The sequence below is a fragment of a genome, unplaced genomic scaffold, assembly GCF_019419815.1.
Source record: "Pyrus x bretschneideri cultivar Hongxiangsu unplaced genomic scaffold, Pyrus_bretschneideri_v1 Contig67, whole genome shotgun sequence".
Taxonomy (NCBI): Eukaryota; Viridiplantae; Streptophyta; class Magnoliopsida; order Rosales; family Rosaceae; genus Pyrus; species Pyrus x bretschneideri.
This window is the reverse complement of record NW_025999806.1, coordinates 1,704,690-1,776,778: the sequence shown is the minus strand read 5'-3', so window position 1 is coordinate 1,776,778 and position 72,089 is coordinate 1,704,690. Positions and strand designations below refer to the sequence as shown.

General features: G+C 39.1%; 1 pseudogene; it reads right to left on the bottom strand.

Moving 5' to 3' along the window:
- Positions 1–26,009: 26,009 nt before the first annotated feature.
- On the bottom strand, positions 26,010–63,765 carry LOC103932371 (annotated as a pseudogene).
- Positions 63,766–72,089: the final 8,324 nt, after the last annotated feature.

The window sequence follows — 72,089 nt, the reverse complement described above, 5'->3', positions numbered from 1 at the left end:
GGTTGTCGGGGAATTGATTTATCCTCTCGTACTAGAAAGTTTACCTAGATGGGTGTCGAGAAATTAGTTTACCCTCTCGCACTGGAGAGGGATCAATCCGGAATACTGCTTTATTATCAGGGAAGGATAACTTTCATTATGACTACACATTGCTTTTAAGCCGAATGCATGCTACGAAATGCAGTGATACAGAAACTCTTTTTATGGTTCTAATCCATGCGCATAGTCACACTCATGAGAGTCTCTTTTCTTGTAAATGAGTGTCGAGTAAATTGGTTTACCATCTTACACTAGAGAGTTTACCCAGATGAGTGTCAGGGAATTAGTTTACCTTCTCGCACTAGAGAGCTTACCTAGATGGGTGTCAGGGGAGTGGTTTACCCTTTCACACTGAAGAGCAATTAAGTTACCATCTCGCACTAAAGAGCATGGAAGTCATTGGTGTGAGCATAACCAAGGAAAGCTAAATTGCTGGACAATTGAAATAATCCTCAGCCTGTAAGGTCTTGCTCGGCGATCTGCTTAAAACTTCGAACTACTTATGGAACCCACATAAGGGTGTAAGTGGGAAGTGCAATGAGCTACTCCCAAATCTTTTCTAAGTATTATGTCATCCTTAGATGTTTAATCGTGTGCTCTTCTGAGGCTTGGTTGGGAGCTGTGGAGCAAAAATCAACCTAACAGGGAGCATAGGTCAAGATCGACACGACTGAGAGCCATGATGATAAATAAAGAGCAGCTTAGAGCTGCGGAGTAGGTTTCGGCATGGTTAAGAATAGTGGTACAAGATAGGCGTTGTTTAAGCCGCAGAGCAGATAGGTGCAACTGTGAGTGTGAAGCTAGGGTTGGCTTAGGCCAGGTTATGTGTAGCAAGATGAATTGGACCACTAGATTAGTGATGCTTGGATACTGGCGATGTGCTGCTCCAGTATTTAATTGTCTGAGGTGTTGAGAATAAGATTTGCCTTCGGTTCTTAGTGGTTGGGCTGATGTATCATTTTGGTACCCGTCTGCCCCTGACATGTATTTAGGCTAAGTTGTTGCGTTTATTAGAACAAAATTAATCTTTGCATTTTCTAATGTATGTGAAGTGGTTCTGTTTGCTTGATATTGTCAATGAAAGGCAAACTGCTCATAGAGGCTATGTCTTTTTTGAATCCTACGTTAGTGGTCTTGATAAACTAAAATTTGCATAATCGCTTAGTGAGAAACCTCTATATGTTTTCTTGAATTTTCCTCTGCTAGGGTAGCAGAACTTCCGATTTCCCCAGTCGTGACCTGTTGGTCTAGGCTGCTTTTCTCTACGCTCGACTCGTCTATGCCATAGTTGCGATGCATGTGGTATGTTCCTTGTAGGCGAGTGGGTTACTCGCATGTTGCAAGTTGAACTTGAGCCATATTAAGTGATTACTTCTCTCTGTTCACTGTGCTGCATTTTTTGATGTGAGGTGGAGGATTTTCCTTGCGGGCCTAGTCACGAATGAACACTTCGCCTGGAAGGTTGTCCATGTTGATTAATGTATGTTCATCTTTCGGCCTAACCAGGAGTGCAAGCTCCTCCGCACCCTAAGACGAGAGTATACACTTTCCTGAGCACCCAGAAGAGAGTGTACACTACCAGAACGCTCAGTTCGTGGTTGGTCGAGAAGCTGCTTGTCGGGACGCTGCTAGAGAGGGTTGTCGTATGCCCTTGTCCTGCTTTAGAACACTTTGTCTGGGCATGCTGCATCTCAATAACTGGAAAACCTGATTCACTAAGGTTGTCTGTTGTGCCAATGTGCTTGTTAACTCTATGACTTGTCGAGACAAGTGTTGTTCGCCATTTGGGGTAGAAGAGCTTAGACGGTATGTATTTCCTTAAGTGAAGGAAGTATAATGGACTCCCGGTGTGAGATTTGAGCTGGAATATGTCAAATATGTAAAAAATCAGGGTGAAGATATCCCCTGTTCAATCGTCGATCCAGAAATTTGAAGCTGGGGTAGTTGAAATATCTTGGACCAGTTTGGGTTACTAGGTGGGCCGTGAAAGCAAGTTGGACTGCAGATACGTATCGAGTCTTCGGAACGAATGGCGTGGGCATGATGTGCTCTGGCCTGGTTGACCTTGGGTTGAGGGTGCATTGGCCTTATGCTGGGCTCTCGCTAAGTCGCGGCTCCAACTGCTTTTCACACGACTCAAGCTAGACTGGAGCTGAACGATACTTCTGTGTAGCGCAGGCTTGGGTTTGACGTTGTTTTGTGGTGTGGGAGGGTGGTCTGATGGTTTTGTTGCGATTGAGCTGTCCTACTCCCTACTACTATTGTGGTTGTTGTGGTTGCCATACATGTGGTGCTTCATGGTGGCAAAGTTGCTTCACTTGCCATCGCATTGAGCCGTATGTATCATTGTGATGAGGATACATAGCGACCTTCATCATTTAATCTGGATTGTCGGACGTAAGAAGTTCTGTTCATCATGGTTTTTAAATTTCCTGCCATTGTATTTTTCCCTTACAGACCTTTTAGAATTAGAATAGTATTCGAATAAGAACGTACAAAAAATTTACGAATGAATGAGAAATGACAAACTTTGAATACAAGAGTCTTCTTCAAACGTGTGAATCAAGCTCTAAATGAAAGCACCAATTTATGGATGCAAATTTCCACCATCTCTTGCCTTGACGAAAATGCACCTGCAAAATAATAACATCTTCGATTAAGGCCAAAAGCCTCAAATGGGGGAGGGAAGGTTTTGGCTGAAGAATCTTTGATGTCAAAGTTAGTATTTTGAAAAGAATGTATTTAGGAGTTTATGGGTAGCAAATAGCTTCACATTTTAATGGGATAAGAGGGGTATTTATAGGAGAGTGGCCAACCCTTAGGGTGAGGAGTGGCCGACAATATTTGGTGATAACGGGTGAATAATTGCAAGATATAATGTGAAATAATATCTTGCAATTAACATGACAATTATTCCTAATTTAAATAGGAAGTTTTGGGAGTTACCTTTTGGATAAAATCAATACGGGATTGATGAGGAGTAATGAAAGGAATATGAAATAAATTCCATATTGATCATCTTTGATTTTTCCTTGATTGAGCCGTTATTGTCCATTACATGCGCATGGAATTCTGGTGTGCCTCGAGGGTAATCTCGTTTTTTTTACCTAAAAGTCCACGTGTTGCCTCCATGATTTTTTGGATTATTTTTGGCTCCACAATGACCGCATGTGGCGATTCTTCAATTGCCACAAGCAAAATCCTTACAGCATCCGTTCATTCAAGATCAAGTCATCGCGACCTTTAGATTAACAATCCTACGCACACACCTTACATTTCAAAGATCGAATAAGAAGATTCAAGTTGTAAAGAGATTATACCCCTGCATTTACATTAATACAAGTATTATTTTATACACGTGTTTTTTGTTATTTTCTACAAAATTTTTGTGTTTACAAATTTGGCACGCCTGGTGGAACCATCTCTGCCTCTTATCTCTTTCTCCTTCAAGAAATCCAAACACACTTCGATGTCAATGGCATCAAAGAAGGGACAAGATATTCTCGTGACCAAGGGAAATAATGTTAGCACTTCTACTGGAAGCAGAGAATCCGTTGGGGTCACAACTCAGATTAAGGCAAAGACGACATCCACTCTTCAACATGCCGCTTTTTAAATTTAGTGATGTTGACGAATCAAGGTTTATATGCATTAAAGGGTTAATAGGAATGCTCATTTTCACCGGCTTCAGATGCAGACTCAAGCACAGGGTTGTACCACACATCGTTAACCAGCAACCATCGCTGGGACATTTCTTCGTCATGTTGTGACTCATTTCTAATCTAAACGATGTCTTCAAAGAAGACTCAAGTTCCACCCATGCACAAAGACAAGAACATGACTTTTTTCACCACGAGGTGTGACTTGGTTGGCATCATCTCGCAAGGCAAGATGAATGGAACCCGACACAAAATTTTGATGGTGTTTTCACCAAAGTCACATGAAGGTCATCATGAGAATCAACTAGCCCTCAACTTCATCACTTAAAACGAGTTAAAGGCTAGTGTTGCCCTGACGCATCTGTCTATGTCACATGAAGTTCTTCAAAAGTACAAGTCGATCATCTCCACTACTTCACAAGGGAAAATAAGCTCGTTTCTCAAAGCAATGAATGATGCTCGCAAAAATTGAAGAATTCAGCTGAGCGGTCACCATTGCATATCTCTAACGTTGGTTTAAAAGAACGCCCATGTCTACGTTCTATGCAGATGATGATGGTGGGAGTTGCTTCCATTGATGAACAACTAGCTCAAATGGCTCAAGCAGTCGAGATGCTAACAAAGACCATTGAGAGAAAAACATATTTCACACTCAGATGCTTAAGCCTTCAAACATTCTCCAACACCTAGAAGAATCAGAAAGTTCTTTGCGCTCTTCACTACACTTGTGAAGAACTGTCAAGCATGCTTATTCTTCTGGTGCCACAAGCCAAATCCTTGTAGCGTTCATCAGTTCGAGATCAAGTCTCTATGACCTTCAAATCACTCACTCTACATCTACACTTTGCAATTTCGGAGATCGCATTAGAGGATTCAAACCTTGTAACAGAGTTTGTAACCTTAGTTTTTCATTAATAAAATATCATTTTGTACACGTGTTTTTCTACTGTTCGTTTAAAAAATTTTCGTGTTTACAAATTTGGCAAGGCACGTTGAGGCTATGTATTTCACCTGCACTACCCCATTTTAGGGGGGTTTCTCAGTCGAATTCAAATTATGTTTCAGACACCATGCCTCACTTAACCAAGGCTTCATCACTTATTAATCGCTTTAATGCTCTGCTTAGTTACAAGTCTACGCTACTAAAACACCTATACAAAATAATATTTGTATTAATTAAATGCAGGGTTACAATCTCTTTACAACTTGAATCCTCTGACTTGATCTCCAAAATGTAAGGTGTGTGCATATGATTGTTGATCCAAGGGTCGCGATCACTTGATCTTGGATGAACGGATGCCGCAAGGATTTGGCTTATGTAAATTGAAGAATCGGCACGTGTGGTGGTTCTTGATGATTCTTCACAGGTTTGACGAAGAACAAGAAGAGTTTTCCAAGTCTTCTTAAGTGTTTTAGTGTTTGGGGGTTTTAGAGTTCAAAGTTTCAGAGCCAACGCCTAGCTGTGAATGATTTTCTGGACTATTTTCTTTGTCTTGGAGCCTCTTATTTATAGACTTTTCAAGCCTTGCCTATGAATGGATTTGACCTTGATTGTGGACTTGATTAATTGACGAAAGAACCAAAACTCGATTTGTGGGCTGATTCGTGACTTGACTCCATCAATTAATATTTGATTTAATTAAATTAAAATCAAATATTTCCTTTCCGCCAAATGTTGATATGTGTCCTTCTTGATGACTTGTCTGATTTTGATGAGTCACATACATCTATGTGATTTGTGAGACACATGGTGCATGCCACGTATGCCCTGCCATGCCGAAACTTTTATGTGTTGGTGAACATCTATTTCACCGAAATTTTGAGGTCTACAAAGGATCATTCATTTGTTGGCAGATATCGTTGGAGGAGACTTCGCTATTGGGAAATAATATTTTAATTTTCTAGGAATAATAATGGGTGACAAAATAACATATTAGAGGTTATTTTAGGAATTATAGTGGGTGGGAAAATAACATTTCACATTTTTAACTTTTTATGACGTGTGAAATTATAACGTGAGTGAAAGATAAGACATTGGGATGGGTATAACAGTTCTGGAACTAGATATGACTTTGAAATGTCATTTTTTTTCCCTTTTTTTTTTTTGTTTTTTGTTCTTACGGAATTTTATTTCTAACTGCATGTAGTACAGAGACGCGCAAACCAGCAACAACCCAAGATCTGACTTCTGCATTGTCTGCTCTGGAAAAGATGACTGGATGAATAAGAAATGTTGGAACCTCACTCAAGCTATTAATAAGCTCTGGGTGGGTATAGTACACAGAGAAATTCAAATGGAAAGAAAATTAACAAATAGATACGATCAATTAAACTGCAATCTTCCTCCCTGATTATTTGCCAAAAAAAAAGAGAAAAAACATAAACTTACCTGCCCACTTGATGTGGTAGAAGATAATGTACAAATTAAACCCTCTTTTTGACAGTTGTACTATGTGTAAGTAGGGATCGTTCTAGGCCGGGGATTAGAAGGGACACTAATCTACACAATTTAAACTCTAAAACACTAAACTAGACTCAAAAACAAAAAACTAGACGCTAATAACTCAAGATAAGCTAAACTGACTCAAAACACACAAACTAAGTTAAATTGACCCAAAACAGGTACTTGATGTGAGAATTATACGCACACAAATTAAACCCTCTTTTTGTCAAATTGTAGTATAGAATGTAAGTAGGGATCGTTCTAGACCGGGGATTAGGAGGGCTTGCTAAAACCTCTAAATTGACTCAAAAACATAAAAACAAAGTTAAAAACGTTCACAAAGACTCAAAGGACTCAAAACTGCCTAAAAACACTAACTAGGCAGTTTCTGACCTTAAACACAAATTTGGACGAATTTAAGATTATAGGTTGATTCAAGACACTTTAAAACACAAATTAAGACACTTTAACACTAAACTAGACTCAAAGAATGCAAAACTAAACACTTAAAACACTAAAACAAACCAAAAGACTCAAACAGCACCAAAACACTCAAAACTGCCTTAAAAACACTTTCTGGGCAGTTTTGAGCACTTTGAGTACTTTGGACGAATTTGGGTAATAACTTGAATCAAAACACTTAGAAACACAAACTAAGACACTTTCTAACTATATTGGACACTAAAGTAAAGGGGGATTGAATTTTTGACGAAATTAACTAAAATGCACAGATTGTAATTAAAAACAGATTGTAAAGATGAATGTGATGGAATTGAATGGATGGGATGGCTAGCTAAGGGGTTCATCTCCACACATGTTACACTTGCATAATAAAACGATTTCCAATTGCTTTTCAATAAACCATGATGCTCAACACCCCGGGTTAATTAGGTCCGCTTAAATTAACCTTCAAATCTTCCTAACGTTGTTGAATTGGATGATTGCATACGACAACCCAAAACATTCCCCACAAGTCCCCTACATGATTGCATAATAGAGATACAAGCAAGAATCATTACGCTCTATGAAGATTATAAGTGTTGACGAGGCATTCGTTACTATGATTGCATGAAACTTATGCCAAGAATTCGTTTAACGCGATTGTTTATAAGCAACCTCCACTACTTGTGAATATAAGTTCGTAACTATTAGGTGAAACTCACTTATATTCTAGCGTCATATTCATGCATGAAAATTAAGTGTGCACTCTCAATAAACATACATAAATAAGTTATCAATCAAATAGTTAAACAAATTGAATCCACAACTTATGAAACGCAATTAGAAGTAATCAAATCAAAATGCAAGCACAAACATATATTTCGAATCCCCCCCTAGCTAAGGGGGGGTTTAGTTCCTCATGATACAAAACAAAGAGAATCAAAGAAACACCTAAACATTCCAACAACTCAAACTTGAATTGTATGAACGTTTAGGTCCTCTTCTCTTCCATTCCTCATTCGTACAAAACAAAGATTATTGAAATTAAACATTGAAATCAAAGAAACACCTAAACATTCCAACAACTCAAACTTGAATTGTATGAACGTTTAGGTCCTCTTATCTTCCTCTTCGTTGTAGCACAAGGTCTAAGGATAGGTTTGGAGGGATGGGGAGTTATGGATGGTGTAGAATGATGTGTTTAGGATAGGGATGGATGTAGGGGACCTCAAGGCTTCTTTTTGGGCAGAAAATATGAAGAATGGTGAAGTATGGATCTGTTATAGAGAGGGGATGAATTTCTGGCGTGAATGGTGGTGAATGAATTGTGTATGAATGGGAATGAATTGAATGAATGCAATGCATGGTTTTATAGGGAGAGAAGGGATGGGAGAACATGTGAATGGCAGCTAGGAATGATTAAAGAAGGGAATGCATGTGTAATGACAACTAGATTGGTTGGTGGAAATCTGAAATGGATGGGAGAGGGAACATGACAGCTAGGTAAAGTGAATGTGGCTGCATGTTTGAATGATTAAATGATGCATGTGGGTTGGAAATGCATGTGCAATGATTCTTTGGTGCTGAAAATGCATGTGTAAGCATGTGTTGGCTGAATTAAAGAATGTGAGGGAATGATGAAAGGGGAAACATGACAGCTAGGTTGAATTATGAAAAGTGAATGCATGTGGCTGATTTATGTGAATGATTATGGGTGATTATGATAAGTGATAAGTGGTGATGATAAGTGTATGATATGTGATTATGATAAGTGATAAGTGGTGATGATAAGTAATGATTTATGATAAGTGATAAGTGGTGATGATAAGTAATGATATGTGATTATGATAAGTGATAAGTTGGTGATGATAAGTAATGATATGTGGGAGTGTGGCTGAAATGAAGGAGTGGAATGTTGCAATGTTATGCACGGCTAAGGATATAGGAAAGGTTTAAATGTCCTAAAACTAAAGGGAACAAGGTTCCAACACTTTGGTCTTCAATTAGGTCTTCAATTTCGTCCAACACTTTGGCTCCAAGCATAGGCTATCCATCCTTAGCCCAAAAGTGCTCCAAAAGTCTCCAAAATGCATCTTTTTGCTCCTTTAGCCCTTTGGACCTACAAACACACGAAAATAGCTTAAAGTACTAAAATAACTAAAGAAACATAACGTAAATGCACGAGAACAAGCCATTTAAGTCGCATGAATATGCTCCTATCAAATACCCCCACACTTAGCTTTTGCTAGTCCTCGAGCAAAACAAAACAAAAGAAACCAAAAACAAAACGACACTGAACAAGAAAAACACAACCTAAACCTTCCAACAATCGTCTCAGGGATTTCCAATGTACATGACAAGTTAAAAATCATTATTCCCACAGATTTTAGCCATCTTTACACTTAAGTACATTTTTAATCATAGTCACCACATACTAGTTCACAATTAAGCATTTAAAACCATGATTTGAATGTAGTAACATGCCTTAGAGAATTTCCTCAATTCCTTACTAGAATGCACTCTATTTTCACACAGATTTTCTGACTACACACCCTACACTAGTTATATGTGAGAGATTGATGTAAACATGAAAGACTAGTACCTCACATATGTTATAACAAAGAAAGCATTTTCTGGATTTACGATAATGACATGAATATGATCTCATGAATGGAATGCTACTACTTAGAATGAGAACCAGTGATTCCATAAGCTCATATCAATTCCAAACTCCACATTTTGAAACACATAACACTCAAGATAGAAGTCAAAGGGTTGTAACGGGGCTAGGGTATTGGCTAACAATGAAAGGTGAAGGATAAACAAACATTCTTAAAGCAATAGTGAGCAAAGTATTGAATTAGGCACTTAGAATTCCCTTAAGAACGCAGAAGTCAACTTTGAACACCCAAGGGAAAGTCACACAAAACTTAGGGCCATATTCAACTTTTTGGACCCTTTCTTCAACCATCAACGCTCGTGAGTTCATTCTTACTTATTTTCACTCTTTTTTTTTTTTTTTTTTTTTTTTTTTTCTTTTCTTCTTCTTTTCTTTTTTGAATCTCAAAACATACATATAAACGTAAGAACAAACTTTTACTCCCCCACACTCATTTTCTTGCATAATGTAACTCAAAAGGAATTCATTTAAGTCATGCTCACTATACTTTAAGAACAAGGGTATAGGAAAGTCCTACTCTAGGCTAGGTGAGGAAAATGTGGGTAAACAAAGAATAAAGGCTCAACGGGGTTAAAACTTACAACATATACGAAATATGGGAAGTAAGGCTATTTGGCTATGGTGGTGGTTACACAACTTCATCTTGATATATGTTATGCAATTCAATGTCATGCTTTGAATGAAACGGATATAAGTTCTAGCATTTAGTTCTATCATGATATAATTGCATTCTAAGTAGCAACCAAGCAAGGAATAATGAGATCATGCAACAACTTTAGAAAACAAAGAATCACAGATTATAACTCTCCAAAGAAGGTAATGGCTCGAGTCTCACAGGGTTGTAGCATTTGTTTGAGTTCCTTCCTTCAAGCATGTTACAAAAACGAATTTTTCTTTTATGATTGCATGTGAAGTCATACATTATAACCATAACCAAGCATATACCAAGAGTAAATCAAACTTTTCTCTATGTTTATAACTCTTTTTTAACAGTCATGCAATTACAAACCAAATCCTTATCATTGTGTTGGAAGGTATCCTAAGACACAAACACACAAAAACGACTCAAAACACTCTTTTTAGGCTTTTCAAAACATGTTTTTCAAATTTTTATGTGATTTTCGGAGTTATAAAACAAAACATACTAAAACACTCTAAAACATCTTAAAAACACCTTAAAACAGCAAGGAACAACATTTGAAGTTATGGGTGATAAAATCCCACGAATTTGCATCAAATATACTTAGTTACCCCCCCACACTTAAATCAAACATTGTCCTCAATGTTTTAAGCATAGATTCACACAAAACATAAGTAAACACACAAAAAGCAACTAAACATACTAAACATGGCAGAATGTAGTTAACAAAGAGAAGAGTTTAGAGATGCAAATCTGGTTATAGAGTGTAAATTCCATCTTCTCCTTGGTAATTGCATTGAGGCTTGGATCTTTGTGATTCCACAGGCTTACTCTTGAACTGCGCTGCTCCCATCGTTGATTTTCCTTTGTGCTACTCTTGAACTGGGCAGCAGGCTTCCTTTGGTCTCCCCCGAAGGTCTGAGCTTCCTCCCTTTTTTCTGTTTCTTTGTTCAATCTCTCCAATTCGTATTGAAGAGGGTTAGAGGATAGCTCAGCATACGCAGTTGTAGCTTGTCTCCACATGCTTCAATGTATCATTTTCACTTGCCTTACTTGCTCCCCTTTGCAGAAGTGGTCCCTTCTCTACTCGAGAGCAACGCTAGGTAAGCAATCAGGGAAGGGATTCCAGGCAGTTGGTTCCAGATCGGAAGACTGACTCCAAGTGCCGGCTGATTGCTTCTTTCACTTTGCCATGCGAGTAAGAACAAGGACAAAGAAAAGGACAGGGAAAGAGCATGATATGAGATACTTTTGCTTTTGACCTTGATGATATGAGATACCTTTGCTTTTGAAGAAGCGATGAATGAATCAGCACATGCTTCCATCTACCGTTTCCTCCTGGGTCATCTGTACTCCAGGCATCTGGTATCATCTTTGGGGAAGAAGAAAAAATTGAGTATTTCGAAAGGCTTTGCTGGGAGTGCACCCTCAAAAGTGAGGAAGAGTTGGGCATTTTCTTCGGGTTTGCCTTGCCATAAAAGATGAAGGTCGACATATATAGGGATTTCCCAATAGTAAGTGGTGGTATTGTTCTTTTACCCTTGTCGACAAACGTTTTGATCCCGCAAATCCGGCTTTTTGAAATAGTGACGCCTCTTCGATTTCTGAACGACGCCTCTTCGATTTCTGAGCAGGCGCCCCTTCGATTTCTGAGCGACGCCCCTTCGCTTTCTGAACGACACGTAGTAGTGCGGATGCGGCTCTTTTGACAAAGCTGCATGCGTTTTCTGAAAAGTAGAGAAAGCGTCGTCGAACTTTGCGTTTGTCGGCTAAAGATGTGTAGTTGCGATGATGGCCTCCACGTGTTTTCACTTTGTCAGAGATCTTTTGACAAAGTGAACGCGTTTTCTGAAAAGCCGAGAGATTGTCGCCGAACTTTGCGCAGGAAATTCCGGCTTTTTGAATTGGTGGACGCGTCGCCTTGGCTTTTTATAGAGCTACTGATCACCTCAAACATACACACTCTGAAGACTGCCCATTTTTGAAAATTGTCTCCGGCCCTTTGAAATTTAACTCCATCCACCCCTTCTCTTGAACACCTTTGAAAAATGGCAAACCCATCGAACCTTAGCTTGGAATTGAGTCTCAGCAGTGATACGGGCGCGCCGCGTCAAGGTAACGTATGGCGCCCTTCTTTCTTATCTTCTAACGGTCCTCTTACAGGTGAAGACTCCGTGATGCAGGATGCCACAACAGCTACAATAGTAGCTAGGAACCTCCTCACTCCCAAAGATAGTCAGCTGCTTTCAGGACGGTCCGATGAGTTGGCCGTTCAAGAATCCCTTGCACTTAGTGTTCAGTGTGCGAGCTCTGTGTCCAACATGGGCCAACGCCTGCTTGCTCGGTCCCGTCAAGTGGAATCATTAATGGCAGAGGTGGAAAATCTTAAGCAGGAGATCAAACAGCTTAAGTACGAGAATAGAAGTTTGCATGTGCTTGCAAATAACTATTCGTCGGGCATGAAGAGGAAGCTTGATGAGCTGCAAGAATCTCAAGGTCGCGTTCAAAGTGACCGTCAAAGGCTTGCGTCTTTCTTCCAGAGGCACCTCTTTCCTGGGTCATCCAGCGTTCCACCAAGGTTTGGGGCCTTGAATGATCTATCTTCGGTGCCTCCTGCTCCTATGCCTCCTGCTCCGATGCCTCCTGCTCCGATGCCTTCCGCTCCGAGAGTTTCGCCACGTAGTGGGTCTTCACGTAAACTACCTTTGTGAAGGCTACATTCTTTTATTTTTCTTTCTTTTTTTTTTTTTTTTTTTTTTTTTTTTTTTTTTTTCTATTTGAATCAAATGGCATGGAATTGATCTTTGAATGGAAGGTGATACTTGAAATGATCCGGTAATGGTTTAAATTCAAGATTGGATGCCTGAATCATTAACAACATGTCAGTATAAAAGAAAATTGAAATTGGAGGAGGTGGCTTACTTATGTGATCCAATAAGAACTCAAGAATAAACACCCCTTCTTTGAACGTTTCAGGGACTTTGCACTTGGTTAGATTTGATGTGAGGATTGGTCCTTGTCTTGTGTCATAAAATTCAACTTCTTTGGGGTTGTTTATCTCAAGAACGTCCTCTTTGATGAATTCATGATATTCCCTACTTTTCACCTTTGGAAGGGCTTCCAAGGTGTCTTTTTCACTTTCTTCTTCCTTGGAATTCATGAACCTGCAAGGAATAGGGATATTAGGTGGAATGGGGTTAGAAGTAATTAAATTTGGAACAACCTTACTTGAATTAGATGGCGTAGGAGCAATAGGTGCCTCCGGAAAAGGTGTTTCCACTCTTGCCGTGGGTTGGGTGTATTCCTCTTCCTTGTGATTTGATTTTGATGGTTGAGGGTCCGTTCCAACCTCCTTGCTACTTCTCAAGGCAGTTTCAAATCCTTCCTTCGGATTTGCAATGGTTGAAATAGGGAGTTTGCCTTGGTCTTGAAATTGTCCTACGAACTCCGCGATCTGCCCAATTTGCTTTTCCAAGTAGTCCAACCTTATGTCTTGATTTTGCCTTGCTTTGTTTAGATCTTCTTGCCCCTGAGACAAATTGGTGAGTAACTTACTAATCGTATCATTATACAAAGACTCACTTGAATTTGTTTGGGCAGGTTGTGGTGGCTGTATAGGTGTTGTGTAGAACTCCTCATATGGTTGCCAATATCCTTCTTGTTGAATATGTTGAGGTTCCCACCACATAGAGTTTGAATGATCACTCCAATCCGAATTGTAAGTATTGGAAAACACGTCGTTCCTTGATTGATTATGATCAAATGTACCAACTCTTTGCGTTTGGTACTCTTCCATAAGCTGTGACAAAAGAGAAGCACTATCAAGTGCCATGTCTTGCTTCTAAAATCAACAAAATAAAACTAAAAATATATACACACAAACGAAAATAAAACAATCCAAGAGATTAGCAAAGTTGCTAATCCCCGGCAACGGCGCCAAAATTTGATGCGAGAATTATACGCACACAAATTAAACCCTCTTTTTGTCAAATTGTAGTATAGAATGTAAGTAGGGATCGTTCTAGACCGGGGATTAGGAGGGCTTGCTAAAACCTCTAAATTGACTCAAAAACATAAAAACAAAGTTAAAAACGTTCACAAAGACTCAAAGGACTCAAAACTGCCTAAAAACACTAACTAGGCAGTTTCTGACCTTAAACACAAATTTGGACGAATTTAAGATTATAGGTTGATTCAAGACACTTTAAAACACAAATTAAGACACTTTAACACTAAACTAGACTCAAAGAATGCAAAACTAAACACTTAAAACACTAAAACAAACCAAAAGACTCAAACAGCACCAAAACACTCAAAACTGCCTTAAAAACACTTTCTGGGCAGTTTTGAGCACTTTGAGTACTTTGGACGAATTTGGGTAATAACTTGAATCAAAACACTTAGAAACACAAACTAAGACACTTTCTAACTATATTGGACACTAAAGTAAAGGGGGATTGAATTTTTGACGAAATTAACTAAAATGCACAGATTGTAATTAAAAACAGATTGTAAAGATGAATGTGATGGAATTGAATGGATGGGATGGCTAGCTAAGGGGTTCATCTCCACACATGTTACACTTGCATAATAAAACGATTTCCAATTGCTTTTCAATAAACCATGATGCTCAACACCCCGGGTTAATTAGGTCCGCTTAAATTAACCTTCAAATCTTCCTAACGTTGTTGAATTGGATGATTGCATACGACAACCCAAAACATTCCCCACAAGTCCCCTACATGATTGCATAATAGAGATACAAGCAAGAATCATTACGCTCTATGAAGATTATAAGTGTTGACGAGGCATTCGTTACTATGATTGCATGAAACTTATGCCAAGAATTCGTTTAACGCGATTGTTTATAAGCAACCTCCACTACTTGTGAATATAAGTTCGTAACTATTAGGTGAAACTCACTTATATTCTAGCGTCATATTCATGCATGAAAATTAAGTGTGCACTCTCAATAAACATACATAAATAAGTTATCAATCAAATAGTTAAACAAATTGAATCCACAACTTATGAAACGCAATTAGAAGTAATCAAATCAAAATGCAAGCACAAACATATATTTCGAATCCCCCCCTAGCTAAGGGGGGGTTTAGTTCCTCATGATACAAAACAAAGAGAATCAAAGAAACACCTAAACATTCCAACAACTCAAACTTGAATTGTATGAACGTTTAGGTCCTCTTCTCTTCCATTCCTCATTCGTACAAAACAAAGATTATTGAAATTAAACATTGAAATCAAAGAAACACCTAAACATTCCAACAACTCAAACTTGAATTGTATGAACGTTTAGGTCCTCTTATCTTCCTCTTCGTTGTAGCACAAGGTCTAAGGATAGGTTTGGAGGGATGGGGAGTTATGGATGGTGTAGAATGATGTGTTTAGGATAGGGATGGATGTAGGGGACCTCAAGGCTTCTTTTTGGGCAGAAAATATGAAGAATGGTGAAGTATGGATCTGTTATAGAGAGGGGATGAATTTCTGGCGTGAATGGTGGTGAATGAATTGTGTATGAATGGGAATGAATTGAATGAATGCAATGCATGGTTTTATAGGGAGAGAAGGGATGGGAGAACATGTGAATGGCAGCTAGGAATGATTAAAGAAGGGAATGCATGTGTAATGACAACTAGATTGGTTGGTGGAAATCTGAAATGGATGGGAGAGGGAACATGACAGCTAGGTAAAGTGAATGTGGCTGCATGTTTGAATGATTAAATGATGCATGTGGGTTGGAAATGCATGTGCAATGATTCTTTGGTGCTGAAAATGCATGTGTAAGCATGTGTTGGCTGAATTAAAGAATGTGAGGGAATGATGAAAGGGGAAACATGACAGCTAGGTTGAATTATGAAAAGTGAATGCATGTGGCTGATTTATGTGAATGATTATGGGTGATTATGATAAGTGATAAGTGGTGATGATAAGTGTATGATATGTGATTATGATAAGTGATAAGTGGTGATGATAAGTAATGATTTATGATAAGTGATAAGTGGTGATGATAAGTAATGATATGTGATTATGATAAGTGATAAGTTGGTGATGATAAGTAATGATATGTGGGAGTGTGGCTGAAATGAAGGAGTGGAATGTTGCAATGTTATGCACGGCTAAGGATATAGGAAAGGTTTAAATGTCCTAAAACTAAAGGGAACAAGGTTCCAACACTTTGGTCTTCAATTAGGTCTTCAATTTCGTCCAACACTTTGGCTCCAAGCATAGGCTATCCATCCTTAGCCCAAAAGTGCTCCAAAAGTCTCCAAAATGCATCTTTTTGCTCCTTTAGCCCTTTGGACCTACAAACACACGAAAATAGCTTAAAGTACTAAAATAACTAAAGAAACATAACGTAAATGCACGAGAACAAGCCATTTAAGTCGCATGAATATGCTCCTATCAGTACTAGAAAGTGATTTAGATGAAAATTAAACTAAAAAGACTCAAAATACTAAAGGGGGATAGATTCTGACAAATTTGACACAACAAAGTAAAGGGGATTGGGTTTTTGTTGAATTTAAAGTAAAGACAAGTGGATTAAAGACTTAAACAAGTTTGGACGAATTTGGGTGAAATATGGGTGAATGGCTAGCGAGAAGGTTCATCTCCACACATGACACATATGCATATAAATCAATTTCCAGTTATTATTCCTATAAACCATGAATGACAATGCCCCAAATTAATCGTGAACTGCACAAATTAACTCTCGGATTTTCCTAATCTCATTGAATTGGATGGACAATGCATTGACAACCAAATTATTCTTCAATAGTTCCCTACATGAACAACATAATAGAAATACAATCAAAGATCATTAAGCTTTGTGAAAATCATAAGTATTGACATGACATTCGAAACTATGAACTGCATGATACTCCTGCCATGGATTTACTTAGCACGATTGTGACTAGCAACCTCCACTACTTATAAATATAAGTTCATAACGATTAGGTGAAATTCCCTTATATTTTAGCATCAAATTCATGCATGCAAACTAAGTATGCATCCTTAATCAACATACAAGAATAAGTTATCAATCAAACAGATAAGTAAATCGCATTCATGTTTCACGAAACAATGACTGGAGGAAATCAATTCATATCACATATATGTTCATGGCTTTAAATCCACCTCTAGCTAAAACGAGTTTAGTTCCTCATGTTTGCACTTAAACAAAGATAAATTAAATTAAACAATGAAAGAAAAAGATAGAATACACCTAAGAACGTTCCAGCACTCCAAGCTTGAATGTGATGGCACGGCTAAGACTCACCTCTCCTTTCTCCTTGCTAAGCTGCGCCACAAGGGTGATTCTGTGATTGATGGATGTGTGGTGTGAATTGTGGTGAGAGATGGGTGATGAATGATAGGTGTGGCACTATGTATTTATGGGAAGAAGGTAAGGCATGGCAAGGCTGAGAAAGAGGGGAATTAGGACTCCAAATCAACAAAGAACAAGGACACTTTCAATTAGATTCCAGGGAGGACAAGGAATGATCCTTGCGGCAGGTTCTAGAACTTCTAGAAGGGTACATGCGGCATACTTTTAGGGATAGGGTTTCTAAAAACCTGATATTTAGGTGTTCTAATGTCATTTAGATGTCCTCCTTGTACCTGAAATTAAGGTAGCAAAAGATTACTATAGGATAAGATAAGATAAGGTTGGATAAGGTTTCCTTCTTCTTGGCTGATTCCTTATCTTTCAAGTCTTTGAATTTATTTCTTCAACTCTTGAGCACATTCCTAGCTTCTCTTGAACTTTAAATTTGTCCATCCACCTTGCTCCATGCATGTGCTATCCATTCCAAGCCCAAAACTGCTCTAAAATGCTCCAAATTGCACTTTCTTGCCAACTTTGCCATTTGAACCTACAAACACACAAAAATAGCTTAAATCATTATAATAAATAGAAACTAACTATGTAAATGCAAGAAAACAAGCTAACTAAGTAGCATAAATATGCTCCTATCAAATTCCCCCACACTTAGCTTTTGCTAGTCCCCGAGCAAAACAAAGAAAACAAAACATAACCTAAACCTTCCAACAATTGCCTCAGGGATTTCCAATGCAACATGACATGTTAAAAATCACTACTCACATAGATTTTAGCCATCCCTACTCTCGAGCTTACACCTAACTGTAGTCACCACTCACTAGCTGACATTTAATCAATAAAAACAACGTTTTAAATGTAGTAACTTGCCTTAGAGAATTCCCTCAATTCCTCACCGGATATACTCTCTATTTTCACACAGATTTTATGACTACACTCCCTACACTAGGTATATGTGAGAAGATTGATGTAAACATGTAGACTAGCACTCACATATGTATAATCAAAGAAAGCACTTTCTGGAATTATTAACATGTATATGATCTTATGAATGGAATGCCACTACTTAAAAGCGAGAACCGGGGATTCCATATACACATACCAATTCTAAACTCCACATATTGAAACACATAACAATCAAGATAGAAGTCTACATGTTGTAATGGGGCTAAGGTATTGGCTAACAAAGAAAGGTTAGAAACAAACAAAAGTTCTTTAAGGCATAGTAAGCAAAGTAATGAAATAAACACTTAGAATTCAACTTTTGAATGTAGAAATCAACTTTAAACACTTATGGGAGATTCACACAACACTTAGGGCCGGATTCAAACTTTTGGACCCTTTCTTCAACAACCAATACTTGTGAGTTCATTCTCACTTATTTCTCAACTTCTTTTCTTCTCCTTCCTTCCTTTTTTTTTTTTTTTTTTTTTTTCTTTTTTTTTTTCTTTTTGATTTTTTCATTTTTTTTGTTTTTTTGTTTTTTCTTTTTCGTGCCCTATTCTTTTTCTTTGGCACACAAACATACAACCTTCTAAATTTCCAACAAAAAACCTTCCCCCACACTTGTTTTCCTGCAAGTTGTAGATCAAAATGAATTCCCTCTAAGTTATGCTCCACTATTCTTTAAGAACAAGGGTATGGATAGTCCTATTCTAGGCTAGGTAGGGATAAAGTGGCTAACAAAGAAAATAGGCTAAATAAGGCTCAAAAGGGTTAAACCTACAATACATATGCAAAGGGTAAGGCCTTTTGGCTCTGGTTTAACTAAACAACTTCATTTTATTGTATGTTATGCAATCAATTTTATGCTTTGAATGAAACGGGCTTGAGTTCTAGTATTTGGATCTATAGTGATGAAACACATTCTAAGTAGCAACCAAGCAAAGAAATAATGACATCATGCAACGACTTTAGAAAATAAAAATTCACAGATTAATAACTCTGCAAACAAAGTTTAGGCTCAAGTCTCTCAAGGTTGTAGCGTTAGTTTGAGTTCCTTCCTTCAAGCATGTTACAAAAACTGATTTTTTTCCTTTTGTGATTACATGTGAATTCGTAAATGTTAACTACAACAAAGCATAAACCAAAGAGCAAATCAAACTTCCTTCCATGTTTGTAACTTTCTTTAACAGTCATGCAATTAACAACCAAATCCTTATCATTGTGTTGGAAGGTACCCTAATACACAAACACACATAAAAAACGACTCTAAAAACAACTCTTTTTTGGGTTTTTCAAAACTTTTTCAATTTTTTTTCAAATTTTCGGACTTTCTGTTATAGGACACATAAAAACACTTCAAAACACAATAAAAACACTTAAAAACAGTGAGTAACAACTTTAGAAGTGATAGGTGATAAAATCTGACGAAATTCATGAAAAACACTTTGTTTACCCCCTCAACACTTAAACTAAACATTGTCCTCAATGTTTCAAACATAGACTCACAAATAAACAATCAAACACACAACTAACAAACATGACAATTATGGCAAAGTAAAAGCCATAAAGAGTAGGGTAAAAGAAAGCAAATCTAGTTATAGGAGCCAGAGATTCCTAGGTCTTCTTTATTGGAACACATGGGCTGCCTCCCAAGAAGCACTTTGTTTAACGTCTTCCAGCTGGACGATACCTCATTTTAAGCTCCATTAGTGCCCATGGCATGGAGGGGTACATCCTCCACGACATGTTCCTCAAAATACTCATAATAAGGCTCAATGAATGGAAGGGGATAGTGATCCTTCCTGATTGTGGCATTGAGCTTCCTAAAGTCCATGTAAACTCTCTCACCACCTTGGATTCGATTGGGAACCTGCACCAAAGAAGGTAACAACCTATTAGTTGAAATGGGAATTGGAATTAGAATAGGTGGCTCACCAATATATTGCGATGAAGGCTCAAAAGTAGTAGCATTGTCAACAAAATCACTAGGGGTGCTTTCGACCATATTAGGTGTTTTAAGGGCAGTGGCGTGTTCCTTGTGCTCTATTCTAATTCTCTCTTCGTTGGTGGTCTGAAATGCATCCTTCTTAATTGGTGCTGAACGTTCCTGCCTTATATTTTTAATTACATCAATGGCAAAACAAGGCCGAACATCATTAGGAATCTCGATAGATTCAGAAACTTTAAAGTTAATCATATCGTCACCAAACTTCATAGTTAAGGCTCTTTGGCCACGTCAATCTTGGTGTGGGCTGTTTTCATCAAAGGTCGTCCAAGTAAGATTGGCGATAGTGGAGAGTGGGCTGAGTCCTCCATGTCAAGCACATAGAAATCTGCAGGAAAAATCAAGTGGTCTACCTGCACCAAAACATCTTCCAAAACTCCTTTCGGGTATGCATTAGATTGATCGGCTAATTGAATAATAACACCATCATTTTTAAGCTCTCATAGATTCATAGATGCATAAACAGAATATGGCATGACATTAATTGATGCACCTAAATCTAGCATAGCATGTCCAAACCTTGTATTACCAATTACACAAAGGATAGTGAAACTACCCGGATCTTTGCATTTAGGTGGCAGCTTTCTTTGCAACATTGCAGAGACATTCTCACTTACATGTACCACATCTTTCTCCTGAATTCGTTTCCTTGTTGTACAAAGCCTCTTCAAAAACTTAGCGTACTTTTGGATTTGTTTATAGCATCAAGGAGCGGGATATTGATGTGCACATTCCTAAATGTCTCTAGAATGTCTTTTTCATCCTCTTCCTTCCTAGATTGCATAAATCTGCGAGGGAAAGGCACATTGGGTGAAGTAACGTTAGAAACAAATGAATTTGGACCTACCTTAGTTGAATTGAACGGCATAGGGTGCTTAGGGGGTTGCGGCAAAGGTTGCTCCACCTTTGCCGTGGCCTTGTCTTGTTCATCTTCTTTGTGTAGCAGCTTTTCATCCTCCTTTTGGCTTGATTTGGATGGTTGTGGGTCAGTTCCAACTTCCTTGCCATTTCTCAAAGTGATAGCATTGGCGGTTTCAAATCATCCCTTTGGATTCACAATGCTTGAACTAGGTAGTTTGCCTTGTTCTCTGAATTGGCGCATGAATTCCGCCATTTGCTTCTCCAATTCATCCACCTTTTTGGCTTGATTTTGCATTCTCTGCGTCAAAGTGGTGAGTAATTGAATAACTTTATCATTATCCAAAGAAATACCTGAATTTGGTTGGCTCGAATGTGATTGGGATTGTGTTGGTGCATATGGCCTTGGAAACATCCCAGGGGGTGGTGGTTGAAATCTTCCTTGTTGTTGAGGCTCTCTCCACTTCATGTTTGGGTGATCTCTCGATCCCAGATTGTAAGTGTTGGCGTATGGGTCATATTTGGGCTGATTTTGGCCTTGATACCCAATGGCGTTGGCACTTTCCCATCGCCCATTCTCTATCAATTGAGGGCATTATTCAGAGGGGTGTCCTTGTATAGAGCATACGCCACAAGTATTTGTTCCTTGCACTTTTGATCCTTCAATAAACTGTGACAAAAGAACAGTGAGATTAGCCATTTGGGATTGAAGTTTAGAAATTGTACTTACCTTATTCACTTGGGTTTGTCGTGGGGGGTCTCTTTGTCCAACTCCCTCGTATTGTTGTGCATTCAAGGCTCGATTGGCTATTAGGATCTTGGCAGCAACTGGGGTTTTGTCGACCAAAGCACCTCCTGCCGAGGCATTTAGCATTTGTCTTTCAAGTGGAGGGAGTCATTCGTAGAAATATTGAATTAGAAGCTCTTTCTTCATTTGATGTTGTGGACAAGATGCAACTAAAGTCTTGAACCGCTCATAATAAGCTGGAAATGATTCTCCTTGGCTTTGTTGAATTCTACTAATCATTTTCCTCAAAAGAATGACTCTTGAAGTTGGGAAAAATTTCTCTAAGAATGCTCGCTTCATGCTTTCCCAAGACGTGACGATTCCAGGTGCTAGTTCATAGAGCCAATCTTTAGCCTTTTCCATAAGAGAGAATGGAAAGGCTTTCATCTTCAAAATATTGCCATCTACATTAATGGGTGTCATACTCAAGCATACTACTTCAAATTCCTTCAAATGCTTGTTCGGGTCTTCCATGGACAGCCTATGGTTGGGAATGTGATGTAGTAAGTTAGACTTCAATTCAAACTCATCGGTCTTGTCCGGAGCTGCCCTAGGGTATTTAATGCAAATAGGCATGGCATTGTCCAACCCCGAGGCTGAAAGTTCCTTGATTGTTCGATTGTCCACAGCCATGTCTTGTTTCACTAGTACCTAAAATCAAAGAAAGAAAACTAAATCAAATATCAAAAGTAAAATAAATAGAAACCAAAAAAAAAAAAAAAAAAAAAAAAAAAAAAAAAACAGAGGGATTAGCAATTTTGCTAATCCCCGGCAACAATGCCAAAATTTTATGTGGTAGAAGATAGCACACAAATTAAACCCTCTTTTTGGCAATTGTAGTATGTGTAAGTAGGGATCGTTCTAGGCCGGGGATTAGAAGGGACGCTAATCTACACAATTTAAACTCTAAAACACTAAATTAGACTCAAAAACATAAAACTAGACTTTAACAACTCAAGATAAGCTAAACTAACTCAAAACACACAAACTAAGTTAAATTAACTCAAAACAGGTACTACTAAGTGATTTGGACGAAAAGTAAACTAAAAAGACTCAAAATACTAAATGGGGACAGATTCTGATGAATTTGACACAACAAAGTAAAGGGGATTGGGTTTTTGACGAATTTAAAGTAAAGATAAGTGGATTAAAGACTTAAAGAAGTTTGGACGAATTTGGGTGAAATATGGGTGAATGGCTAGCTAGAGGGTTCATCTCCACACATGACACATATGCATATAAATCGATTTCTAGTTATTATTCCTATAAACCATGAATGACAATGCCCCAAATTAATCATGAACTGCACAAATTAACTCTCAGATTTTCCTAATTTCATTGAATTGGATGGACAACGCATCGACAACCAAATTATTCTTCAATAGTTCCCTACATGAACAACATAATAGAGATACAATCAAAGATCATTAAGCTTTGTAAAAATCATAAGCATTGACATGACATTCGTAACTATGAACTGCATGATACTCCTGCCATGGATTTACTTAACACCATTGTGACTAGCAAGCTTCACTACTTATAAATATAAGTTCATAACAATTAGGTGAAATTCCCTTATATTTTAGCATCAAATTCATGCATGCAAACTAAGTATGCATCCTTAATCAACATACAAGAATAAGTTATCAATCAAACAGAGAAGTAAATCGCATTCATGTTTTACAAAACAATAACTGGAGGAAATCAATTCATATCACATATATGTTCATGGCTTTGAATCCACCTCTAGCTAAAACGAGTTTAGTTCCTCATGTTTGCACTTCAACAAAGATAAATTAAATTAAACATTGAAAGTAAAAGATAGAATACACCTAAGAACATTCCAGCACTCCAAGTTTGAATGTGATGGCATGGCTAAGGCTCTCATCTTCTTTCTCCTTGCTAAGCTGCGGCACAAGGGTGATTTCTGTGATTGATGGATGTGTGGTGTGAATTGTGGTGAGAGATAGGTAGTGAATGATAGGTGCGGCACTATGTATTTATAGGGAGAAGGGAAGGCATGGCAAGGCTGAGAAAGAGGGGAATTAAGACTCCAAATCAACAAAGAACAAAAACACTTTCAATCAGATTCTAGGGAGGATAAGGAATGATCCTTGCGGCAGGTTCTAGAACTTCTAGAAGGGTACATGCGGCATACTTTTAGGGATAGCGTTTCTAGAAACCTGATATTTAGGTGTTCTAATGTCATTTAGATGTCCTCCTTGCAGCTGGAATTAAGGTAGCAAAAGATTAGGATAGGATAAGATAAGATAAGGTTGGATAAGGTTTCCTTCTTCTTGGCTAATTCCTTATCTTCCAAGTCTTTGAATTCATTTCTTCAACTCTTGAGCACATTCCTAACCTCTCGTGAACTTTAAATTCGTCCATCCACCTTGCTCCATGCATGTATTATCCATTCCAAGCCCAAAACTGCTTTAAAATGCTCCAAATTGCACTTTCTTGCCAACTTTGCCATTTGAACCTACAAACACACGAAAATAGCTTTAATCATTATAATAAATAGAAACTAACTATGTAAATGCAAGAAAACAAGCTAACTAAGTAGCATAAATATGCTCCTATCACCATTCAGCTTGGGATTTCTACATCTTATATGCGCAACACAACAGGTACGGGCGCATTTGAGAAGCCAAAAATAATTCTGAAAATTTTGGATATGACATGTGGACTTTTATTCATTATTGATGAGAATACCCTCATTAAATTGGCAAGGCCAACATTCACTCCACTTTTAGTTCAACCATAAAAAAACCCTGAGTTGCTGACTATAAGTTCTCCAAGCTTTACTGTCCATGGCAAGAAGATAAGACAAGGGAATTAAAGGTAAAATTAATAACAAATTCTTACATTTAAGCTTTCCTTATTGAAGACTAATTCCTTCAAGTAAGGAATCACAATCACATACAATGAAGGATTCAACGAGATAATTCTAGGATATTATTAATTTAATATATCTTTGGGATTATTTTCTACTTCATCTAACAGATGACACTTTGGCAAACTAGATGTCGACACATGGCAAGAGATCCCCTATCCATGGCTGGCCTTATGCTTTATAAATATTCCATTCTATACCAATTTTTTGGTATGCTTTTGTTATGTAATTAAGCCCTAAACTCCCACTCTTATAAGAGAAATTGACTTAGAAATTGGAGATCCATTGCCAACTCCCCTCCCCAACTCCTTGGGCACATGGTTTTGATCTTTGATCTTTGATCTTTGATCAAAGTTGTTTACAAGGTTCTAAAAGGTGCATGCGCTAGTCGAGTGACTGGCAGGGGCCTAGTGCCAAGGTCAGCTAGGGGCCTAAGTGGTTTTTCTGATTTAATTAAATTTATTACATGTAAATAAATGTCTACTTATAATTCAAAAAATACATAATTGTATTGGAATACATCAATTATAAAATAGAATGTATATTATAAAGTACTAGAACATATTGAAAACATTGGGAACAAGCATATAATTAGTATTCATCCAAGTATCCAACAAGTCTCTTACAACTTATTGAAAAAATAAAATTCAAAATGGAAGTTATTTATTTTCTGTCAATGTGAGAGTCGTGACCTAGGCGGCCTAGTTGAGTGCCGATACTCACAAATTTAATATTCGGATTGATACCCAAGCTCTAATTAAATTAAACTTTAGGGACTATTACTCTAATTATCTTTTATATAAAAGATGTGAAAATTGGCTTGCTATATGTTATATCAGGATTGAACAAAAGAAAATGTAGTTGGACGTGTGAAATTAGTGATAGTGAGCGACCAACATTGACCGGTCAATATGCTTAGAGTGCAAAGGTCCAATTGGACGAGTGAAATCAGTGTGAGCAACTAACATGGAACAGTTAATATGCTCAGAGTGCAAACTAGAAGTAGTATCAAACGAGTTTTCATTTTTCGAATAAAATGAAAACTAAAAACGGAATAGTATCAACAGCAGCTATATGCGCCCATGTTTTCATGTTCCCGTCCCACTAGACCATCCAGTGAAGTAAATAAAAATTCCTATATAGCATATATATATTAGAGTCAATAAGAACCACATATCATCTCGCAATGCAACAACAGTCGATTAAATAAACATTTTCAAATAAATTCGAAACGAAATAAATGAGCAAATGTAGTAAAATCAGAAGAATGCGGGAAGAAATGCAATAGCTAAGCCAGCAAGGAAAGCCATAACAGAGTCAGCAGTCCTCGAAGCTCCATTTTTATCTTTATTGGTTTCTGGTGAAGCAGCAGCAGCAGGTCCTTGAGGTGATTCTGCAAAATCTCTATTAGAAAAGAAAGAATAAGGCGAGATTATTAATTCGAACAATGTTCTAAATTCTAACTAATTAATCAAGATACATATATATATATATGTGTGTGTGTGTGTGTGTGTGTGTGTGTACGTATTAATTAAAACAAAAATGCATACCAGGAGAGTTGGGCCCTTCAGAAGCTATGGGAGCAGACACTGGGATTCCAAGAACTGTAAAATTCAAGAAAAAGATTTTAACAAAAAGGGTTAGTATCACTAATCACAAGACTTTATATATGTCAGTTGATCTTAAGAATAAACTTTTTAATTTTTAGAGTATAAAAGTAAATTACAAATTAAATAGCCCTTAACTTAGCCGTATTTTTCTTTTACATGCTCATGTTTAATCGTATTTATTGTTTTTATTTAATTTATTCATTCAAATGACCGGAATTAAAAATGGGAGTGGCTTTATTTCTATTGGGTGGTGCTATCCATACACCTATTTTTACTCTCACACACCTCTCTCGATTTTTGGCTATCAGTTCGATTATTTCTTTGTATACATTATTCCAAAATATTTCAAGAATATCCTCCTTATTATACGTAGAATACTTACAAATAAATCTAAATTTCCCCTTCTCGAACTTAACTTTTTCATACTTTAATGCGGTAAACAATTTCATTGGAGATTGAAAATTTATTGCAAAATCTAGCTCCATGGGAGAAACTTCCTCACATACTGGATAGGTGGACCAGTACTCACTTGAGGAAGACTTTCAAGACTTGGTTTGGTTCCTCATCTTGGAGATTTCGGTTTTTCTTGTTCCTTCTGTTCGATAAGAATAGGGATTTGAAATGATACAAATTCCTCTTCATTCTGTTGTGCTCAGCCCTAACTCACCTACATCCAACATGCATCATGCCACTATTCTTTTCAGTGGTCACGATTAAGTGCAAACTATGTCACATCCCGACCCGGGGGGGACCACTTTCTGGGCCCGACTCTACCGTAGTACGATATTGTCCGCTTTAGGCCCCAACCACGCCCTCACGGTTTTGTTTCTGGGAACTCACACAAGAACTTCCCGATGGGTCACCCATCTTGGGAATGCTCTCACGCGCTACTCGCTTAACTTCGGAGTTTCGATTGAACCCGAAACTAGTGAGCTCCCAAAAGGCCTCGTGCTAGGTAGAGATGGGAATATACATATAAGTATCACTCCCCTGGGCGATGTGGGATGTCACAATCCACCCCCCTTAGGGGTCTGACGTCCTCGTCGGCACACCACGACCAGGGTTAGGCTCTGATACCAAATTGTCACATCCCGACCCGGGGGGGACCACTTCCCAGGCCCGACTCCACCGTAGCACGATATTGTCCACTTTTGGCCCCGACCATGCCCTTACGGTTTTGTTTCTGGGAACTCACAAGAGAACTTCCCGATGGGTCACCCATCTTGGGAATGCTCTCGCGCGCTACTCACTTAACTTCGGAGTTCCGATAGAACCCGAAGTCAGTGAGCTCCCAAAAGGTCTCGTGCTAGGTAGAGATGAGAATATACATATAAGGATCACTCCCCTGGACGATGTGGGATGTCACAAACTAGGTCATATATAGTATATGTGTGTGTATATATATATGTGTGTGTGTGTGTGTGTGTGTGTGTGTGTGTGTGTGTGTGTACTTTTATCCGAAAAGATCTCCATATTTTTGTAAAAATAGAGACTAGTTGTGGTGTTTATTATATACATTGAACTTTAACGATTCAAATCGTTTATTGTTTAAGTTTTCATTCATAGATAATTCTTGTAAAAAATTATTTCAATCTGAAACCCTTTACTCATATTATTGTCATGATGGAATTTCAATGTTTTTAGAACATACTATCTGTCAATTTCTTTTAACTCAATTAAATGTTTCAAACATTTTTTATTTTGCTATATTTTGCAAGGATCTTCTACAAAGTGCAATTTAAAAAATTGGTAGTTTAGATGGTTTAAGTTCGATATAAAGTGAGCCTCATAACTAGTCTCCATTTTACCAAAAAAAAAAAAAAGGTTTTACCAACAAATGGAAATTCTTTTGGATCAAGGACCTGTCTTCATGTACATATAAAAAAATTACATAGGTTATCATTTTTTTTCTCTTTTCTAATTCATTTTTTTTTTCTTCTACACTTAATTCCTTATTTTTGTTTCTGAACTTTTCAATAATTTAATCAATTAAGAAACAAACAAATGAAGACAAATGAGAAGTGTAGATAAAAGTATTGTAAATGACAGAACAATTCTACGTAAAAATTTGTTCTTGTCCTTTTAAATGTTAGGATATTTTGATAAAAAAAAAGTATCGAACTCGTCATAAACTTGATTAGAAGACTAGCAAGTGAGGATGCGATAGATAGCAATTCTGAAGAAATTTTTTATTGTGATTGGAACATTAGTTGTACATCACATGTTTTTATATAAGTAGTGGAAATTTTTATTTTTTAAATTATTAACTTTTTAACACACATATCCCACCATTTGTATAGTAACACATAGTGTACTATCTCGTGTTCTAGCCACACTGAAAAATCTCTCGCAATATTATACTCATCATCTAGGTATCAAATGCGAACATAACTGTGACAACCTGTCCCTAATTTTATGTTTTAAAAGCATGAATTTACAAAAATACCCTAGAGGTAAGGATTTTGACTTCCGTTGACCATTGTCTAGAGGAATGCAGGACTTATTCACTACGAACGCAGAGGTGAAAGCCATTTGCAAGTCTGAATTATAACGGTATAGTTACGGACGTTTGAATTTGGTTATTCAAAATTTAGTTTTAATTAAATTAAATTCCCACCTTATGGGATGAGGCCCAATCAGCTTTGAGACAAGGGAATGGTGGACCAATTAAATTAAAGGGACAAGGAACCAATTAGAAGAGAGGGAGAGGGCAGCAGCCAATTAGGACGAAGAGGGATTTCTCCCCTCTATTCCCGTCAGCCTTTCAACTCATGCAAACCAGTTCGACCTCCCATTTTCCAAGGCCAATTCCAACCAACGCTGGTGGAGTTTTTCGACGCCACCACCACCATCTTGAATCTATCATTTCCCTTTACAAAACCCACCCAAGAACCACCTTAATTAACCACGGTATACGATGGTTTGAGGCCATGAAAATCGATGAAAATCAACAGTGCTCTGGCCATTCTTTTCAATTTTTCGGCAAATCGGCAAAGTGATGGCCGATGCCACCACTTGGGCTTTGTAGCCCATCATCCCAGGAGAAAATCTCAACCAACCTTGACCTCGTTGGACTACCGTCGATGACGAATCGACGTTGGGAAGCTTTAGGCACCCGCCAGCTTTGTGGGAAAAATTGACCATCTTTGGTCCACTTTTGGACTTCGTGGTAGGTATGAAAGTTGTTCCTCTCTTGAGATATTTATTTCTGTGAAATTTGAGAATTTTTAGAAATAGTGGTATTTTTCGGCCAACTGTGGCGGCCAGCCACCGCGTGTGGCAGCGCGTGGGCCGAGACCCCACCTGACCATCTTAGGCTAATTTGGATGCTCCAATTCTATATTTGATATCTGTTTAGTGAAATTACGATGTTTTAATGTAGTCTTGTAGTTGACCACCTAGTTGGCCGTCACGAGGACTTTGCATGAGTTGATGTTCTGACCGTTGGATAGTTTCGAAACTTTAGGATGTTGTTCTAGAAGCATAATGTGGATATTTGGAAGTTACGGATAGGAAATCTGAGGTACGGATCTTTCGAATCGAGTTACGTAGGGTTATGGATCCTATTGTCGAACTTTGATCGATGGTTGACTTTTGGTCAATGGGTTTCAAATCATTCTAGAACGTCCTTAGGGATGTGCTTTACATGAGTTGCGTGTTTTATTGATTAGGATCCTGAGTTGTGATTTGATAATTGTTCTAGGCGACGATCATTCGTGACGCCTTGATATGCATGCTAGAGAGTTGTAGCGCGGACTCTAGGTGAGTGGGCAGTGTATTTTATACCTATACATATTGATAGTTTCCTTAAATGCGTAGTTACTTGACTTTTACGCTTATATTTGCCAAGTATTCGTTATTGTGATATGAATTGTGATAAATGCTGCTATATGGTTGGGATAATACTGTCATTACATTCATACATATTTGTACATGCTCATCTACTGTACCCCAGTGTTAGTACTCCGCTCAGGGCCAGGGTCAGTCCTTCATGTGTACGTTCACATCCGCACCATTCGCTTGCCTTGGATCCAAGTTAGGTGTCAGTCCTGTTGTACAAATTGCATTAGGCAATTCTGACTCGTATGTAACTGTGCCTCGACGCTAGTCTTCACGTGATCGTAGTACTAGAGCATATTGATTACACCCAGTCCTATCGTACAGGTTGTATTATGCAACTCTGACTCATGTGCTAGCATAGATTGATGATCAATTGATTATACTTGATTATCACATGATTATATTACTGTGGCATTTGATATATCATGACTTGGCATAGTTCTAGTTATATTGCTGTTGTATTATTGTTTACATACTTACGTAGTATGTTTTAAGGAAACTATACTTGTTTTACAGCGAAGGGTTAGTATATTAGAAAATAAAGGTTTTTACAAAACGTTGTTTTGCTGACCCACTCAACTTTGTTTTTCGCCCCTCCAGGTTTAGTAGCTGTGCTTACGTGTAAACGAGGATTCTAGTAAATCTCAGTAGATGGTTATCTTTAGTGGTATAACCCTGACCCTAATTACTGTACTATTCTTATGCTCTACCATAACGTGTGAAATGGGTGCAATCTGGCTCATCCACGCACTCTTTTATTTAGGCACTTTTAGGTTTAAATTTATTCACATTCTTTTTCCACTACACTACACTTTATGGCTTCGTCACCCTCCAGGTGTCGGCCAATACAACTTGATTCGGAGTCCAAGTGGACTTTCCGGGTCGGGGTGTGTCATAATGATAATTTATTGTTTTTATAGAGGCCATCTGCTTCTTTGCCTTTCATTAAATGAGCACGTAGTAGGCGCTCCTGCTCGATATTCGATGGCCTTTTTTTATCAGTGATCATTTTTTGACACATAAAACAATATTACGAGTTTACACCCATATCACATGCAAAATGTATTTTTTATGTTCCAAGCTCTTCTGTTTTTTTTTTTAATAACAAACGATATTATTTGTACTAAGAGAATGTGAAGAGGGGGAGTAGGTCAAAGCTTCATAATAAGTTAGCCATAATAATTTTATTCAAATTCGTTTCTGACGAGAATCGAATCTAAGACGTCTTATTTATAAATAAAAAAGAAACCACTAAACCATAGTATTACGTGGAAAAACTCATATTTTAGAGGGCCCTATTTTACAACCCCCAAGAACAAATGATTTTGTTAAAGTATTTGTTTATATTAAGAAAATCATTTGGACAAATGCTCTGAAGTGACTTAAACTATTAATATAATCACTTTATTCGGTTTAATAATACTTATCTTTTGACACACCCCGACCGAAATCAGGGCGTGCTGGCCGCCACGCAAAGGTGACGTAACCATGTGCACGTGCGGAAGCTAATAAAAGTAATATAAAAGTACGAATAATTTAAAAACTAGCATACATAATGTAATAAGATAAGTGCTAGCGTAAGTGAGACGTTGAATTCAGAGCATAAAGCCTACAGCAGTCCAAAGGAAATGATACGACAATAGTACACCCGAAGGTGACCCTACACTGGTGAGTATCTGTCAGAAATGCCGGGACGCCCTCTGGGAAAACCACCGAACCTGCTAGACCACTAGAACCTGGAGGGGCACAGAACAAAAGTGTGAGTGGGCAAAAACAAAGTTCTTTGAAAACCATTTAGTAAAATACATTCTAACCCCTCGCCGTAAAACCTGTATACTTCCCAGAAATAAACATATATACGTATGTATAAATATGCCAATCATGCTCAAGGGTATACCAATCATGCTCAAGAATGTGCCATGTCAAAGCCTTATAATGGTATGCAAGTGCTCAGGTATAAATCACATCAATAGCATAACATCTGGCAGCCGGAGTCACCTAACGTGACCTGTACAGCTGCATATAGAGCTCAAATCTCAAACTAAATAACTGAACCTGCCCACGAGTCGGAACCACCTAAAGTGGTCTGTACGACAAGCCTGGGTGTAATATGTATGTACACTCAAGAGCTACGATCACGTGAAAGCTGTGTGAATAATCGTGGGTCACCTACGAGTCGGAACCACCTAAAGTGGTCTGTACGACAAGACTGTGCACCTAACTTGGATCCAAGCTGAGCGTGTGGTGCGGGAGGTGAACAACACGTGAAAGACTGTGCCCTACTCTGGGCGGGAGCACTAACACCGGGGGTGCAGGTTATGAGCTCTCTAAGCATCTCAAACCACTACTGAATATATAAACATGAATACCACTTACCTGGCACTTACCTGTGCGTCCACAGCACCAAATATGCATATGTATATGTATGTCACTACTAATGCATGCAATGATGCATAAACGATAATAATATAGTGCATGGCATAAAACAATTAACCCTTTTTAAACAATTTCTGGGAAAATAAATGTATATAGGTATATACGGAAAACCAAAAGCCCACTCACTGGTATGTGGAAGGGTCGTAGCCCCCCTGTCTCGAGTGCGCACGCTCGTCCTCGGGATAGGAATCACCTATATGCGAAATAACTATAAAAACGTTAATTTTAAAGCACATAACCTAACTTTCATAATAACTTCTCATACATTGCTCAAAATGGACAATTGAATATACCAACGTGCTCTACACAACCTCAGGATCACAACCATATTTTTAGAAAAAAATTTCTCCGCCGCACGAGCCCCCACGCGCCGGCCAAAGCACGGCCACACGCGCCAGCCACACGCAGGCACGTGCGGTGCACACGGACGGCGTCAACTAACGCCGTGAGGAATATTCCGTTAGTCCTAACGGATTCCATCAACGGCGTCAGGAATATTCCGTCAGATTTGGCGGAATATTCCGTCTTCTTCCCCGTTCAATCTCGCCAGAAAACTGGAAAACCTGCAACCTACGTTTTCTCACTCGTTTCTCAACCGTTTTTCACAAATTTTGCACCAAATTGAAGCTTAGGACTAGTAGAACACGATCCTACAAGTTTTAAGGCCTAAAAACTACTAGATCATACCTGTCCACAAACTCCAAAATCGGCCAACTTCGAACCAGGCGATTCCGACGTCCAAATTCGTCCAACGAAGCACTCCGCGGCTCCTTGGGACACCTCCAAGCTACCTACGAGCTTAAAAATCCCAAAAACGTGCTAAATAAACTTTGCATAAATAGTACTCAAAACTGCCATTGTCGAATCGATGTGAAAACGACGGATTTCTTACCTGAAAATGATATGATCGTGCTCCCACGAGCTTCACGATCTCGATTGTGCCCTTGGTTTCCTCGATCTGCTAAGGTTTGAGGGGTTTTGGGTTTGTCCGTACGTTCGAAGGAAGAAGAAGAAGGAATGAGGACTTGGGAAAGAGAGAGAGAGACAGGGAAAAGACAGAGGGAGAGGGAAAGTGATAGTGTGTGTGTGTGTGGCCCAACACTTGCCAACACCACACAAAACAACCAATAACATAACGTAACAAACTAGGGGTAAAAGGGTCATTTCACATGTACGTTTCGATAGTTTCGGGACGGGATATCACAACCTACCCTCCTTAATAGAATTTCATCCTGAAATTCAAAACAACCAAATAACAACCCCTAGTGGTCAAAGAACAATCTAGGATACAAATCCCTCATCCGATCTTCTGTCTCCCACGTAGCTTCCTCGACTGAATGATTCCTCCACAAAACTTTCACTAAATTCACCGTCTTGTTCCTCAGAACCTTCTCCTTCCAATCGATGATCGTCACCAGTTCCTCGTCATACGTCAAATCTGGATTAATTTCCAAGGGTTGCGGAGGTATCACATGAGATGGATCAGCAACATAATGTCGGAGCATAGACATGTGAAAAACGTTATGCACTCTGGCTAGCTCCGGAGGCAACTCCAACCTGTAAGCTACTTCACCAACTCGCTCCGTGACCATGTATGGTCCGATGTACCTGGGACTCAACTTGCCTTTCTTCCCAAATCTCACTACACCTCTCCACGGTGAAAGCTTCAGAAATACCCAATCTTCGACCTCGTACACTCTGTCCGTAGCATGCCGATCCGAGACGATCGAGATCCGAGACGATACGAGACGTAAATTGTGGATGTAAATTGTGGATCACGATCCGAGACGATACTCACCGGGACACTGATAGGAGCATATTTAGGCGACTTACTTAGCTTGTTTTCGTGCATCTATGTTGTTAATTCATAGTTGTTTTAGTAGTTTAAGCCATTTTCGTGTGTTTTTAGGTTCATATGGCTAAGGAAGCAAAAAGATGCATTTTGGAGCATTTTGGAGCAAAATTGGGCTTGGAATGGATAGCATATGATTGGAGCCAAAGTGTTGGACGAATTTGAAGGCCTTGTATTCATTTTGGACATAAAACAAAGGGCCTAGCCCATTCTCTCTTAAACCAACCCCAAGGCCATGCATTTCCTTCTAATTCCAAAGCCCACAATCACTTCAAAAGCCATGCAAAGAACCATCCATTCCATAAAAAACAATCCATCAATTCACATGCAAAACCACCATTAACACACATGCACCCAAACAAAGCCAACCTAGCTAACCCTACATGCATTCTTTATGCAACTCTTCATCATTCCACCATTCATTCTTTATTCCACAAACAAGTCACATGCATTTCCACCTTCCTACTTCATCATTTCACCACATTCTCCCTCTTTAACTCATTTCATTATTCATTCACTTTGCATTCATTCAATTCCACCCCACATGCACCCTTTATTCTTCATCATTGCAACCATGGCACATTTACACCAACAAAACAACTCCCATGCCGTGGCCTACTTATATTCCCATTTCCTTTCCAACATCTCACATGCATTTCCACCTTCCTACTTCATCATTTCACCACATTCTCCCTCTTTAACTCACATGCATTCATCATAATACACAAACACATTAAACAAATAGCCATATACACCTCCACTCCTCCTATAAATACCCTTGCATTCATTCATTCAAGGATCATCTCATTTCATACACAACACCACACCACAAACACTTCCATTCCCTCTCCTAGCCGTGGGTTTTCTTTCTTTCTCCACCACTCCTCATCCATTTCCATAATCCCCCAATCCATTCAACACACCAACAACATCCCTTAGTCCTTGTGCCACAATAAAGAGGAAGATAAGAGGGCCTAAACGTTCATACAATTCACGTTTGAGTTGTTGGAATGTTTACGCGTTTCTTTGATTTCAATGTTTAAATTCAATTCTCTTTGTTTTGTAATATGAGGAATGGAAGAGAAGAGTGCCTAAACATTCATACAATTCAAGTTTGAGTTGTTGGAATGTTTAGGTGTTTCTTTGATTTCAAAGTTATGAGGAACTAAACCCTTTTTGGCTAGGGGTGATTTCAATACCATGATTATTTATGTAATATGAATTGATGAATTCCGGTTATGAACTCTTGATTCGTGAATGCAATTGGCTTAACTATTTGATGATTAACTTATTTGTGTTTGTTGATTGAGGGTCGACACTTAATTAGCATGCATGAATATGTGGCTAAAGTTTAAGAAGGTTTCACATAATCGTTACTAACTTATACTTGAAAGTAGTGAAGGTCGCTTGTCACGATCGCGTTAAGTTTAATTCTTAGCATGAGTAACATGATGTCATAGTTGCAAATGCTTTGTCAATGCTTATGGTTTTCATTATTCTTAATGATCTTCGATTGTATCTCTATTATGATGACATGTAGGGAACTTTTGAGAATGTTTTGGGTTGTCGAATGATGCCATCCAATCCAATAATATAAGGAAAATCTGAGGGTTAACTAGTGATGTCACGGTTAATTTGGGGCATTGTCGTTCATAATTCAATGAAGGAATAACTGGAAATTGATTCATATGCATAAGTATCATGTGTGGAGAAAGAACCTCTAGCTAATTCACCAACCATCTTATTTCATCAATTTCATATTTACATTCTGTCTAGTTATTAACTTGTTTCGTTATTTCAATTTTCGTCAAACCTAAATCCCCCTTTTGCTTTAATGTTCAATATAGTTAGAAATCAATTGAGTTTGTGTTTTTAAAGCATTTTTGATTCTTTTGGTTTGTCTTAGTGTTTTAACGTTTAGTTTCACATTCTTTGAGTCTAGTTTAGTGTTTTATATTGTTTTTACGTTTTTTTTAATCAATTTAGAAGGTTTTAGCAAGCCCTCCTAATCCCCGGTCTAGAACGATCCCTCACTTATCCATTCTACTACAATTGTCAAACGAAGGTTTAATTTGAGTGTCAAGTAATTCTCGCATCAAATTTTGGCGCCGTTGCCAGGGATTAGCAACTTTGCTAGTCCCTTGTCTTTATTTTTATTTTATTTTATTTTATTTTTTTTTTTTTTTTTTTGTTGTTTTTCGTGCATTCTTATTTCAGATTCTTAGTTTGTTTGTTTTCTTGTTTTTCAGGTACTGTGTATGACTCGTAGCTCTCGGCCTATTATAGAGAACATCTCCGACTTTGACGGTGATTTTGAACGCACTTTGAGGAGAACGAGGAGTCAACAAGAGCCACCACAACCTCCACCACAACCTGGGCTTGAAGAAGACGAAGTAGGTGTAGAAGAAAAGCCCACGGATCAGATTTTTGAAGAAGAACAAGCCATGGCAGCAGATAATAGAACCATCAAGGAGCTTTCGGCCTCGGGTTTGGATAATGCATTGCCTCTTTGTATCCAATACCCCACGGCTGCAGAGGGGAAGACTGAGGTGTTTGAACTCAAATCCAGTTTGTTACACCATATTCCGAAGTTCCATGGCTTGTCTATGGAAGACCCCAACAAACACTTGAAGGAGTTCGAGGTGGTTTGTTCGAGCATGACCTCCGTCACTGTGGATGGGAGTATAATGATGATGAAGGCCTTTCCATTTTCACTTATGGACAAGGCCAAAGATTGGCTCTACAAACTAGCCCCGGGAACTGTGACTTCGTGGGAGAGTATGAAGCGTGCTTTCTTGGAGAAATTCTTCCCTACTTCGAGAGTGATTCTCCTACGGAAGAAAATTAGTGGTATTCAACAGAATCATGGTGAGACATTCCCGGCTTATTATGAGCGCTTCAAGGGCCTTGTAGCTTCATGTCCTCAACATCAAGTGAAGGAGGAACTTCTCCTTCAATATTTCTATGAGGGCCTCCTTCCTATCGAACGTCAAATGCTTGATGCATCAGCGGGAGGAGCATTGGTGGACAAAACACCAAGGGATGCCAAGAATCTCATAGCCAACCGAGCGCTCAACGCTCAACAATATGAAGGAGTGGGCCAAAGGGAAGCCCCACGGCAACAAAGTGTAAATGAGGTGAGTGCTATTTCTGAAATTCAATCACAACTTGCTAATCTTACTTCTCTTGTTTCTCAGGTTGTGATTGGTCCAAAAGCACAAGAACACCAAGTTTGTGGCGTGTGCTCAATTCAAGGGCATCCATCCGACAAGTGCCCTCAACTAATCGAGAATGGTGGGTGGGAATCTGCCAATGCAATTGGTTTCCAAGGACAAAATCAAAACAACCCATACTCGAACACTTACAATGCCGGATGGAGGGACCATCCAAACTTCAAATGGAGGGAGCCACAACAAGCTGCCCAACAAGGAGGATTTAGGCCAAACCCCCCTGGTTTTTATTCCAAGCCGTATGCACCCCAACAACCCCAACCACCTTCGGCATCATCTCATTCAGGTACGTCCTTGGAAAGTGATCAAGCTATGCAATTACTAACCTCTATTTCGCAGGGGTTGCAAAATCAAAACAACCGGATAGCAAATAACGAGAAGGAGATGATGGATATGAAGAAACAAATAGGGCAGATTTCTGAGTTCCTTGGACAGATTAGAGAGCAAGGAAAGCTTCCTAGCTCAACCACAGTCAATCCAAAGGGAGGATTCGAATCCGCCAAGGCCATCACCCTAAGGGGTGGAAAAGAAGTTGGGACCGAGCCAAACAATTCCAAATCTGCCCAGAAAGTAGATGAAGAGACGACACAACCTGAGGAAGTGTCTAGCTCACCCACGGAAAGGGTGAAAAAACCCAATGCCGCAGGCCCTCAATCACCCTAACTCGGCCAAATCAGGTAATTTAAGTTCAAATTCATGTACTTCACGTCCTAATCTGCCCAATGTACCTTTTCCTCGCAGGTTCATGCAAGAAAAAAAGGAAGAAAGCGAGAAGGACATTCTTGAAACGTTCCGGAAGGTGCAAGTGAACATACCGCTTCTCGATGCAATCAAACAGGTTCCAAAGTATGCTAAATTCCTCAAGGACCTATGCAATACAAAGAGAAGAAGGGCAAACAAAGAGGTAGTGAAGGTAAGTGAGAATGTGTCCGCTATTTTGCAACGTAAACTGCCTACCAAGTGCAAAGACCCCGGTAGTTTCACGATTCCTTGTGGGATTGGACATAATCATTTTGAACATGCCATGCTTGATTTAGGTGCATCTATAAATGTCATGCCTTATTCTACTTATGCATCTATGAATTTGGGTGAATTAAAACAAGATGGTGTAATTATACAATTGGCCGATCGTTCTAACGCGTATCCAAAAGGAGTTGTGGAAGATGTGCTTGTGCAGGTGAACCATTTAATTTTTCCGGCTGATTTCTACGTCCTAGACATGGAAGATTCGGCACACTCTCCATCATCACCACTCTTACTTGGACGACCTTTCATGAAAACAGCTCAAACCAAGATTGATGTGGCCAAGGGAGTAGTCACTATGACCTTTGGTGGTGATATGATTAACTTTAAGATTCCTGAATCGATTGAGAATACTAATGATGTTCGTTCTTGTTGTGCCATTAATGTAATTGAACACATAGGGACGGAGTATTCAACAAAGATCAAGAAGGATGTTCCTCGAACTACCACCGAGAAGGAACTTGGAGTAGAGCACAAGGAATGCACGGCTCCAACCTTGAAAGCACCACAATTGGCCATGAACAACCCTTGTGCATCCGTCCATTGTGCTACCACTTCTTTGCCGTACAAAGGTAAGCCACCTATTCCAAATTCGATTCCCATTTCAACTAATAGGTTGTTACCTCGTGTGGTGCAGGTACCTAATCGAATTCAACGTCGTGGGAGAATTCGTGTTGATGTAGAAAAGCAAAACACGACAATAAGAAAGGATCATTATGCCACTCCATTCAAGGACCCAAAGCATGAAGTGGTTCGTCAGACAGATTGTAGTTGCACCCCTCTATGCCGTGGGGTTCCATAAACCTTCAAGGGAGCATCGTCCGGCTGTACGACGTTAAAGCAAGCGCTACTTGGGAGGCAACCCAATACAGTAAATAAAACAAAGCTTGTTCATTGATTTTTTTCGATAAATTACAATTGTATCTAAACATGGCAGAAAGATGGAGTCTTCACAAAGGTTGTGTACGTGAGGCCCCACTACGTTTCACTCTCGGAGCAGAAGGCATCAGAACAGGAGGTCTCGGAGCAGAAGGCATTGGAGCAAGAGGCATCGGAGCGGAAGGCATCGGAGCGGGAGGCACCGAAGATAGATCATTCAAAGCCCCAAACCTTGGCGGAACGCTGGATGACCCAGGAAAGAGGTGCCTCTGGAAGAAAGCTGCAAACCGTTGACGGTCATCAAGCTCATCAAGCTTCCTCTTCATGCCTGTTGAATAATTGTTGGCAAGCACGTGCAAACTTCGGTTCTCGTACTTAAGTTGTTTGATCTCCTATTTAAGACTCTCCACCTCTGCCATCAAGGATTCAACCTGACAGGAGCGAGCAAGAAGGCGTTGACCCATGTTGGACACAGAGCCAGCGCACTGAACACTCAGAGCCAGGGATTCTTGAACGGCTAACTCATCGGACCGTCCTGAAAGCAGCTGACTGTCTTTGGGAGTGAGGAGGTTCCGAGCCACTATCGTAGCCGTTGTGGGATCCATCATCACAGAGTCCTCATCTGTAAGAGGGCCATGGGAAGATAAGAAAGACGGGCACCATACCTTACCCTGACGAGACGCGACCGGATCACTGCTTAGACTCAAATCTAAGCAAAGGTTCGATGGGTTGGATGAGCTAGCCATTGTTCACGAAGTTAAAAGAGAAGGGGTGGACGGAGTAGATTTTCAAAGGGCCGGAGACGAGTTTCAAGAATGGAAAATCTTCAGAATGTGTAAGTTGGCGGTGATCGATAGCTCTATAAAAAGCCAAGGCAACGCGTCCACCGATTCAAAAAGCCGGAAGTTCATGCGTAAAGTTCGGCGACGCAAATTCGGCTGTTCAGAAAACGCGTTCAACACGTGGAGGCCATCATCGCAACTACACGTCTTTAGCCGACAAGCGCAAAGTTCGGCGACGCTTTATCTGTTTTTCAGAAAACGCGTGCAGCTTTATCGAAGAGGCGTCTTCAAAGATCGAAGAGTCGTCACTATTCCAAAAAGCCGGATTTGCGGGATCAAAATGTTTGTCGACAACGGTAAAAGAACAATATCACCACTTGCTATTGAATTCCCTATATACCTTCATATTTTATGGCAAGACAGAACTGAAGAAAATGCCCAACTCTTCCTCACCTCTGAGGGCGCACTCCCAGCAAAGCCTTTCGAAATACTCCATTCTTTCTTCTTCCCCAAAGATGATACCAGATGCCTGGAGTACAGATGACCCAGGAGGAAACAGCACCACAAATACATGTGCTGATTCATTCACCGCTTCTTCAAAAGCAAAGGTATCTCATATCATCAAGGGCAAAAGCAAAGGTATTTCATATCATGCTCTTTCCCTGTCTTTTCCTTTGTCCTTGATATTACTTGCATGGCAAAGTGAAAGAAGCAATCAGCCGGCACTTGGAGTCTATCTGGACTCTATTCCCTGGTTGCTTACCTAGCTTTGCTGAGTTATCCTCTAACCCTCTTCAATACGAATTGGAGAGATTGAACAAAGAAACAGATAAGAGGAGGAAGCTCAGACCTTCGGGGGAGACCAAAGGAAGCCTGCTGCCCAGTTCAAGAGAAGCACAAAGGAAAATCAACGATGGGAGCAGCGCAGTTCAAGAGTAAGCCTGTGGAATCACAAAGATCCAAGCCTCACTGCAATCACCAAGGAGAAGATGGAACGAACACTCCATAACCAGATTTGCATCTCTAAACTCTTCTCTTTGTTAGATACATTCTGCCATGTTTAGTATGTTTAAATGTTGTTTATATGTTTGCTTGTGTTTAGTGTGGTTTTAAGCTTAAAACATTGAGGACAATGTTTGATTTAAGTGTGGGGGAGTTACTAAAATTGGGCTTGCAAATTCGCAGGGTTTTATCCACCATAACTCAAATGTTGTTTCTGGCTGTTTTTAAATGTGTTTAGTGTGTTTTGACTTAAAAATTCGAAAATCACATAAAAATTTGAAAAACATGTTTTGAAAAACCTAAAAAGAGTGTTTTGAGTCGTTTTTGTGTCGTAGGTCACCTTCCAACACAATGATAAGGATTTGGTTTCTAATTGCATGACTGTTAAAAAGAGTTATAAACATGGAGAAAAGTTTGATTTACTCTTGGTATATGCTTGGTTATGGTTATAATGTATGACTTCACATGCAATCATAAAAGAAAAAAATTAGTTATGTAACATGCTTGAAGGAAGGAACTCAAACAAACGCTACAACCCTGAGAGATTTGAGCCTATAACGTTCTTTGGAGAGTATAATCTGTGATTTCTTGTTTTCTAAAGTCGTTGCATGATCTCATTATTCTTTGCTTGGTTACTACTTAGAAGGCGTTTCATCATATAGTTCCAAATGCTAGAACTCATGCCCATTTCATTCAAAGCATGTTATTGATTTGCATAACATATATCAAGATGAAGTTGTGTAGTTGCCACCATAGCCAAATAGCCTCACTTCCCATATTTCGTATATGTTGTAAGTTTTACCCCCGTTGAGCCATGTTAGCCCATGTTCTTTGTTAACCCACTTTATCTTCACCTAACCTAGAATATGACCGTCCTTACCCTTGTTCTTAAAAGATAGTGAGCATGCTTAAATGAATTCCTTTTGAGTTACATTATGCAAGAAAATGAGTGTGGGGGAAGGAATGCTTGTTCTTAAGTATGTTTTGAGTTTCAAAAGAAAAGAAAAAAAAAAAAAAAAAAAAAAAAAAAAAAAAAAGGAAATAAAAAAGAGCTTGAAAAAAATGAGTGATTGAAGAAAGGGCTCAAAACACCAATTCTGGCCCAAAATTGTCTAAATTCTCCCTTTTGTTCCAAAGTTGAGTTTTCATTCAAAAGTAAATTCTAAGTTGATTCAATTGCCTTGCTCACTATTTCTTTGAGAACCTTTGTTTTCCATATCCCTTCTTTGTTATCCACACGCCCCAAGCCCCATTACAACCCGTGACTTCAATCTTGAGTGTTATGTGTTTCAATTTGTGGAGTTTGAACTTGGTATGAGCATATGGTGTCACTGGTTCTCGCGTCTAAGTAGTAGCATTCCATTCATGAGATCATAATCTAAACATGCTTATTAACTCCAAAAATTGCGTTCTTTGTGATACATATATGTGAGTGTTCGTTTTCATGTTTACATCAATCTTCTCACATATGACTAGATTAGGGTGTGTAGTTAAAAAAATCTGAGTGAAAATTGAGTGCATATCTTGTAAGGAATTGAGCAAATTCTCTAAGGCATGTTACTACATTCAAAACATGGTTTTAAATGCTTAATTATGAACTAGTATGTGGTGACTATGATTAAGAATGTACTTAAGGGTAAAGATGGCTAAATTCTGTGGGAATAATGATTTTTAACTTGTCATGTGCATTGGAAATCCCTGAAACGATTGTTGGAAGGTGTAGGTTGTGTTTTACGTGTTTAGTGTCGTTTTGTTTATTTGTTTTTATTCTGTTTTGCTCGAGGACTAGCAAAAGATAAGTGTGGGGGAGTTTGATAGGAGCATATTTAGGCGACTTACTTAGCTTGTTTTCGTGCATCTATGTTGTTAATTCATAGTTGTTTTAGTAGTTTAAGCCATTTTCGTGTGTTTTTAGGTTCATATGGCTAAGGAAGCAAAAAGATGCATTTTGGAGCATTTTGGAGCAAAATTGGGCTTGGAATGGATAGCATATGATTGGAGCCAAAGTGTTGGACGAATTTGAAGGCCTTGTATTCATTTTGGACATAAAACAAAGGGCCTAGCCCATTCTCTCTTAAACCAACCCCAAGGCCATGCATTTCCTTCTAATTCCAAAGCCCACAATCACTTCAAAAGCCATGCAAAGAACCATCCATTCCATAAAAAACAATCCATCAATTCACATGCAAAACCACCATTAACACACATGCACCCAAACAAAGCCAACCTAGCTAACCCTACATGCATTCTTTATGCAACTCTTCATCATTCCACCATTCATTCTTTATTCCACAAACAAGTCACATGCATTTCCACCTTCCTACTTCATCATTTCACCACATTCTCCCTCTTTAACTCATTTCATTATTCATTCACTTTGCATTCATTCAATTCCACCCCACATGCACCCTTTATTCTTCATCATTGCAACCATGGCACATTTACACCAACAAAACAACTCCCATGCCGTGGCCTACTTATATTCCCATTTCCTTTCCAACATCTCACATGCATTTCCACCTTCCTACTTCATCATTTCACCACATTCTCCCTCTTTAACTCACATGCATTCATCATAATACACAAACACATTAAACAAATAGCCATATACACCTCCACTCCTCCTATAAATACCCTTGCATTCATTCATTCAAGGATCATCTCATTTCATACACAACACCACACCACAAACACTTCCATTCCCTCTCCTAGCCGTGGGTTTTCTTTCTTTCTCCACCACTCCTCATCCATTTCCATAATCCCCCAATCCATTCAACACACCAACAACATCCCTTAGTCCTTGTGCCACAATAAAGAGGAAGATAAGAGGGCCTAAACGTTCATACAATTCACGTTTGAGTTGTTGGAATGTTTACGCGTTTCTTTGATTTCAATGTTTAAATTCAATTCTCTTTGTTTTGTAATATGAGGAATGGAAGAGAAGAGTGCCTAAACGTTCATACAATTCAAGTTTGAGTTGTTGGAATGTTTAGGTGTTTCTTTGATTTCAAAGTTATGAGGAACTAAACCCTTTTTGGCTAGGGGTGATTTCAATACCATGATTATTTATGTAATATGAATTGATGAATTCCGGTTATGAACTCTTGATTCGTGAATGCAATTGGCTTAACTATTTGATGATTAACTTATTTGTGTTTGTTGATTGAGGGTCGACACTTAATTAGCATGCATGAATATGTGGCTAAAGTTTAAGAAGGTTTCACATAATCGTTACTAACTTATACTTGAAAGTAGTGAAGGTCGCTTGTCACGATCGCGTTAAGTTTAATTCTTAGCATGAGTAACATGATGTCATAGTTGCAAATGCTTTGTCAATGCTTATGGTTTTCATTATTCTTAATGATCTTCGATTGTATCTCTATTATGATGACATGTAGGGAACTTTTGAGAATGTTTTGGGTTGTCGAATGATGCCATCCAATCCAATAATATAAGGAAAATCTGAGGGTTAACTAGTGATGTCACGGTTAATTTGGGGCATTGTCGTTCATAATTCAATGAAGGAATAACTGGAAATTGATTCATATGCATAAGTATCATGTGTGGAGAAAGAACCTCTAGCTAATTCACCAACCATCTTATTTCATCAATTTCATATTTACATTCTGTCTAGTTATTAACTTGTTTCGTTATTTCAATTTTCGTCAAACCTAAATCCCCCTTTTGCTTTAATGTTCAATATAGTTAGAAATCAATTGAGTTTGTGTTTTTAAAGCATTTTTGATTCTTTTGGTTTGTCTTAGTGTTTTAACGTTTAGTTTCACATTCTTTGAGTCTAGTTTAGTGTTTTATATTGTTTTTACGTTTTTTTTAATCAATTTAGAAGGTTTTAGCAAGCCCTCCTAATCCCCGGTCTAGAACGATCCCTCACTTATCCATTCTACTACAATTGTCAAACGAAGGTTTAATTTGAGTGTCAAGTAATTCTCGCATCAGACACCATGATATAATAGGATTAGTACCTGGAAGCAACTCAATAGTAAACTCCATGTCTCGATCTGGCGGTAACCCAGGTAAATCCTCGGGAAAAACATCAGGAAAGTGTCTGACCACTCTCACATCCTCAACCCTGCTAGGAACGGCCTCAACTAACACCACATGAGCTAGGTACCCCTGACAACCTTTAGACAACAACTTTTTCGCTCGCAAAGCCGAAATAACGCCATGTCTCACCCCACTCTGCTCACCCACGAAAGTAACCACAGGTAGTCCAGGACGACGAAACGTAACCATTTTCCCGTAACAGTCAATATTGGCACGATTGGGGTGCAACCAATCCGCGCCCAAAATCACATCGAAGTTAACAATATCTTACGGGATAAGATCAGTTGGCATAACAACACCCTCAACTATCACTGGACATCCTGGGTACACACAATCTACCATACATCTCTCCCCTCTAGGCATAGCTGATAGGAGCATATTTATGCGACTTAATTGGCTTGTTCTCGTGCATTTACGTTGTGTTTCTTTAGTTATTTTAGTCCTTTATGCCATTTTCGTGTGTTTCTAGGTTAATATGGCTAAGGAGGCAAAAAGGTGCATGTCGGAGCATTTTGGAGCAAGATTGGGCTTAGAATGGAAAGCTTATGCTTGGAGCCAAAGTGTTGGACGAATTTGAAGGCCTTGTATGCACTTTGAACATAAAACAAAGGGCCTAGCCTAATCAAACAATCCTTTGAGCCATGCAAAACCTCTAGCCCAATCAAACAATCCATCAAAGCCATGCAAAACCACCATTCACACACACATGCATCCTGAAATCCTTCTTTGCCGTGCCTTCCCCTTAGATTTTCAGCATTTCACTTCATCATTGCACCACATTCTCCCTCTTTAGTCCACATGTATTCATCATCATTCACCCTAGTTGTCACTCACATGCATTCACTTCAATAAATCAGCCAACACATGCACCCATCACCCAAAACACCTTCCTTGCCGTGCACATGCATTCACCTTTGACATTTCCAGCTTTTCCCTCTCTTTGCAGCCACACTTCCACATGCACTCTCAATCATAACAGCCACATTCACTCTTAAACAATCATCCACATATTCTCCCATTCCCCCTATAAAAACCCATGCATTCATACACAAAAACACACCACAACTAACACAACATCTCTTGCCGTGGGTTCTCTCCATTTTCTGCACCATTTTCTCCTCCATCTCCATCCATTTCCATAACTCCCCACTCCATTCCACACTTCCATCCCTCCAAAACACTACCCTTAGACCTTATGCTACAACGAAGAGGATGAGAAGAGTGCCTAAACGTTCATACAATTCAAGTTTGAGTTGTTGGAATGTTTAGGTGTTTCTTTTCCTCGATTACAATGTTTAATTTCAATTCTCTTTGTCTTGTACGTATGAGGAACTAAACCCCCCTTGGCTAGGGGGGGATTCGAAATACATGTTTATGCTTGCAATATGATTTGATTACTTCCAATTGCGTTTCATAAGTTGTGGATTCAATTTGTTTAACTATTTGATTGATAACCTATTTATGTATGTTTATTGAGAATGCACGCTTAATTTTCATGCATGAATATGACGCTAGAATATAAGTGAGTTTCACCTAATAGTTATGAACTTATATTCACAAGTAGTGGAGGTTGCTTATAAACAATCGCGTTAAGTAAATTCTTGGCATAAGTTTCATGCAATCATAGTAACGAATGTGATAGGAGCATATTTATACGACTTAGTTAGCTTGTTTTCTTGCATTTAATTAGCTAAACTATGTTAATTATAGTGTTTAAAGTTATTTTCGTGCAATTTCAGGTTTTAGTGTCAAAGTATGCAAAAAGAAGCAATTTGGAGCATTCTAGAGCATTTTTGGGCCAAGATTGGATAGTGCAAGCATGGAGGCATGAGGATGGACGAATTTGAAAGGCTTGAATTCAGTTAGGGAGTTGCAAGGGGGCCTAAAAACCTGATTTCTAGAAGGCTACATTAGAGCCACATGCACTTCCATCCTTTTATCCATTGCAGCCACATGCAATTCCAACCTAATCCACATGCATTCATCATCATAACCTAGCTGTCATTCCACCTTTATGCATTCATCATCATAACCTAGCTGTCATTCCACTTCATTGCGCATGCATCTTCAAATAAATCAGCCATTCCACATGCTATTTCAGCCACATGCATTCCCCTTTTGCATTTCCAGCTTTCCAACAAGTTCCTAGCTGTCATATTCCCTCTTTTTCACCTATAAATAAACATCCATTGCAGCCACAAGGGGGGGGAGTCATTCATTCAGAAATTCCCATTTTCATACACAATTCAGACACACACAACTTCCCTTGTGCCGTGCCTTCTCCCTTACAATCCAAACACCATCCTTCCATTTCCACCACTCCCCAAACCATTCACACCATCAAACTATCCTTAGACCTTGTGCCACAATAAAGAGGAAGAGAAGAGGGCCTAAACGTTCATACAATTCAAGTTTGAGTTGTTGGAATGTTTAGGTGTTTCTTTGATTTCAATGTTTAATTTCAATTCTCTTTGTTTTGTAAGTATGAGGAACTAAACCCCCTTGGCTAGGGGGGGATTCGAAATATATGTTTATGCTTGCAATATGATTTGATTACTTCCAATTGCGTTTCATAAGTTGTGGATTCAATTTGTTTAACTATTTGATTGATAACCTATTTATGTATGTTTATTGAGAGTGCACGCTTAATCTTCATGCATGAATATGACGCTAGAATATAAGTGAGTTTCACCTAATAGTTATGAACTTATATTCACAAGTAGTTGAGGTTGCTTATAAACAATCGCGTTAAATAAATTCTTGGCATACGTTTCATGCAATCATAGTAACAAGTGCTTCGTCAATGCTTTTGGTTTTCAAAGAACTTAATAATTCTTGCTTGTATCTCTATTATGCAATCATGTAGGGGACTTGTGGGAAATGTTTTGGGTTGTCGTATGCAATCATTCAATTCAATAACATAAGGAAAATTTGAGAGTTAATTAGTGCATCACGGTTAACTTGGGGTGTTGAGCATCATGGTTTATTGAAAAGCAATTGGAAATCGTTTTATATGCAAGTGTAACATGTGTGGAGATGAACCCCTTAGCTAGCCATCCCATCCATTCTATTCCATCACATTCATCTTTACAATCTGTTTTGTTTCCAAGTTTCTGTTTTAATTTCAAATTCATCCAAAACCAATCCCCCTTTACTTTATTGTCCAAATTAGTTAGAAAGTGTCTTAGTTTGTGTTTATAAGTGTTTTGATTCAATTTGTTGCACAAATTCGTCCAAATTCACCAAGGTGCTCAAAACTGCCCAGAAAGTGTTTTTAAGGCAGTTTTGAGTGTTTTGGGTGATGTTTGAGTCTTTTGGTTTGTTTTAGTGTTTTAAGCATTTAGTTTCGCATTCTTTGAGTCTAGTTTAGTGTTTTAAACTTTGTTTTTACGTTTTTGAGTCAGTTTCCAAGAGATTTGCAATCCCTCCTAATCCCCGGTTAAGAACGATCCCTACTTACATACTTACTACAATTGACAAAAAGAGGGTTTAATTTGTGTGCGTATAATTCTCACATCAGAATGCCTCGTCAACACTTATGGTTTTCAAAGAACTTAATGATTCTTGCTTGTATCTCTATTATGCAATTCATGTAGGGAACTTGTGGGGAATGCTTTGGGTTGTCGTATGCAATCATCCAATTCATTAACTTAAGGAAAACTTGACAGTTAATTTAAACGGACCCAATTAACTCGGGGTGTTGAGAATTCATGGTTTATTGAAAAGCAATTAGAAATCATTTTGTATGCAAGTATAACATGTGTGGAGATGAACCCCTTAGCTAGCTTCCCATCCATTCATTTCCATCAAATTCGTATTTACAATTTGTTTTCTTTACAATCTATCCATTTTAGTTTAAATTCGTCCAAACCTCAATTCCCCCCCCCCCCCACATTTTGTTTAGTCTTAGTCTTATTCTATCTTATTTTGAGTTTTGCATTCTTTGAGTCTAGTATAGTGTTTTAAACTTGTTTTTACGTTTTTGAGTCAAATCCAAGTGATTAACAATCCCTCCTAATCCCCGGTCCAGAACGATCCCTACTTACATACTTACTACAATTGACAAAAAGAGGGTTTAATTTGTGTGCGTATAATGTTCGCATCAAATTTTGGCGCCGTTACCGGGGATTAGCAACTTTGCTAATCTCTTGGATTGTTTTATTTTCGTTTGTGTGTATATATTTTTAGTTTTATTTTGTTGATTTTAGAAGCAAGACATGGCACTTGATAGTGCTTCTCTTTTGTCACAGCTTATGGAAGAGTACCAAATGCAAAGAGTTGGTACATTTGATCATAATCAATCAAGGAATGACGTGTTTTCCAATACTTACAATTCAGATTGGAGTGATCATTCAAACTCTATGTGGTGGGAACCTCAACATATTCAACAAGAAGGATATTGGCAGCCCTATGAGGAGTTCTATTCAACGTCTATACATCCACCACAACCTCATATACAATATGCCCAACCAAACTCAGGTGTGTCAATAGATTATAATCAAGCTCTTGATGAATTAATTTCTTTGGTGCAGGGCTCACAAAACCAAGTCGAGGAGGCTCAACAAGGAGAATATTGGCAACCATATGAGGAGTTCTATACAACACCTATGCAGCCACCACAACCTGCCCAAACAAATTCAAGTAAGTCTTTGTATAATGATACGGTTAGTGAGTTACTCACCAATTTGTCTCAGGGGCAAGAAGATCAAAACAAAGCAATGCAAAATCAAGACAAAAGGTTGGACAACTTGGAAAAGCAAATTGGGCCGATAGCGGAGTTCGTAGGACAATTTCAAGACCAAGGCAAACTCCCTATTTCAACCATTGCAAATCCGAAGGAAGGATTTGAAACTGCCAAGGAAATCACGTTAAGAAGTGGCAAGGAGGTTGGAACGGACCCTCAACCATCAAAATCAAATCACAAGGAGGATGAAAGATTGCAATTTGAGAAAGAGGAACACACGCAACCTATGGCAAGGGTGGAAACACCTTTGTTGCAGACACCTATTGCTCCTACGCCATCCAATTCAGGTAAGGTTGTTCCAAAGTTAATTATTTCTAACCCCGTTCCAGCGAATGTCCCTATTCCTTGCAGAATCATGCAATCCAAGGAAGAAGAGGGTGGGAAAGGCATCTTCGAATCCTTTCCAAAGAATCAAGAGCAAGATGTGACTGGGGAATGTCTAGAAATCATCAAAGAGGATATACTTGAGACAACAATTCGCAAAGAAATTGGATTTCATAACACACTTCTAAAAAAAAAATGTATCTAACAAAGAAAGAGAAAGATGGAGCCTTCACAAAGGTTGTGTACGTGAAGCCCCACTACGTGGCAACACTCTAGGAGCAGGATGCATCGGAGCGGGAGGCATCGGAACAGAAGGCATCGGAGCGAGAGGCATAGGAGCGGGAGGCACCGAAGATAGATCATTCAAGGCCCCAATCCTTGGTGGAACGCTAGATGATGCAGGAAAGAGGTGCCTCTGGAAGAAAGCCGCAAGCCTTTGACGGTCACTTTGAATTTGACCTTCAGATTCTTGCAGCTCATCAAGCTTCCTCTTCATGCCTGTCGAATAATTATTGGCAAGCACGTGCAAACTCCTATTCTCGTACTTAAGCTGTTTGATCTCTTGCTTAAGACTTTCCACCTCCGCCATCAATGATTCAACCTGACGGGAGCGAGCAAGTAGGCGTTGGCCCATGTTGGACACAGAGCCCGCGCACTGAACACTAAGAGCTAGGGACTCTTGAACGGCCAACTCATCGGACCGTCCGGAAAGCAGCTGACTATCTTTAGGAGTGAGGAGGTTCCGAGCTACTATCGTAGCTGTTGTTGCATCCGTCATCACAGAGTCTTCACCTGTAAGAGGGCCATGAGAAGATAAAAAAGACGGGCACCATACCTTACCCTGACGCGGCGCGACCGGATCACTGCTGAGACTCAAATCTAAGCAAATGTTCGATGGGTTAGATGAGCTAGCCATTTTTTAAGAAGTTAAAAGAGAAGGGGTTGGATGGAGTAAAATCTCAACGGCCAGGAGACGATTTTCACGGATGAGCAATATTCAAAGTGTGTATGTTAGAGGTGATCGATCACCTCTATAAAAGGAGAGGCGACACAATCACCGATTTAGAAATGAATAGACACCACTCTTCAAAGCCGGATTTTCCTGCGTAAAGTTCGCCAGCTCTTCAGACGCAATCCCGGCTTTTCAGATAAAGCGTTCAACTTTGTCAAAAGATTTCTGACAAAGTTGAAGACGCGTGGAGGCCGAGAAAGCAGCTGCACACTTTTACCGACAAGCGTGGGTGACAAAGCCGAAATCCCGGCTTTTCAGAAAACACGTGCCACTTTGTCAAAAGCTCTCTGGCAAAGCTGAAGACGCGTGGAGGACATTGCCGCATCCGCACTGCCACTTGCCATTACAATTCCTATATACATCAACATTCATGGCAAGGCATACACCCAAAAACGCATGACTTCCCTTCTCGGCCGAGAATGTAAATGCAACCAACCCTCTCAACATGCTTTCTTCTTCCCTTGAGACCACAAATTCAACCATTGATGTATCCCCCAAAGAAGATACCAGATGCCTGGAGTACAGATAAGGCAAGAGGAAACAGTGGATCGAAGCATGTGGAGACAAGCGTAATAAATATATGTGCTGATTCATTCGCTGCTTCTTCAAAAGCAAAAGTATCTCATATCATCAAGGGCGAAAGCAAAGGTATCTCATATCATGATCTTTCCCTGTCTTTTCCTTTGCCTTTGTTATTACTCGCATGGCAAAGTAAAAAGAGCAATCAGCCGGCACTTGGAGTCAGTCTTCCGATCTACCCTCTTCAATACGAATTGGAAAGATTGAACAAAGAAACAGGTCATCACCTCCACCTCATGCTTGCCTGCCATGTGTCAGAATCTGTGGAAAAACTCAAGATCAAGTCTCACTGCAACCACCAAGGAGAAGATGGAATTTACACTCCATAACCAGATTTGCATCCCTAAACTCTTCTCTTTGTTAGATACATTCTGCCATATTTAGTAAGTTTAGTTGCTGTTTATGTGTTTACTTTTGTTTGGTGTGTTTTAAGCTTAAAACATTGAGGACAATGTTTGATTGAAGTGTGGGGGGGGTAACTAAGTATGTTGATGCAAATTCGTTGGATTTTATCACCCATAACTTCAAGTGTTGTTCCTTGCTGTTTTAAAATGTTTTTGAGCTGATTTGGAGTGTTTTAGTGTGTTTTGTTTTATAACTCCGAAAATCACAGAAAAATTTGAAAAACATGTTTTGAAAAGCCTAAAAAGATTTTTTGAGTCGTTTTTGTGTGTTTGTGTCATAGGTCACCTTCCAACACAATGATGAGGATTTGGTTTTTAATTGCATGACTGTTAAAAAGAGTTATAAACATGGAGAAAAGTTTGATTTACTCTTGGTATATGCTTGGTTATGGTTATAATGTATGACTTCACATGCAATCAAATATGAAAAAAAATTTTGTTCTTGTAACATGCTTGAAGGAAGGAACTCAAACAAACGCTACAACCTTGTGAGACTTGAGCCTAAACGTTATTTGGAGAGTTAAAATCTGTGAATTATTGTTTCTAAAGTCGTTGCATGATCTCATTATTCTTTGCTTGATTACTACTTAGAAGGCGTTTCATCATATAGTTCCAAATGCTAGAACTCATGCCCATTTCATTCAAAGCATGTTATTGATTTGCATAACACATATTCAAGATGAAGTTGTGTAGTGACCACCATCAAAGCCAAATTGCCGTGTATCCTACTTCATTATTTGTTTAAGTTAACCCCGTTGAGCCTTGTTAAGCCTTTATTCCTTGTTAACCCACATTATCCTCACCTAGCCTAGTTTAGGACAGTCCACACCCTTGTTCTTAAAAGATAGTGAGCATGACTTAAATGAATTCCTTTTGAGTTACATTATGAAAGAAAATGAGTGTGGGGGAGAGAATGCTTGTTCTTAAGTATGTTTTGAGATTCAAAAGAAAAGAAAAGCAGAAAAGAAAAGAAAGAAAGAAAGAAAAAAGAGCTTAAAAAAATGAAAGAATGAGTGATTGAAGAAAGGGTCCAAAACACCAATTCTGGCCCTAAATTGTCTAAATTCTCCCTTTTTGTTCAAAAGTTGAGTTTTCATTCAAAAGTGAATTCTAAGTTGATTCAAGTGCTTTGCTCACTATTTCTTTAAGAACCTTTGTTTTCCATATCCCTTCTTTGTTATCCACACGCCCCAAGCCCCATTACAACCCGTGACTTCAATCTTGAGTGTTATGTGTTTCAATTTGTGGAGTTTGAACTTGGTATGAGCATATGGTGTCACTGGTTCTCGCGTCTAAGTAGTAGCATTCCATTCATGAGATCATATCTAAACATGCTTATTAACTCCAGAAATTGCGTTCTTTGTGATACATATATGTGAGTGTTCGTTTTCATGTTTACATCAATCTTCTCACATATGACTAGATTAGGGTGTGTAGTTAGAAAATCTGAGTGAAAATCGAGTGCATATCTTGTAAGGAATTGAGCAAAATTCTCTAAGGCATGTTACAACATTCAAAACATGGTTTTAAATGCTTAATTGTGAACTAGTATGTGGTGACTATGATTAAGAATGTACTTAAGTGTGAAGATGACTAAAATCTGTGGAGATAACGAATTTTAACATGTCATGTGCATTGAACATTCCTGAGACTATTGTTGGAAGGTTTAGGTTTTGTTTTGTTTTTCTGTTTTGCTCGAGGACTAGCAAAAGCTAAGTGTGGGGGAATTTGAAAGGAGCATATTTATGCGACTTAATTGGCTTGTTCTCGTGCATTTACGTTGTGTTTCTTTAGTTATTTTAGTCCTTTATGCCATTTTCGTGTGTTTCTAGGTTAATATGGCTAAGGAGGCAAAAAGGTGCATGTCGGAGCATTTTGGAGCAAGATTGGGCTTAGAATGGAAAGCTTATGCTTGGAGCCAAAGTGTTGGACGAATTTGAAGGCCTTGTATGCACTTTGAACATAAAACAAAGGGCCTAGCCCAATCAAACAATCCTTTGAGCCATGCAAAACCTCTAGCCCAATCAAACAATCCATCAAAGCCATGCAAAACCACCATTCACACACACATGCATCCTGAAATCCTTCTTTGCCGTGCCTTCCCCTTAGATTTTCAGCATTTCACTTCATCATTGCACCACATTCTCCCTCTTTATGTTGGAAATGTGCCCTAAAACCAATCATATGATGATACTTTATGGACATTTCACATGTTAAACTAATCTAGTTTAATATTAAGGGCAAACATTATTGTTTGAGCCGTCTCATATAAATGTTATATGCTTAAACGATAAGTCCAAGGAATATGTGATTGGGAGAATGCGATCTAAAGAAGTTAGATTCATGAGACCATTCTTTCGTAGACACATGCTAAACGTTCCTGATCATAGGATTGCCAATTGGGCATTGACAGTCCGTTAAGATCAGTACGTGCTGTGTCTTCTCTCAGGGAGAGTGACTAGTCTCGAGTCATTGGTGTGAGTGACACCAAGACAAGCATGTAGGTGCTCAATAGAGAATGAGTTCACTGAACACGATCAACGAGGAGTTCTCATATTCATGTCACATGAGAACTCATGGTTGGGATAATGCAAAGTAGTCCTTTGACTTGAGGCATCACAGCTGTCTTGTGGTTAGGTACTTGATCTTTGATTATGTCAAAAGTCACTCTATCAGGGTCTCCACGGCATCGTCGGGGTTAAGCCACTTAGCCATGGAGGCAAGTGAATGCGCAACAAGGGATCTCTAACCTTCAAACTGTTTGAGGGAGAATACTCTATGATATGATTTAGAATCTCTGGCCAGAGTATGAATGAGATGTTGGAATGCGTTCCAGATCACATTCAAGGTAATCATATAAGTACAAGATTCACATTGGATAGTAGACATGAATAAACTATCAAACCAAACAATGTGGTCAAGAGTATTGTATTAGAGAAAGACCGTATTGCATTTGTAATCCTAAACTGAATAGGTTCTCCACCTCTTCTGATTAGCTTGGGTAACCATGATATGCTGCTAGGTGTCACTCATGGTTTGTGGAAGCCCTAAACGTGTATAAACACTAAAGGGAGAATTGAAAGTAAGTTTCAATTCACAATCGATTTGAAAGAGTTTGAATCGCCCACTGCCTCGCTAAAAGGAACCTAATGGATCGTACACCGTGTAAGGTAGAGATTGAAGATTCAACGGAGATGAGTAAGAATAATTAAATGGTTTAATTATTTATGGCAAGGATTAATTAATATGTTAATTAATCAAACGAATAAGTTCGTTAAAGACCTCGGGATAGTTTTGGACCTTAAGGCCCAATGGGCTTCGAACGTCAAGTCCATTGACTTAAGTTGTATGACAACTTAATGAATAATGATTCACAAAGGCCCAAATAGCCCAATAAATCCCCTTAGGCCGGCCATTTAGAGGAGGGTAGTGAACTTGGCTTAATTGCAAGTTTGCCACTCCATTGTGAGGTGGTATAAAGACATCTTTATAGCCATTTCATCCTTAGGGTTTTTCTTGGGAGTAAAGATGAGAACACAAACCTCCCTTTGCTCTCAAAGAGGCCGGCCAATCTAGAGGGGAAAATCTAGCAATCTTACTTCCTCTAGGTCACTCATTTCTTCTTCAATATGCCTTGGTGTGGAGACTTAGAGGTTCTCAATTTTGGGAACTTGGAGAAACCTTTTCATCCATCCAAATCCATGGATCTAAGATGCAAGGAATGAAGGCCCTCTCTTTGGGTGATTAGCCTTTGCTTATGCAAAGAGGAATCTACAAAGGTATTGATTTCTCAACTCACTTTGTTTTGAGTTGAGTCTTGGTTCACCTATCTACTAGGCTTTGAAGTTCATGGGTTAAGTTTTGTTTTTGAGTGCATATAAACATGATTCCGCCTTTTAATTGTTAATTGCATGTTGTTGATGTTGCTCAAATGAACTTGTTTTTCACAAATCTTCCTTCACTTTAGTCCACATGTATTCATCATCATTCACCCTAGTTGTCACTCACATGCATTCCCTTCAATAAATCAGCCAACACATGCACCCATCACCCAAAACACCTTCCTTGCCGTGCACATGCATTCACCTTTGACATTTCCAGCTTTTCCCTTTGCATTTCCCTTTCATTTCAGCCACATGTATTCATCATTGCAGCCACCATTCACTCTTTGATCCACATGCATTCACACACACTTCACACAAACAACATGCAAACACATGCATTTCCAACCCCAAACACATCCTAGCCGTGACTTCACATTGCATTTCCAGTTTTCCTTCTCTTTGCAGCCACACTTCCACATGCACTCTCAATCATAACAGCCATATTCACTCTTAAACAATCATCCACATATTCTCCCATTCCCCCTATAAAAACCCATGCATTCATACACAAAAACACACCACAACTAACACAACATCTCTTGCCGTGGGTTCTCTCCATTTTCTGCACCATTTTCTCCTCCATCTCCATCCATTTCCATAACTCCCCACTCCATTCCACACTTCCATCCCTCCAAAACACTACCCTTAGACCTTATGCTACAACGAAGAGGAAGAGAAGAGTGCCTAAACGTTCATACAATTCAAGTTTGAGTTGTTGGAATGTTTAGGTGTTTCTTTTCCTCGATTACAATGTTTAATTTCAATTCTCTTTGTCTTGTACGTATGAGGAACTAAACCCCCCTTGGCTAGGGGGGATTCGAAATACATGTTTATGCTTGCAATATGATTTGATTACTTCCAATTGCGTTTCATAAGTTGTGGATTCAATTTGTTTAACTATTTGATTGATAACCTATTTATGTATGTTTATTGAGAATGCACGCTTAATTTTCATGCATGAATATGACGCTAGAATATAAGTGAGTTTCACCTAATAGTTATGAACTTATATTCACAAGTAGTGGAGGTTGCTTATAAACAATCGCGTTAAGTAAATTCTTGGCATAAGTTTCATGCAATCATAGTAACGAATGCCTCGTCAACACTTATGGTTTTCAAAGAACTTAATGATTCTTGCTTGTATCTCTATTATGCAATTCATGTAAGGAACTTGTGGGGAATGCTTTGGGTTGTCGTATGCAATCATCCAATTCATTAACTTAAGGAAAACTTGACGGTTAATTTAAACGGACCTAATTAACCCGGGGTGTTGAGAATTCATGGTTTATTGAAAAGCAATTAGAAATCATTTTGTATGCAAGTATAACATGTGTGGAGATGAACCCCTTAGCTAGCTTCCCATCCATTCATTTCCGTCAAATTCGTATTTACAATTTGTTTTCTTTACAATCTATCCATTTTAGTTTAAATTCGTCCAAACCTCAATTCCCCCCCCCCCCCACATTTTGTTTAGTCTTAGTCTTATTCTATCTTATTTTGAGTTTTGCATTCTTTGAGTCTAGTATAGTGTTTTAAACTTGTTTTTACGTTTTTGAGTCAAATCCAAGTGATTAACAATCCCTCCTAATCCCTGGTCCAGAACGATCCCTACTTACATACTTACTACAATTGACAAAAAGAGGGTTTAATTTGTGTGCGTATAATGTTCGCATCAATAGCGAACTCTAAATCATACCCTAGAGGTGTGGGGCGAGGTTGCGTCACTTGAGCAAATGTATGAGAAATCACAGAATGTGTAGCTCCACAATCAATTAAGACTCTAGCAAAATAACCAAGAATGTTTAACGTACCCATGATCAGATCCGGGTTGTTTTGAGCATCCTGCAGAGAAATGTTATGAATACGCCCCTGGCCCTGCTGTCGTCCGCCGCGACCTCTGCTCGCCTGAACACCGCGACCCTGCGTGCCACGCCCCTGACTAGGCTGACCAGACTGCCTCGAAGACCCCGCACTACTTGAAGCAATCTCTCCCTGGTGAAATTGTCCTCCCTGAAACCACTGAGAACCGCCCACTGGAGCTGGAGGATACGGCATATAGCCGCCAGAATACTGAGGGTAACCACCCTGGGAATAGGGGTCATGGGGATATTGATACTCTCGGGGCATAAGGAACAGCATCACCCTGATAATGATAGACACCACCTCGACCTGCCTGCCCATAACTACTCGGACCCTGAATCTGCTGGATAGGTGCAGGTGGTGGCAAGAAAGTCTGCTGCGGCTTCTGCTGCTGACTCTGGGGGCATTACGCAGCGCGATGTCCCATCTGCCCACAAGTAAAACAACCACTGCTACCACGCCTACACTCACCAAAGTGCCGACTATTACACCTACGACAAAGTGGGGCTCTACCTCGGCCACCATCACCCTGTCTCTGGCCTCGAGCACCACCAGCAAATCTACCTCCACGTCCCTGACCAGTGGCGCTGAAACCACCGCTAGAAGAACTAGAACTAGTACCACCCCTCTTGAAATTCTGGGTCTGACGAGGCCCGAGCGACGTTTGACCTTTACCCTTAACATCTTTCTTCTGATTACCGTTCTTCTCTTCTTCATCACTCTCGCTCGTCTCAGAATCCTCAACTCTCAGAAGAACCTCGTAGAAATCCTAGTAAGTATCACAGTGAGTAGTAGTCGCCATCGAACGCCATCTCTTCCTAGTGCCTAAGCGAAAACGACGAAGCATCTCCGCCGGATTACTAGCAATCTCCGGATGGTAGCGAGACAAGTCAGTGAACTTCCAATAATACTCATTCGCTGTCATCTTCCGCTGTTTCAACTCAGTAAATTCCTGCTTCTTACGATCGATGTACTCAGGGGACACAAACCTTCTCTTGAACAAGGCAATGAAAACATTCCAATCCGTCTTCTGAGCTGGAGTCAAACGAAGAAGTTCCTGCTCCCACCAGGCTGCAGACTCCGTACCCAGAAACCATGAGGTCGTCTCGACCCATCTCTCAACAGGAAGGTTCCCCTGATTATGCAATACTCGGAAAGTCTTCTCGATGTGCTCTAACCAACGCTCTGCTCCCTCGTGCCCCTCATGACCATGGAACTTATCCAATTTCAGATTGTACATAGTCTCCAGAAGAGTCCTCTGGGGAAGGCGAATTGCCGACTGAATGGCGGTAGCAATAGCTTCCCCCAGCTGAGCAATATCGGGGAAACTAGGCTCATCAAAGTGACGTGTTTCCCGACGAGGCGGCATAATTCTGACAGAAGACACCAAAACCATTAGAGTACTCACACAAACACAGGACTGCCAAACCTAGGCTCTGATACCAAACTGACACACCCCGACCGAAATCAGGGCGTGCTGGCCGCCACGCAAAGGAGACGTAACCATGTGCACGTGCGCAAGCTAATAAAAGTAATATAAAAGTACGAATAATTTAAAAACTAGCATACATAATGTAATAAGATAAGTGCTAGCGTAAGTGAGACGCTGAATTCAGAGCATAAAGCCTACAGCAGTCCAAAGGAAATGATACGACAATAGTACACCCGAAGGTGACCCTACACTGGTGAGTATCTGTCAGAAATGCCGGGACGCCCTCTGGGAAAACCACCGAACCTACTAGACCACTAGAACCTGGAGGGGCGCAAAACAAAAGCGTGAGTGGGCAAAAACAAAGTTCTTTGAAAACCATTTAGTAAAATACATTCTAACCCCTCGCCGTAAAACCTGTATACTTCCCAGAAATAAACATATATACGTATGTATAAATATGCCAATCATGCTCAAGGGTATGCCAATCATGCTCAAGAATGTGCCATGTCAAAGCCTTATAATGGTATGCAAGTGCTCAGGTATAAATCACATCAATAGCATAACATCTGGCAGCTGGAGTCACCTAACGTGACCTGTACAGCTGCATATAGAGCTCAAATCTCAAACTAAATAACTGAACCTGCCCACGAGTCGGAACCACCTAAAGTGGTCTGTACGACAAGCCTGGGTGTAATATGTATGAACACTCAAGTGCTGCGATCACGTGAAAGCTGTGCGAATAATCGCGGGTCACCTACGAGTCGGAACCACCTAAAGTGGTCTATACGACAAGACTGTGCACCTAACTTGGATCCAAGCTGAGCGTGTGGTGCGGGAGGTGAACAACACGTGAAGGACTGTGCCCTACTCTGGGCGGGAGCACTAACACCGGGGGTGCAGGTTATGAGCTCTCTAAGCATCTCAAACCACTACTGAATATATAAACATGAATACCACTTACCTGGCACTTACCTGTGCGTCCACAGCACCAAATATGCATATGTATATGTATGTCACTACTAATGCATGCAATGATGCATAAACGATAATAATATAGTGCATGGCATAAAACAATTAACCCTTTTTAAACAATTTCTGGGAAAATAAATGTATATAGGTATATACGGAAAACCAAAAGCCCACTCACTGGTATGTGGAAGGGTCGTAGCCCCCCTGTCTCGAGTGCGCATGCTCGTCCTCGGGATAGGAATCACCTATATGCGAAATAACTATAAAAACGTTAATTTTAAAGCACATAACCTAACTTTCGTAATAACTTCTCATACATTGCTCAAAATGGACAATTGAATATACCAACGTGCTCTACACAACCTCAGGATCACAACCATATTTTTAGAAAAAAATTTCTCCACCGCACGCGCCCCCACACGCCGGCCAAAGCACGGCCACACGCGCCGGCCACGTGCAGGCACGTGCGATGCACACGAACGGCATCAACTGACGCCGTGAGGAATATTCCGTTAGTCCTAACGGATTCCGTCAACGGCGTCAGGAATATTCCGTCAGATTTGACGGAATATTCCATCTTCTTCCCCGTTCAATCTCGCCAGAAAACTGGAAAACCTGCAACCTACGTTTTCTCACTCGTTTCTCAACCGTTTTTCACAAATTTTGCACCAAATTGAAGCTTAGGACTAGTAGAACACGATCCTACAAGTTTTAAGGCCTAAAAACTACTAGATCATACCTGTCCATAAACTCCAAAACCGGCCAACTTCGAACCAGGTGATTCCGACGTCCAAATTCGTCCAACGAAGCACTCCGAGGCTCCTTGGGACACCTCCAAGCTACCTACGAGCTTAAAAATCCCAAAAACGTGCTAAATAAACTTTGCATGAATAGTACTCAAAACTGCCATTGTCGAATCGACGTGAAAACGACGGATTTCTTACCTGAAAATGATATGATCGTGCTCCCACGAGCTTCACGATCTCGACTGTGCCCTTGGTTTCCTCGATCTGCTAAGGTTTGAGGGGTTTTGGGTTTGTCCGTACGTTCGAAGGAAGAAGAAGAAGGAATGAGGACTCAGGAAAGAGAGAGAAAGACAGGGAAAAGACAGAGGGAGAGGGAAAGTGACAGTGTGTGTGTGTGTGGCCCAACACTTGCCAACACCACACAAAACAACCAATAACATAACGTAACAAACTAGGGGTAAAAGGGTCAGTTCACATGTACGTTTCGATAGTTTCGGGACGGGATATCACATCTTTACTTGTGAAACCAAAGTCTTAAATTTGATTTCCAATTTTAATATCAATTTACTTACTCTTTAGTCCTTACTTTATTATTGTACATATATTGTTATATCAAAAAAAAAAAAAGAACTGTTGGTAGCACTAAAAAAATTTCATTCTACACTCCTCATAAGTATATTTTTTTTTCTAATTATATAAAATCGTGAGTGAGAAATAAGGTTTTTTTAAGTGCTAATAACAATTTCTAAAATAAATAACAAACAATTTAGTAGTAAATTTAATAATTTATACTTTGTAAGCGCTTTCTACAATATTAATTCAATTTTAATTAGCTTGTTGTTGATATGAGATACGGTGCGCGTTTTCATTTGCAATATTATCAAATAATAAAGGTAATAAATTACGGGATGAGATATAATTAAAAACTAATTAGGAACTAATTAAATAAGAGTAATGTTATTCATATCATGTTTTTTTACCATATTTCTATACCACCTTAGATGGCATCTGATGTGGATAGCCACATCATTTGAAAATTTTGCAAAATCCAAGAAAATGAAGGAGAAAGACTCCTCGTATACCACAATCATCATTTAATTAACTAATTTTTCTTAATTATTAGTTTATTAAATAATGAACCAAATTAAAAAATTTGATTAATTCAAATGATGTAGTTGCCCACATCAAATGCCACCTAAGGTGGTATGAAAATATGGTACAAAAACATGGTATAAATATCATAATTCATTAAATAATGAAATACCCACGTGGGTGCTAGCGGCGGCCCGGGGGGGGAGGGGGGAGCATCCACTTTGCAACAGTAGGAAGCTTGAGAGCCCTGTTGATGTCAATCTGAACGCCTAAGTTGCTACTGTTGTTGGCGAGCAAGTAGCACAAGCACATCGGGTTGCCTTTCACGAGCCTCGCCAGCTTCGGGCGGCACGGGTTATCTGGCTTGGTCAAATTGTTGCCTTCCTCCACGTACATCAGGCAATCTGATAGCCCCAGCAGGCTCGTGTAGCAATCCGTCGTTGCCGGCACCGGTGCTTGATGCGTCATGAAAAAGTATTGTCATCAACAACATGATAGAACCGGCAGCAATGGCTTTGCTCATTTTGTTGCTCTATATTAGCTCTTTGGTTTTTTTTTTTTTTTCCTTCTCAAGGTACTTTGGAGGTAGTTAGCTATTTGTTTTTTTTTTGGAAAGGGAGTAGGGGGTGGGGTTAATGCATTTAATTTCACCGTCGTACTTTTCTTGTTCAGTGGTGAACTACAAGTGCCTAGTATTCAAGCGGGTACTTTATGTGTCTTAAAATAAATGGAGGGGTACAAAAAAAATATATCATTTTTTTTACTTTTATTACGACATATGGAATACCATTTGAGTACTCAATACTTGGCGAATTCTCTCCACATTTGTCTGTTTTTGTGTTTCACCCTAATTTGCTAACTCTAACCAACTATGTACCTTCTAAATCTTTATTGGACATTTTTTTTGGTCAAACTAATTTACTTCCATTAAATAAAAGGCAAGTACAAAGAAAAAGGGAGCCTAAAAGGCAGCCCAGTACCTAAATACAAGCCCAACAAAAAAAAAAAAAAAAAAGTAGATAGGCCCAAAAGTGGCCAGCTAAACAACTACAAAAAAAGCCTAAGACTGGAACGGAACTAGCAACCACTAGATGTGCCTCCATTGCAAGGCCACCACCACCACCAAGAGAACGAACCAATGAAACAAATGGATCAATAGAAAATAGGGGTGAGCAAGTCACCCGCGTAGTGAGCGATCTAATAATCCTACCAGATAGTGCTAAAAGCACTTTGACAGCCACCCAATACTCGAGAAGAAGCACACGAGCTGAGTAGCAGAAGCCAATGGTTGAGGACACGGGATGAAAAGTAGCACCGGAGCAGGAGAGGGCCACGAAGGTCTAGATCTCAAACCAGCTCATGGGAATTGAGACAAAGTTTCTGATAGGGGCATATTTATGCACCTTAGTTTAGCTTGTCTTGTGCATTTAAAGTGTTTTTCCTTAGTAAAGTAGTCTTTTAAGCTAGTTTTATGTATTTTCAGGATTTAAGGGCAAAGTATGCAAAAGGATGCATTTTGGAGCCTTTTGGAGCAATTAGAGCTTGGAATGGATATCATATGCTTGGAGCCAAGAGGATGGACGAAATTGAAGACTTGAAGATGATGATTCCTACTTAAACAAGGTTTCCTACTTGAAGTAGGAAAGTTAAATCCTAAAAGACCTCATGTTTGAGCAACATTGAAGACTCCTATGCATTTTAGAACACAAATCAAGCCTTCCTTGCAACCTAATTGCCTTGCTGTGGCCTTCCATAAGTGGTTCCCTTCCTTGCCGTGCAAGAGAGGTCTTTATTTCCTATTCTAAGTCATTAAAACACATTCCTTTGTCACCTAAATCTCAGCCACATCTCACATACTTTTTCTATCCCAAAATCCCTGCCTAATTTCAGAATTAAACCACATTCCCCTTCTCACAATTGAATGCCGCAACTACCTTCCCTTTTCCTTTTTAATTTCTGACTTTAAGACCCTTTTTTCCTGATGGATTTGGGGTCTAAATCCTTTCCTCAACTATGTAATAAACTCTAGGGATTCTTTCTCTCAAATAAATACCAAGGCCGCACCTTTCATTCACCCTAATCACTCACATACACAACCTGCCATCATTCACAGAAACAACCCTTTGAAGCCGTGCATCACACATCCATTCCAGCTTTCCCCCTTCATTATTGCAGCCACCATTCACTCTTTAATCATTCACTCACATGCCTTCCCAACAAATAATTCAGCCACATGCACCCATCACCTAGAACAATCCCATTGCCGTGCATAACATTCCATTTTCCAGCTTTTCTCCTTCATTGAAGCCACACTTCCACATGCATTCCCTCTTTAATCATTCACTCCCTAGCTGTCATTCCACATGCATTCCCTCTTTAATCATTCAGCCACATTCTCTCCCATTCTCTCCCTATAAAACCATGCAATGCATTCATACAAAGGACACACCATCTTCCCCTTAGAAGCCGTGCATCACACATTCATTTCCAGCACCCCCCTTCCTTTTCCAGCATATATTTCTCCTCCATTGCAGCCACTCCAACCACTCCCCATCCCTCCAAAACACTACCCTACCATCACACATCCATTCCTCCATACAATTACCACCCCAAAACCTGTCCTTAGACCTTGTGCCACAACAAAGAGGAGGAGAAGAGGGCCTAAACGTTCATACAATTCAAGTTTGAGTTGTTGGAATTTTTAGGTGTTTTCTCTCTTTGATTTCAATGGTTAAATTTACTTATCTTTATCTTGTACGTATGAGGAACTAAACCCCCCTTGGCTAGGGGGAATTCAAAACCATGATCATGCTTGCTATATGATTTGATTACATCTAATTGCGTTTCATAAGTTGTGAATTCAATTTACTTATCTATTTGAATTAAATTGATTTGTGTGTGTTGGTTGAGAGTGCACGCTTAATTATCATGCGTAAATCTAATGCTAGGATATAAGGAAGTTTCTCCTAATCGTTACAAACTTATATTCACAAGTAGTAAAAGTTGATGACCTCAATTGCGTTAAGTAAATTCCTGGCATAAGTTTCATTCAATTCATAGTAACGAATGCTTCGTCAATGCTTATGGTTTTCAAAGAACTTAATGATTCTTGCTTGTATCTCTATTATGCAATTCATGTAGGGAACTTGTGGGGAATGCTTTGGGTTGTCGTATGCAATCATCCAATTCAATAACGTTAGGAAAATCTGAGGGTTAATTAGTGCAATTCACGGTTAATCTGGGGCGTTGAGAATTCATGGGTTATTGAAAAACAATTAGAAATCGTTTTGTGTGCAAGTATGGCATGTGTGGAGATGAACCCCTTAGCTAGCTTCCATTCCATTCATTGAATCCAAATTCGTTTTAAAATCTGTTTGTTTTACAAAGTTTTAAGTTTTGTATTTAATTTCGTCCAAACACAATCCTCCCATATTTTGTTAAGTCTTAGTCATTACAATCTATCTTATTTTGTGTTTTTAAGTATTTGGAGTCTTGTGGACTTGTTTTGAGTTTTTGTTAAGTGAGTTAAGTGTTTTAAAGGTTAGTTTTATTTATTTGAGTCAGTTTAAAGTGTTTAGCACCCCTAGTTAATCCCCGGTTAGAACGATCCCTACTTACATCATTACTACAATTGTCACAAATAGGGTTTAATTTGTGTGTCATATTCATAACGCATCAGTTTCATAGAACAAAGCTCAAGGAAAGCCATCAAAATAGAAAGAGGGGGGAGTCAGGTTGCCACCGACCCTAAGACGGAGCAATGAGCTGCAGCTAGGAGGGTTTTTTTTCTTTCTTGAAGGCAGAGAGAAAGAAATGTTAGAGAGAGGAGAGAAAACGCGTTACTCCAAAGGGTATTAATTTTCTTTATTGAACATTTGATATTAATTTTCTTTCACAATTCTGTATTCTCTTTGGCATTTCTCTATTTTCTCTTTTATACTTTAATTTTATTTTGATTCATTAATTCACTGTTAATTTTTTTTTTTCAAAATAATATACGAGTCGAGAAATGAAGAGTGCAAAAATCACTAGGCATTGTAATCTAAACATGCTGACACTAATTTTATTTTTCTAAATGTAGATATAGACCAAATTTCACTAATGAACCATGTGCTTTCTGCTTGGGGTCAACCAACTTTGATATATTTTAGTTTGTTAATTTACCATGAAAAAGAATGAGAATATACAAGATTGAGTATGAGATAAATAACCTCGTGGTATAACATATCTTGATTTTTTAGGTATGAAAAGATCTGAGATACCAAGATGCATATATTTTACCATTCATTGGTTGTTAGTGAATACAAGAATGAGAATCATACTCATTCCTTACAAATTTATTCATGTTGTAGGCCTATTTTACTGAGGGAAAAGAGAGGGAGATGGCTCGCGGAAGACATAGAGAGAATAAAGAATTTGGTGATTCTGTGGTGATTATTTCTCACCCCATATTACCTTTATTTATACTGATAAGTGAGAGAGAATCTTACTCCCCAAGGAATACAATTATAACTAGGAAACTATCTATAAGATACTATAGAATCCTACTAAAATTTACACAATCACATTCCTAATGTAGCACTCCCCCTCGAGTGTGTAAATACCTAAACAAATGCCGTATCTATTACATCCCATCCCGAAATTGATCGTATTTTGTTCCCTGACACTAGGAAATTACAAAAATGCCTTGATGGGCTAAATGAAAATCCTGCATGGAAATTCGTCGTGGAAAATTGAGTCCATGGTCACTCTTGGACCCTTTTTACGTCTTTTTAGATAATATGTGTCCTTATGAACACATGAGTGCGAACTCAAATGATTTACGCACATTTTCCAACAAGGGGCAAAATAGTAATTTTGCACTATTGAGAATCTATTACTTGTTTATTGAGACAACTGTGGGTTGTCAGTATTACGGCTACAAATTGTGATATTGAGGGCTTATTCGTTGGACTCATTAAGCAAGTGGGCAAGTATGACCGTCTACAATACTATTTTATTAATTAGGCTTTATGCCTAACTAATTATTGTTTGGGTTTGACCCAAAGACACAGACACACACATATTCTCAGAGTACTTGACGATACGAATGTGTCGGCACATGCAAAATTGAATTTAGAGTTGCAATGAAGATTCTACGAAACATGGAATGTCGAGGGCAATTTGGTAATTTCACGTTTGGGAGATATTTTTCTATTTGTCTTTTATGGCTTGTTTTGTGAGCCAAGTGGAGCCTACACCCTACTCCACCTCTCCCTAATGTCTCTTGCATCTCCTTGTTTCTTTCCCTTACTCTGTCTTTTTTTTTTTTTTCACTCTCAGTCTCTCTTCCCCTTCATCCCTCTCTAACTCTTCATTCTCTTTGTGAAACACAGAGAAACATCGAAACAACTACCAAAAACTCCCCACTCTGGCAAAAATCACCACCCAAAGAGCCTAGAGCACAAAACCCAGATCAAGGAACCTTCAAATTTGAGTGGATCCCGGCGAAGGATTGACAAACTCGACCAAGGTAGGGTTCTAGACCATCGGATTTGTCTTCCTCTCGTCTTTTGTTGAAGATTGATTCATTTTGTGCTTGTTTTGGCGAGGTTTGAGTGTAGAAATGATGTGAGGGTAACAAACCCAGATTTTCGGCAAGGACGGCACCGCGAGATTCCCAGGCCATTTTTTGGCCATATCCAACCACAATTTGGCTCTGGGATGGTATATTCTTGTTCCTTATTCCATAAGCTTTAAATCCGTATAAAATATGTTAAAAATGATTGAGAAATGAGCTCGAATCGAGCTCTGGAACCTCTACCCAGAAATCAGCCACTTTTAGGCCATTGGGGAAAGCGAGTACACCTTGTATTAACTGCGCATGGCTGCATGTGGAAGTGTGACAGTGCGTGTCATCTCAGGGGTCGCCCCATGGTGGCCTATGCGGCGGCGCGTAGAGGAACCTGAGGTCCTTTCTTAGGATTTTTGACGTGCTGACTCAGAATTCGTGCTCCGTTTTCTCAAATTCAACCGTTTTAATATAGTTCCTTTAATAGCCGTACCTTGTTCAAATATGCAAGTTTACGTTCGTCTGTAGTATTGACATTAATGGTTTCATTTCTAAGAGAAAGGCACCTCAAAGACCTCTGAAACCTGCGAGGCAGGTTTGACTCGATGACATGATTGTGAGGCATGATTCTAAAAAACGCTAGGTGCTAGTCAGGCGACGGGCTGGCGCCTAGCGGCTAGGCGGGGTCTAGACGGGCCCCTAGGTGGCCTTAGATAAATTTCTTGTATATCTTGTAAATAAGTGCATATTGACACTTACAAGAAATTATCCTTCAATGAAATCCATGGATAATATAATAAAAGAATGATAAAATGCAAAAAGAGTATCCAACAAGTCCAAAATTTAAAAATACATTAAGCATATATGCCATATAATCATAGTGAGGAGTATTGTAGGATGACATGTGTACAACAAGTTCACAATTTAAAACCACATAAAATGCAAAATAGGAGGAAAATAAGGAAATGTCGCAAAGTTACAAAGCTAGGCATCAAACTCTTCTTCACCATATCCCTCCAAGACTCTCTCTATGTCAGACTCAAACTCAACTTCATCATCCCTTTCTTCTTCTTTCATGTCCTCATCCGATATAAAATCTTCTTCATGAAGTTTTCTTCAACATTTTTAGAACTCCCCCCTAAATTTTTTTTTTTTTTAATTTTTTTAATTTCAAAAAAAAAAAAAACCACCTAGCCACCTAGCACCGCCTAGAGACCAGCCGATTTTTCCAACCAATTTGCAAGAAAACGCCTCGGGTCACCATCGCCCAGTGCCTAGGCGGCCACCTAGGCTGTTTTTAGAGCACTGTTGTGAGGGGAAGCTCCACTAGTGCAAGACCAATGTTCTTTGGAACCACAGTGGTAATACATATCAAGATCAATAGAAGCTTGATTTGTTTGAGCTTTGCCCTTATTCTTGAAGTTGGGAGCCTTAGGGCCTAGGGAATCGCTTCCTCCCATGGGTAGGCCTTTGCTCTGTTGACCTTGGGCCCATGGCTGAGAGTTGGACCGTTTTCCATGGCCATGACACTTCTTGCGTCCCTTCTGGCCTCGAGAAGTGGTGGCATGCGCTTCAGGCTCAACGTTCGAGCCAATAGGTTTAGCTTGATGATTCCACATCAATAGTTGGTTTTGTTTTTGAGCAAGTAGTAAGACATAGATCAAATGGTGGCTCCAAGACTGTTGGTTGTGAGATGGAGCTCCAAATTATGAATCTACTTTCGGTAGTTTCTTCTAGAGACTTTCAAAGTAGTAAAGTCGAGTTTGTTTAAGTTCAACATGTCGTTACAATGGAGGGAACAAGATTGTGGTTAGCCTTATGGAAAAGTAAATATCCATAGACATAAACTAGAACATTCATATTCTATAGCCATGTTTTGGATGAAAACTTTGGGTTTTAAAAGCACTAAATTCAAAACTACTAAAAGTTCGATTTTAGATGAACTTCTGGTTCTTAAAAGGGTACCGACAATAACATAGAATACAATATACAATATAGTGTAGTGAATTTAAGTTACTTTGGGGACCCATAATGAGTAGTTTCTGGACTACAAAAGAATGTAAACCATTCAAATAAAAAAATAAAATATTTAATCGTAATTCATAAAAGTGGATTGCAGGCCAAAATGATGTCTTTTGTCAAATTTATAGATTGTACGTCACTAAATTAATTCAACAGGCCGAGCCCCAGCGAGGGCCAGCAGTGGAAGCAAGAAAAATATAGAGGTTCAGGCCATATTTGAGCTAGATGGCTGCAAGCCATGCCCAAAAAAAAAAAAAAAGCCTTAAAAATGGGTATGGTCCGCGACCAGCGCACCCTAGCAAAAACAGGGTTCGAGCTGGAAGCAAAAACAAGCTCAAGATGGACTTGAACCGCAAGCGGGCAGCAGCCCAACAAGGGGCTTAGGCCGAGAAGGAAGCCTCGCAAATGCAGGCCGTAGAAAACAAGGGCTTGGGTCGAGAAGGCACCCCAGCATCAGCTGCAAGCCACTACGCTGGAGCAGCATAGCAAGGCTAAGGTGGGCTGAGAGTAAGAAATAGCCCAATAAAAGCTGGGGCTTACTAGAGGAGAAGCCCATAGGAATTGGGCTTGGTCCGTGCAGGGCTACAAAACCAAACATCAAAACAGTGTCGTTTTGAGGCTACTTCAGGTATGGCTTGGCTTGGTGAAGCGCGGTTCGGCGCAGCTCAGCTCGGCTTTAGGGCCGTGTGCAGTGCAACTCGGCTCGGCTCAGCTTAGGGTTTTGGAAAAAAAAAACTCAATTTGCTTCTATTTTCTTATTTTTCCTTGCCCTCACATACTTCGACATAGCAATATCCAATAACTTAGTAAAATATAATTTTGCGTTAGCAAAATCATCATAATAATATTGGGAATGCATGAACGATATAATTGAGCAATTTATGCAATATAAAGCAGCAATGTATTAAGATTTATGTATCATGGTGAATGTTTTTATGCTATCAAGGCTTATAAATAATCGATTTGTGTTATAGAAAGCTTGAATTGGATGGAAACGAATAAAGCCCTTGAATGCTAGGTGTATACGAACCTCCTCTAATAACCTTGAGTTCTTTAGCGCAACAACGAGAGTGTGCTGATAACGTGTTGTAGGCTTATTTTACTGAGGGAAAGGAGAAGGAGAGGGTCGATGGCAGACATAGAAGAGAGGAGAGAATTTGGTGATTATTTCTCACCTATTTGTGCTTTTATTTATAGTGATAAGGGAGTCAGAATCTTACTTCCTGTGAAATACAATTATAACTAGAAAGCTATCTAAAAGATACTATAGAATCCTACTAGGATTTATACAATCACATTCTTAATGAATTTAGGATTGCAACAATTCCTTGTAAATAAGCATGCCTTTAGCATTAGATAAGATTGTTTTATAACTAAAAAAAAAATTAAGTGTTAGATTGAATTTACATGTTAGTCCTTTGGTGTATGTACATAAATCAAGGCATTGTCGTAAATAATTTAAGTGCATAGGGATATCGACCATATTCAAAGTATAAATCTCACATCAAGAAAGAAGTGATTTTACATTATTTTATCAGTAGTTATGTTACTTCCCATAGGTAATTACTAATTAGAGAATAAGAATAATAACAAAGCTTAAGTATAAACATCTGACAATCCGGCAAAGTTCCCAACAATATTATTATTAGGGTGGTGCTGCCCACATTTATTTTTACTTCTCACACGCTCATCTGAATTTTCGACCATTAGAATGAATAAATTAAAGAAGGTTAATGAGAAAAAATTAATAAGAATATGTGGAAAGTAAAATAGAATGTGTGATATCATTATTGTATTATTATTATTATTATTATTATTATTAATTTCTTATTTGTGCTACACATTAACATATATGTGCATAATTTGATCAAAGAAAAACAACAAAATTTGTTCCACCTTATACAAGCTTTGAAGATTTGTATGTATACATTCTGTTTTGGTTATCAAAATTTGGAAACTTTCTATATTTTTTATAGGCCTATTTGTCAATTTGCCTCCTGA